Here is a 72,089-nt window from a genome sequence, read left to right as displayed (position 1 = left end):
CAGATGAATGGTTTGCAAATATCTTCTCCCAATTGTTATGTTGTCTTTTCATTTTGTTGATGGTTTCCTTTGCTGTGCAGAAGCTTTTTAGTTTGATGTAGTCCCATTTGTTTATTTTTTCTATCATTTCTCTTGCCCAGTCAGACATGGTGCTTGAAAATATGTTGCTAAGACCAATGTCGAAGAGCGTATTGCCTATGTTTTCTTCTAGAAGTTTCATTGTTTTAGGTCTTACATTCAAGTCTTTAATCCATTTTGAGTTAATTTTTGTGTATGGTATAAGGTAATGGTCTATTTTCATATTTTTACATGTGGCTGTCCAGTTTTTCCAACACCATTTGTTGAAGAGACTTTCCTTTCTCCATTGTACGTTCCTGGCTCCTTTGTCGAAGATTAGCTGTCCATAGATGTGTGGGTTTATTTCTGGGCTTTCAATTCTATTCCATTGATCTGTGTGTCTGTTTTTGTGCCAGTACCATGCTGTTTTGGTTACTATAGCTTTGTAGTATGTTTTGAAATCAGGGAGTGTGATACCTCCAGCTTTGTTCTTTTTTCTCAGGATTCTTTTAGCTATTCGGGGTCTTTTGTTGTTCATATAAATTTTAGGATTCTTTGTTCCATTTCTGTGAAAAATGTTGTTGGAACTTTGATAGGGATTGCATTGAATCTATAGATGGCTTTAGGAAGTATGGACATCTTAATTATGTTAATTCTTCCAATCCAAGAGCACGGAATATCTTTCCATTTCTTTGTGTCTTCTTCAATTTCTTTCAGCAATGTTTTATAGATTTCAGTGTACAGATCTTTCACCTCTTTGGTTATTCCTGTGCTTAGAGGGATTGCTTTCAGTTTTTCACCATTGAGGATAATATTAGCTGTGGGTTTGTCATATATGGCCTTTATTATGTTGAAGTACTTTCCTTCTATACCCATTTTATTCAGAGTTTTTATCATAAATGGATGCTGTATCTTGTCAAATGCTTTCTCTGCATCTATTGAGATGATCATGTGATTTTTATTCTTCATTTTATTAATGTGGTGTATCACGTTGATTGATTTGCAAATGTTGAAGCTTCCCCGCATCCCTGGAATAAATCCCACCTGATCATGGTGTATAATCTTTTAAAAATATTGTTGTATGTGATTTGCTAGTATTTTGTTGAGGATTTTTGCATCGATGTTCATCAGTGATATTGGCCTGTAATTTTCTTTTTTTTTTGTGTTGTCCTTGTCTGGTTTTGGTATCAGGGTAATGTCAGCTTCGTAGAATGAGTTAGGGATCTTCCCTGCCTCCTCAATTTTTTGGAAGAGTTTGAGAAGGATAGGTATTAAGTCTTCTTTGTATGTTTGGTAGAATTCACTGGGAAGCCATCTGGTCCTGGACTTTTATTTTTGGGGAGGTTTTTGATTACACTCTCGATCTCCTTACTGGTGATTGGTCTATTCAAATTCTCTATTTCTTCTTGATCCAGTTTTGGAAGATTGTATGATTCTAAGAATTTATCCATTTCTTCCACATTGTCAAATCTGTTGGCGTATAGCTTTTCATAGTATTCTGTTATATTCTTTTGTATTTCTGAGGTGTCCATTGTAATTTATCTTCTTTCATGTCTGATTTTACTCATTTGTGCCTTCTCTCTTTTTTTCTTGCTGAATCTAGCTAAAGGTTTGTCAATTTTTTTGATCTTTTCAAAGAACCAGCTCTTGGTCTTATTAATTTTTTCTATTTTTTTTTTGTCTCTATTTCATTTATTTCTGCTCTGATTTTTATTATTTCCCTTCTTCTACTGATTTTGGCTTTGTTTGTTCTTCTTTTTCCAGTTCCTTTAGGTGCATTGTTAAATTGTTTATTTGAGATTTTTCTTGTTTGTTGAGATAGGCCTGTATTGCTATAAACTTCCCTCTTAGAACCGCTTTTGCTGTATCCCATAAATTCTGGCATGTCGTATTTTCATTTTCGTTTGTCTCCAAGTATTTTTTGATTTATCCATTGATTTCTTCATTGACCCAATCATTTCTCAGTAGCATTTTGTTTAATCTCCACATATTTGTGGCTTTCCTGATTTTCTTCCTATAGTTGATTCTAGTTTCATACCGTTGCGGTCAGAAAAGATGCTTGGTGTTATTTCAATCTTCTTAAATTTATGGAGACATTTTTGTGGCCTAATATGTGATCAGTCCTGGAGAATGTTTCATGTGCATTTGAAAAGAATGTGTATTCTTCAGTTTTTGGATGGAATGTTCTGTATATATCTACTAGGTCCATCTCTTCTAGTGTCATTTAAGGCCAATGTTTCCTTATTGATCTTCTGTTTGGATGATCTATCCGTTGGTGTAAGTGGAGTGTTGAAGTCCCCGACTATTATTGTGTTACTGTCTATTTCTCTTTTTATGTCTGTTAATAATTGCTTTATATATTTAGGTGCTCCTGTGTTGGGTGCATAGATATTTACAAGTGTTATGTCCTCTTGTTGGTTTGTTTCCTTGATCATTATGTAGTGCGCTTCTTTGTCTCTTTTTACAGTTTTTGTTTTAAAGTCTATTTTGTCTGATATGAATATTGCTATCCCAGCTTTCTTTTTATTGCCATTAGCATGGAGTATCTTTTCCCATCCCTTCACTTTCAGTTTGTGAGTGTCTTTAGGTCTGAAGTGTGTCTCTTGTGTGCAGCATATATATGGGTCTTTTTTTTTTATCCAGTCAGCCACCCTATGCCTTTTTATTGGAACATTTAGTCCATTAACATTTAAAGTAGCTATTGATAAGTATGTACTTACTGCCATTTTTAAACTTTTTTTCTTGGTGTTTTAGTAGTTCTCTCTGTTCCTTTCTTTCTTCTTCTCTTGCTCTCTTCCCTTGTGGTTTGATGGCTTTCTTTAGTATTATGTTTGGGTTCCTTCCTCTTAGTTTTTTGTGTATTTATTATAGCCTTCTCGTTTGTGATTACCATGGGGGTCATATATAGTAACATACGTATATAGCAATCTATATTAACTTGATAGTCTCTTTAATTTGACTTCTGCTGAAAGGTCTACTCTTTAACTTCCCTCCTCCCACATTTTATGTTTTTGATATAATATCTAACCTAATTTTTGTGCATTTGTATCCATTACCCCCTCATCATGGAAATAGATAATTTTTTCTATTTGTGGTCTTCTCTTTTCTCCTTAAATAAGTCCCCTTAGCATTTCTTGTAGTACTGGTTTCTCGGTGACAAACTCCTTTAATTTTTGCTTGTCTGGGAAATTTTTTATCTCTCTTTCCATTTTGACTGATAATCTTGCTAGGTAGAGTATTCTTGGCTGTAGGTTTTTTCCTTTTAGCACTTTAAATATATCATGCAACTCTCTTCTAGCCTGTAAGGTTTCTGCTGAGAAGTCAGCTGATAGCCTTATGGAGTTTCCTTTGTATGTAACTTGTCTTTCTCTTGTGGCTTTTAAGGTTCTCTCTTTATCTTTAATTATGGACATTTTAATTATGATGTGTCTTGGTGTGGGCCTCTTTGGGTTTATCTTGTTTGGTGCTCTCTGTGCTTCCGGTACCTGGATGGCTGTTTCCTTCCTTAGGTTAGGGAAGTTTTGAGTTATTATTTCTTCAAACATATTTTCTGCCCCTTTGTCTCGCTCTTCTCTTTCTGGGACACCTATAACATGGATGTTAGTGCACTTGATGTTGTCCCGGAGGTCTCAGACTGTCTTCAGTCTTTTTAATTCTTTTTTCTTTTATCTGCTCAGTTTGGGTGATTTCTTCTAGTCTTTCATCCAGCTTGCAGATCCATTCTTCTGTATCCTCTACTCTGCTTTTGAGTTCTTCTAGTGAATTTTTCATTTCCAGTATTGTATTCTTCATTTCTGGTTGGTTCTTTTTTATATCTTCCCTTTCTTTGTTGACATTCTCACTGAGTTCATCTATTCTTCTCCCCAGATCAGTGAGCATCCTTAACACTCTTTGTTTGAACTTTCTGTCGGGTAGCTTGCTCATTTCTGTTGTGCTTAGTTCCTTTTCTGGGGTTTTGTCCTGTTCCCTTGCTTGGAATGTATTACTTTCCCTCCTCATTTTGCCTCTTTTCCTGTGCTTGTGTCTATGTATTAGGTAGGTTGGCCACATCTCCTGCTCTCGAAGAGGTGACCCTATATAAGTGATGCCTTAGGAGGAGTGGCAGTGTGCTTCCCTCTCCTCTCCAGTTGCAAATGTTCCAGGAGTGACCCCTGTGTGGGCTACGTGTGTCCTTCTGTTGTGGCAGGGTTGTTCTTCCCATAGGTGCCCAGGGAGGCTGAGCTATGCCCCTGGCCAGCTGTTGTAATACTCAGCTGCGTGTAGTTGTTGTGGGCCCTTCAGTCTCTTTATCGAGTGTGGGGTGTCCCAGCAGAGTTGGCTGCAAGGTCTAATAGCACAATCCTGTTGCTGTATTTCTATTAAGTGAGTAGGCCCCCAGCATGGCAGGTTGTTAGGCTCAGCAGCTTACAATTGCTATAAGCCTCTATCCTTCAGGTCTCTTGTCAGCTCTCTGAGGATTGCAGCTGGGTGGGGCTGGCCTCAGGCATGGGAGCTCCCAATTGTTTCAGGCTTTGGAAGGTGGGGCCAACCTCCTACGTGGGTCTTTGAGAAGCACAAGTCTTCTGCAGCTGACAAGCCCTGCCGCCCACAGGCCCACACATACAGTCAACACAGTCCTGCCCCGTGCGTGCACCCTGACCTCTTGAGGTGGACCTTGTCTCTCCAAGACAGGAGCCCCACACTCTCCACCCCCTCCTTGCACACACCCTGCCCTACAGAGGTGGACCCAGTCACCAGGCTGCAAAGAATCCAGTCACTAATCTATGCAGGCCCACAAGTTCCCTGAGGGCTTGTTGTTGGGTGGGGCCAGTCTCTAGGGTGGGCTGCCTGCCCTGGTTGAGCTGGATTAAATCGGTGCTCTAGTGAGTGGGGCAGACCCTGGGCTAACAGGCCCCAGGGAGAACTCCAATGGCATATGCTGGTGTCTATGTCAGCATGCCCCCACCAGATCACAATAATGACTGCCACCAATGTCCCAGTCCCTGGAGAGGTCTCACCTCTCACCCAGATGCGCTCAGGACCTATCATATGAGTCTCTTTTCCCCAAAGGGTTGTGCACCTTTCTTTCTAGTGATTTTAGGTTGCTCTTTGAAATGGGTGAGTTTGTGTGTGGGCCCTTTAAGAGCCGGTTTTAATATCTTTGTGAACCAGCTTTTCTGGGGGTTCTCCGCAATGTTTTAGTAGCAGGCAAAGTCAGATATTCTGCCACTCGTCTTGATTGTGCTGGGTCGACAAAATGCCCATGGCAGGGGCGCTCCCCGGCTGGGGGCCCCACGCCTCCAGGGAGCCTGTGTACCTGTGGGCTGCTCCCCGCAGCCGTGAGGTGCTGCGGCTTGTGAAGGTGGCGTTTTCTCTCTCCAGAAGGGAGTTTCTGCCTCTTCCACCTCAATTAGGATTGTCATTTGTTGCAGGAGTTCCTCTTATCCAGTTTGCAGTTCCGTCTCAGGGGTAATTTTTCCACCAGTAGTTGTAAATTGGCCGTGTCAGGGGGAGGAGGTGGGTTCAGAGTCCGCCTACGCTGCCATCTTGACTTCTTCCTCGAGAATATGTTTAATGTAATCTTATTTTGATTCAAACAAAATAAAACCCTTTATTTCTAAACACATAGAAAAGTTCTGAAAGAATATTTAATAAAAGTTTAAACAAAGGTTGTTTTATTTTTCCTTTGATGATGTGATTATGAGAAGTATTCACTATTTGCAATTATCCATTTTACAATTTTTTTCAAAAAGCATATATTATTCTTTATAATTGAAGTATAAAGATATGTATCATAGATTGATTTCCATGAGAAATGATTGAAATAAGAAAAACGACACTTAACATGATTAAAGAAGTGTAGAATCCTCGTTAATACATTAAGATTTTTATAATTCTTAACTGTCCTGACAATGGTATGAAGACGACTCTGGGGTATATATTCAAACTATGGGAGAGAGCACACAAGGTGAATGATAGTAGAGAATTGTGTGAGTAATTAAATCAGGATCTCTAATTTGACAGTGTTCACATATATCTTTCTGTTTTCTATAAGGTTAAATAATTTTTAGAATTATCAATATGAAATTAGTGTGAATTCATTTAAACAGAAAAAGTTATGGGATTTGGAGGCTAAAATCAGCTGGAGACAATGAAGCTTTGGGGGACAAAGTGAAGGGATGATACAGGCAAGACCTTAGAACCAGAGGAAGCTGCAGAAGAGATTCCTATGCTGAAAGTAGATGACTCTAAACTTAAGATTATATGATTCTATACTTAGTATCTAGGCAATTTCCTCTGAATACAGTGCATTGAAATGGGAAAAATTGCCTTTGGTTGGATAGTTTAAGTCAATTGTATTTGACATACATTTATTACTTGTGTATTACCTGCTGGGGACTCGAATAGCTACTATGGCAATACAGAGGTTACCGGGTCATGATACATACCCCTTAGCAGTGCATAGTGCTTAGTCTACTATCTTCATGCAGCCTCACATGTCTCTTTTATTTTCATTAATCAACAAATCAATCAATAGCCATTTAATAAGCATCTACTCCAGAAAAGAAAAAATCCTTATCATTAACTGATAAAGTAAAACTTCGATTTAGCAAATTAGCATTTCACGTTCAGTATTGACAGTGAAAGTTTTCCTTATTGAAGTTACCCTTTATGAAAACAGAAAAATGCTAATAGCGTTCCAAATTTAACCTTGGCATTTGCAAGAGTTTTGATGTTCATTATATATGATGGCTTTGCTTCAGCCTTTCCCCTCCTCATGGGGCGAGGAATCTGCAGGGTCAAGAGACGCTCCCACGTCGAACGCTGCACTCCTCCCAGGACCCCAGAATTCTCTGAGCTAATGGACCCAGCTCACTTCTAAGGTCTTTAGGGGCTTCTTTCCCAAGTATGTTTTTTCAATGACTGGTCAAGTCACCAGTGTGTGCACCCCTCTGCCCAATAATCGGTCAAGAGGTAGCTGTTTGGAGGACAGTGGAAAAAATTTGGACATGTAGCCTGGGCTGTCCATATATATGTGTGTGAAGCCTGCAAAGGGCATGATGGGTCCGGGGTGGAGGGAGGTGATAGTCAGGAGCCTGCACTGCTGCTCTTCCCTGGACTCTGCAGATATTAAGGGAGGCCTGGTCTTTGTATTCTCTCTCTTGTCCTTTACTTATTCCTGAAATAGGCAATGCTTCTTCACCCCTCAGAGCCTGTTCACACGCTGTTCTCTTTGTCTTGCATGCCTTCTTCTTATCCTCGGCTTCTCTACTCCTCTGGCCAGCAACCTTTCATGCAAACTCCTACTTATCTTTCATTTCTTAGCGTAAGGTTGCCTCCCCAGGGATGCTCTCCTCGCCAGCACGTGCTATGTCAGCTCTCTGCAGCAGGCCCTAATGAAACCACAGTGTGGTTTTCTTCACAGCACCTACTCGCAGGACTTGAATTTATATGGTTATTTGTCTCATGCGTGTACCAACCACTAGACTTAAGTTCCAAGGCAGATGAATGATGTCTGTTTCATTTATAGGTATTTCCTTACCACCTGGTATAGTGCCTGGCACATAATAAACATTTACTAGATGGATGAATAAATGAACAAATAAACAGACAAATGAATGAATGGAAATCTCTCCATGAAAAGAGAATTTTTCCTAATTTGTTCTTTATAATCTTTGGAGGCTCAGCATTATGGGAGGCTATTTTAAGTTTTGTGTGCAATGCAGGGTGCTCTTCCTGAGTTTGGAATTTGCAGAGCAGGCCAATTACTGTTGTTTTTGAAGATGTAATTCTGTGGTGTGTGGAATAATGGCTCCTCAAACATGTCCATGCCGTAATCCCCGTAAACTCTGAATGTATTATTCTACATTGCAGATCAAGGTTATGGACCTTGAGATAGCGAGATTATCCAGGTGTGCCCAATCTTAGCATATGAGTTCTTAAAAATCAGAGAACCTTCTGTGGTTGATTAAGAAAGAGATGGCTGTGTGAGAAGGACTTGACACCCCATTGCTGGTTCTGAGATGTAGTGGCTTCTATGCAAATACTGGAGAGAGGCCTCCAGGGGCTAATGATGGCCCCAGATGTCGACAGCCAGAAGGACTTGAAGTCTTCAGTCCTACAACCGCATGGAACTGAATTCTGCCAACACCAAAATGAGCAGGAAATGGATTCTCCCCTAGAGCCTACAGAAAGGAAGGCAGGCCTGTGGACACCTTGATTTTAGCACTGTGAGATCCATGTCAGTCTTTTGACTTAGAGAACTATAAGATAATAAATACATGTTGTTTTAAGCCACTAAATTTGTGGTTACCGCAATATAGAAAACTACTACAAACTCCTATCCAGTTCTGAGCTGCAATGGGGTCTTCAGAGTTAAAGTCTTTCCTTTTAATCTGGGGAGAATGCTCTTTACTGTCCTTAGATTTGTGAACATTTACTCCATGTTTGTTTCATGTCATGAATTTCAATCTTACTCTTTTACATATTCTTTTGCAGTCTCATACTACTGATGGAAGAATTTGCAAAAATTATGACATTTGTGAAATTCTCCTTATAACATACTGAAAAAATAAGAATAATAAAAAATATTTAATTTCTAATGGGGTATACAACATATTTCCTGCTTATCACTTAAGTTTGCCTTTAGTCGAACATACATCCTGCACACTTGAATGATTTAAATCGGCATCTTTTAACAAAAGAAAAATCAACATTTTGTAGTAAAGCCATGTAAATTAGAGCAAGACCTGAAATGATAATGATAATTTCAGTATGCATGCAACTGAAGTGTACTCTCTTGAAATCACAAGATCTTAGAGCTAGAAGTGATTTTAACCTCTTATGTCTGAAAAGGAGGAAACTGATACCAGAAAATGTAATACCTAACTGACTGCACATGTTTATCTTATCTGTTGCGACAGACACAGAACTAGAATTCTGATATTATGTTTTCCAGTTGAAGTTAGCATCCACTAGGTGTTTCTTTCTTAAGAAAGAGGGTAGAGGAGATATATATATATATATAAATTTTATATACATATAAAATTTAGATTTAAACTGGATCTTATAAACCCAATAGTTTAATGAAAGGGAAGTATATTAAACTCTTGGGTTTATGGGATCCAGTTAAACCCAAATTATAATGAATAATGTAAAATATAGTAGTAGTTTTATTGCTTTGTCGTTCAAAGTTTATTTTCTTTTATAAGAGCATATAACTTTAAAAGATGCTGAGATTGGTAAATGTTAATACTTGTTAAGATAAATAGTAGATAAAATGTGTATTCATTATACTATTTTCTCACATTTGTATATATTTGAAAATTTACATAATTAGAAAAAGAACATGCTGTAGTTCACAAGGTTAAACTCTCAGAAGCACAGCAAATTCCATGGAGTTTGAAATTTTGCAATTATCGGAAGGATATTAAGCTTTCTTTGGTTTTGTCACGTCCTGTTCTTTGACATCCATTGTGTGTGAGTGCGTGGACGTGTGCTCTGCATGTTATTCTGTCAGAGGCACAATGTCAAGAGATCTTTTCTACAAAAACGGTAAAACTCTAGACATTTGAATTAACTGCTGGGGAAGGAACATGGAATATATTCAAACAAGGAAAAGCTAGGGTGAATATCAATTCATTATATAAAATATATGCAGGTCTAGATATTTGCAGATGTAGAGAGGTATGGCTATTTAAATTCTGTTCTCTATTTTAAGTAACTTTCTCCTTTGTGTTTATTTAAAGAAAAACAAACTAGGGCAACTTTGACAAAAACGGCAAGTTTTATGTTTGCATTTTGAAAAGTCTTTAATATTTATTGAGATTGTAAGTTTAAAGATAGCTGAATTACATTCCTGCAAATTTAAGGGAAATTAATAGAATAATGAAAGAGTATGTTGCAATTTAATGGTATCTCCATTAATGACCTCCTTCTCTTCAACCAGATGTATCTGGGGTAGCAGACAGTGGTGCAGACGTGATTTTTATGTTTGCTAACAAGTCAACGGAGAGAACCAACTCCAAACGCTCCTGTCTTTCGGGGCTTCTGTCACATTGTGCTCCAGCTCATTGCACTATCAGAGTCAAGCAGTTTCTCATCTCCTCCTCTGACTTGTCAATTTATAGTCGTTTAAAATGAAGTCCCAGTGGCAACCTTGTTTTAACTAGAATGAGAGACATGCTGTTTAGGGTTACAATTTTATTTCCCCCCCAAATGAAAGAATAATGACTCATTAAAGTGCCTGTATTTTCCCAGATATCCTTTCAATAATATACCCGGACAAAAATTCCAGACTTGTATATCTGACGTTAACAGGAAATACTGATTATCTCTTTTCCTAGCCCCGATGTTCAATGCCATTTTTCTGTATACATCTATTGTAGGAGAGTTCTTGGCCTCTACTTTTATTCCATGGGGCATCTTTAAAAAATCCAGTGACAATAAATAGAGTTAGAATCATGTCTTCTCTTAAAAGATTCTTCCACAACTTAGTAGATCTCAGGATTGAGTTTTTCTTGATCTGTGGAATAGAAATTGGCTGTTTGTGACCCTCTGATTTGGCCTGTTTCCCTGGAATCCTGGAATTATAGCTATGTGGTTTATTTCTGCATGTATGCAAGGTAAAATCTGGCCTTTCTCTGATATTTTTTTCTTATTTTAGGACAAGTTCTCCAATAATTTACTCTTTAAATGCAACTAAAAATAACCATGGTTACATATCATATTTCAAACTACCCCCAGATCATTTAAAAAATATATCATTTAAAAAGATTGTGTTGAAAGGTCCAGTATTTCATAACATTAACAATTTTACTCTTTTAGAAAGTAGCTAACTAAGAATGTGTCTTCTAGGTGCTTTCCTTCTGAAGACCCTTGTTTGTCAAAAAAGATGAACTTCCATGTCCCAAGTTATGTGAATAGATTTACTTTTCTGTTCAAAACAGCAGCCCCTCATTTCTCACTACTGAAAACGCCTCATTGGCTCTTAGTTTGCGTGTCCAATGACTGTACCGTTGACAAGGCCCTCTTTTGTTTTCCTTTATTTAGAAACACCATCAGTTCTGACATGTTTGTTGTATTTTTTAAAGTCAAACTTCCTTTTTAATTCCATAGCCTTTTTTTTTTCTCTTGATAATTTCCCCAGCAACATGAATTTGAGCGACCCTAGGACCGGGGTCTCTCCCTCCTCCATGAGGCTACAGGACACAGGTAGAGGCAGCGTAGTCAGAGGAAAGCATGAGGATTCGGTGGCCAAACAGATCCATCTTGAATCTCAGTTTCATCCAATAAGGTTGCTGAGAAGAGTAAATTTAGTAATATGTGCAAAGATTCTGGCACAGTGTTGGTGTTCAACAAACATTATATCCTTTCTCTTTATTTCTGGCCACCATTTCTTTTGTACCACGTGCTTTATTATTTACATTTTTGGTTTTAATTAGCATTTGTAGCATTTTAAAATATTTGGCAGAGTGTCTGTCATATAACATCACTCAACAAATATTATTCATTATTAAAGTTATTACCCTTATATTTCCACCCCAACATTTCCTGCCTCCATTTCCAATAAAGTTCTCTTTTTTTTTTTTGTGAGGAGATCAGCCCTGAGCTAACATCTGCCAATCCTCCTCTTTTTTCGCCGAGGAAGACTGGCCCTGGGTTAACATCCGTGCACATCTTCCTCCACTTTATATGGGACGCCGCCACAGCATGGCTTGCCAAGCAGTGCGTGGGTGCACGCCCGGGATCCGAACTGGCGAACCCCTGGCCACCGCAGCAGAGCACGCGCACTTAACCTCTTGCACCACCGGGCCGGCCCCTCCAATAAAGTTCTTTATGCTTCCAATTGCTCATATATATATTGTTCTCCTCTAAATGTATGCTGAGAATGCTCTTATCTAGGAACTGGCTTTTTTTGATGTCCTTCTCAGGAGGATGAGTTCCTAAAGGTGAAAAGTGAAAAAAGGGTAAAGTGGAAGAAAAACTACATCATTAAATAATAAGGAAAAGTTGGAAAGGAAAAAAAAAAAGAAACTATATTTGTCTTATTTGGATAGTATTTAAGAAAGAAAATTTTTGAAGAGCAAAGTGCATTCAGAAATGAATTGTTATGATATTGATATTTTTAGATTCACTACTTGGCCTTTGAGTGATTCATTGTATTAATAGTGCATACTGGTGTTTGACCAATTTAACAGTAATTGAATGTAACATGATGCATGAAATCTGCTGTGTGATTACCATCAAGATGCAATTTTGTTTCATGAATGATATGAAGTTTTTTGAAATGGGAATTTCAGATTTCACCTTGAGATAAAATTTGTAGTCATGTTTCGATACAGGTGGCTAGATACCTTGTTCAAACGCATTATGAAGAAAATGAAACAAACCATGGCCGCTTGTGTGTTCATTAAATTATATGAGGTTAACAGGTTGGCGCTTTCTTTGAAAATATATCTTATTTGATATCAACATTCTCCTGCTCTAAGTAACACTAGTTATAATAATTTCTTATATCTTCTTATCAATGCTGGCTCTTCCCTTCTCTAATTGTTTCTTTCTATATGAGCTGTTGTCACACAATGACTTTTAGCATTTGATTCCAGTCTACTGTAAAATCCTCTCCTTACTAGCAATGCTGTATTAATAATGGAAAGCACATATATGAAGTTATTGACTCTTCTACATATTTTTAATAGTCAGTCAATTTACAACACAAGAATGCTATGGGGGTGCTTTCTCTGGGAGGATCTCATTCCCCCAAGGGCTTCAATTGCAATGTCCCAAAGACTTCTGGGTCTATGCAGTCAACCCAAGACTTTCTCCTGAACTCCATGCCTGCATTCTCAACTGCCTACTGTTCATTGCTACAGGCATTTAAACTACAGTTATGAAGAGCTGAACTCACTGTTTCCTTCACAAATCTTAAAGAAAGTTACCACCACTCATATAGTTGCTTATTTTTTGAGAAAACAGTGTCATCCAAATGCCTCCTTCTCCATAAACAACCTCCATGTCCAGTCAATCACTGCATTTTCTGAATTCTGCCTCCTTAATCTATTTCCTTCTCTCCATCCCCACAGTCCTGCCACTTTTTGGGCCATCAGCATCATTTACCCATTTTACTGCAACAGCATGCTATTTGGTTAGCCTGTTTCTTGTGTAGATAAAAATGCAGGCACAGAATTATTTATATCACCTCACTCCCATGCCTAAAACACGTGGATGGATTTCCCTGCCCTAAAATTAAGGTTAAAACTCCTTAACGTGGGTTACAGTTTCCTTTATGATCCTGTTCCAGCTGTCTTCTCCAGCCTCATCTCTGTGTTCTTCCTCCCAGCATTCCCTGCTACAGCTCCACTGAACCTCTTCGGGTTCCTGGAGTAGCTCATTCACTATCCTGCTTCAGCGATTCTGCCCTACCGTTTTCTTTCCCTGAGACACTTCTCTCTCTACTCCATCTTTATGATTCACTTTTTATCTTAGTTAGGGTTCTCCAGAGAAAGAGAACGAATAGGATACACACACAGACACACACAGACGTGCGCGCGCGCACACACACACACGCACACACACACACGATTTGTTATAAGGAATTTGCTCACATGATTTTGGATGCTGAGAAGTTCCAAGATCTGTAGTCAGTAAGCTGGAGACCCAGGAGAGCTGATGATGTAAGTTCTAGCTGGAGTCAGGGTCCAAAGGCAGAAGTCCAATGTCCTAGACCAAAGACAGACAGAGAGAGTGAATTCTCCTGTACTCTGCCCTTTTGTTCTATTCAGGCCTTCAATGGACTGGATGAGGCCCACTGACACTGGGAAGAGCAAGCTGCTTTATTCAGTCGACCAATTCAAACATTAATCTCATCCACAAATACCCTCATAGACACACCCAGAATAATGTCTAACCAAAAATCTGGGCACGCTGTGGCACAGTCAAGTCGACAAACAAAATTAGCTGTCACACCCTTCTAGTCTCATTCTGGATACTCTTTTCTCAAGAAAAATTTCCGTGGCCCCCAAGTCCTGATGAGATTGCATTCTTACTCTCTTATCTGCTTCCATAACACCCTGCTTTCCTCCATCGTAGCCCATACCACACTACATGGTCATTCCCTGCTTGCTTACATCCCATACAGGACTCTAAGTCTTGCTCATCTTTACCTCTGTAATTCCTAATTTAGGAGTTAGGAATTACACTTTGGTTCAATAAATATTCGTTGAATGCATGAGCTATTCTATTAACCTTTAAGCTGAATCCTTACTAACATTAAAACTATATACTTATTTTAGCTTGATTGCTTATATAAAACCAACATTTACTGTTGGCCAATTATGGCTGACTATATATGTGTAACAATATTCAACATTCTGGTTTCATTAACTTTCCTCTGGGATTTATACACTAAACCCACTTGATCTGTGGTTTAGATATTTCATGCTGATTAAAACTGTGGCTACCTTAGAATTCTCTTGGTTGCTCACCACCAGGGAAAAGGGCATTCAATTTAGCTGTTTCAAATTAGAAAGCAGCGTATGAAAGGAACAGAGGATTTGGAATAACAAGACCCAGGTTAGAAGACTAGTGCTGGCAGCCTTCATTTTGCCTTAGTTATTGACTTCTGTATACTGAACATCTAGAGAAGTACTTGGCACAAAACAGATTCTAAAAATTGCTAGATGAGCCAACTTTGATAAGTTACAAAAAATATTTTAATCACAGGCTTCTCATTTAGTAAGTGACAGTAATTGTGTTTACTTCACAAAGAGTTTTGAGACTATAAATGAGTTAATATACTCAAATTGAGTACAGAGTGGATGTGAAATGAAAGTCTTGTATTTCTTATTTACATATCATGGGAATATCTGTGAACGTGTTTATAAGTGCAAAATATCTGTTCGATCCTGTAGCCCCCAATTACACATTTTTTCCCCTTTATTTTCAAGCACTTAATATGTGCCAGGCAGTATCCTAAGTGCTTTACATACATCATTTCATTTTATTTTAATAAGGTATTGGTCTTTTTAATTGGCAATGAATATCTTGTCTCATAAAGATTCCATAACTTGCCCAAGTTCACACAGGTTGCAAAGCCTACACTGGCATCTGGGTTTATCTGATACCAAAATTCAATGGTCATAACTGTTCAATTTTCAAACAGCTGGAATAAAGTCTGTATCCATTAAAGTTAATTTCTTTTCCCTTCTTGTCCTACAGGATCAGCGTCCTCCTGTTCTATGTCCTTTGGATTTGCACAAGCACAGAGTGTATGATGTTTGCGGCAACAAGGCAGGGACAATTTAATGGCATTTCCACCAGATTGTGTGAAGACACTCCAACTGCTCTTGGCTCCTTCCCAGTTGCATTGGCCTCCTTGCCCTCCCACAGGTGGGCTTTCATACCCAGGGCAGAGCTGGAACACGGCCATGACTGCTGCAGAAGAGGTCTTTCCTGGACAGACTGGTCAGACGGCACTGGAGCATTTGTAATGGGAGGGTTGTTTGTCTTTCCTTCATCTTTAAGAAGGTCAGAAAAGACCCAGCTCGCTATGTCCGGGTAAAGAGAAATGCAAAGATGAAACTTACCTTACTTCTCTATACTCCTCCCTTCCCAATGTTCACCTCGGTATATAAATGGAGTCCCTAACTTTCACTCCTTAATCCCAACACCAGGTGATGTTCTTCCGTCTCTAGGGAACCTTTCCTTTCCTTACTTTTCTCAGATTTACTTCCACAAAAATCATCCTCTCATTCTATAAATGGTGCCTTTTTCTTCATTGTTATTATTGCCCTTATTCTTCATCTCTATCTTTGAGAATATTCTTTTTTCTCTCTATAAAAATAACAACAAATATCCTGATTTGATTCTGATTTTTCTTTTAATTACCATCCTTTCTTTTTCCATTTGATGCAAAACTCTTGGGACATATGGTTATCTTAATTTTTCTCCCATTACCTTCCAAGTTCTACAATTTAAGCTATTTCATTGAGTTAAATATATCATTGAGTTAAAAACCATCAATTGAATTACATTTACGACTTTATAAATTGCCTGAATGATACAAATTGATTTCATTGTTTTTAAAGTGATACTTCATATATTCATAGAAGCATTTCCAATCAACTGTATTATAAATTATCCCTGGAGAATCAGTGTTTCTCTGCAATGAGTAGGGGCCATCTTCCAATATTGCAAACATTTGGCCCATTTACAAATGAGTCTGCTTTTTATTTCAGGGTTTAATAAATTGATTTTTATAGTGAATTTATTCAATTATAATAGGAAGATATCCTATGCATTAATAATTTTAAAATTTAAATATACAAGTACCCAGTTAGTTTTGTTCTTAATTACTGTATATAGACAGACACACACTTTTTTTTGCCTACTGCAATCCATATAAAATTTAATAGTAGTTTGACTAATGTGATAAAAATTATTTTGTTTATAATTACTTCAATTTGTTGGAAGAACTTTAAACACTTGGTTCCTACAAGTGGAAATTAACATTTTAAAGACACAGTGTTGTCAGAGAGTTCAGCAAAGCATTTGAGTACTTTTTAGCCTCAAGAAGTGGGAAAATTGTACTTATTTAAATGTCACTGTTTTGCAAAAACTTTGAGTCTTTTTCTTCTTTGTCTCTTTATCCCTCATTTGCTAGTGCTTACACAATATATGCAGTAAATGTATTTTTTGGAAGTCTAACTATTTTTAACAGATGCAATCCTTAATTTTATTGCTTCATATTTATATTAGAGATTAATATGTTTGCCTGAATGCCAGGCAGATTAACTTCTCTTTGTTTAGCTTTATAATTTTTGCTTTAAGCACTGGAGAAGTTTGTTATTGACAAAGCTGAACTAATGTCAATGATCTTATTTTTCAGAATTTTTTGTGACATTTAAATTTTGGGAAAACATATATGCATATAAATTAGATGATAAAGGTAGAAACCGAGGCTTTAATTACAAGAGATACTCAGTGTACTTTTTATTCTTAAGCCTACTAGATGAGAAAATTCAAGCCATTATTCAATGTTTTTTTAAATAATTTATTGCTGTTTTTAGAACTCTTTACCGTGTTTATTCTAATTCTTTAATTCCTTCAATAAGAAAAATCAACCTAATTAAATAATTGCAGGTTAAAATTAAATTTCATTTCAATATTCTTGACCTGGGAACCCTAAGAGTTTTTAAGTGTTTAAGTAACTCAGTTGTGTAAGCGTTAACAGTCAGAAATATATCCAGGTCATCTAAGTCATACAATTGTCAGATGGTTGCTAGGCAACAGATATCAGGTTTGGCTGATGCTTGTTTCTAGGCAAAGCTTACCATGTGAAAAGAAGAACAAATTACATGACACCTGCATTTTGTTGTTATGCTTTTTGAAAATAAAGTTGTATTTGGAGGGGAAAAAAGCCCTGACATTTATTATGCACATCATCTTTCTTCTAAATGTCAGAACTATATCATTTGATAGTTAAGTGATAAGGTACAATGAATTGAAATGACGGATGACATTTTATTTCTTTTATGGTTTTAGATAAGGGCCTTTTGCCTAATGCTGTTTTTATATCTTGTCATCAAGTTAATTAACTTTCTGAATTCATTATGATAGAAAAGAAGCTGCAAGTCAAAATTAATTGAAATATAATTAATTTAAAATATACATATTTCAATGCTACTGAGAACAAGAAGTGAAAATGACTTATGTTACATGATTCTAGTACAACGTCAAAATATTTCACTGGTGATGGAAGTGATGTTGAGAGAGAGATCACGTTTTAGAAATCTAAGGTGAAACTCTAATTCTTTGCAAATGACTTAAAACTACTATTATTACATATTACTTGATTAATTTTTATTTTCTGTAATATATAATAAATATAATAAGAAATATAAAATGTTCAGCATAATGACAACTTCCTAGTTATAAACTTCAATGATGTTAGTTTTTCTCTCCCCCTTTTTACTTTCCATATTAATAATTGATGTATAAGGAGTAGGTGAGAATTTTGATAGTGGTTAAAGATGGTTCAGTTCAGACCCAAGAGAAAATAACCAAAATTATCTGTTAGCCATCTGGGAAACAAAAACATTGTTTGATCATTAATTTTCAAACATTATATATATATATTTTTGTGTGTGTGTGTGTGTGTGAGGCAGATCAGCCCTATGCTAACATCTGCCAATCCTCCCCTTTTTTTTCCTGCTGAGGAAGACTGACCCTGGGCTAACATCTATGCCCATCTTCCTCCACTTTATATGGGACGCCACCACAGCATGGCCTGCCAAGCTGTGCGTTGGTGAGCGCCCATGATCCAAACCAGCGAACCCCGGGTTGCCACAGTGGAGTGCATGCACTTAACTGCTTGCGCCACCGGGCTGGCCCCAGACATATTATAGTTTTTAAAGTATAAATTTCAGAGACCTGATTTTTATTCCCCAAATGAGGAATTGTGGCAAAAATCATTTAAAAAATTCACTCTTGATTTGTTTAGTTTTTCACTGGGAAAATTTAATTCAAAACTTAGCAAAACCGATGTTTTCGTTTTGTGTAACTGGATGCAGTCTTTCACAAATTAAGAGATTTTCCAGTTCCTGGGATTAGATAAAAGACATAGAATATATATATATATTCAAATTCAATATTTTTACAAAAGAGAATTTTGTCAAATTTCTATCTAGAATTATGATTCTGGTGCCTCTTTCTGATTTCTGGAGTTAGATAACAGAACCTAGGAGAAAACTGAAATAAAGTACGTAAGATAGATGAGTCAGATGGAGGTTTATAATGACAACGATTTAGCAAGTCAACTTAGAAATAATACCATAATTTTTTTTTCTAATTCTAACAGAACTTTTTGTTTATAGAAACCTGAATTCTGTATTCAGTTCACAGAGCAGACACCTACTTAGTTACTACAGACTTAAAAAATTGAGACCAGGATTTGTTTTCTCTCTTAGGAAAATCACTCAAGGAATATCTCTTTATATTTTTCTTATAAAAAGTGAGGATTCCGGACCCCACATGAATTTGTTGCTGATAACATATAACAAATAATAATAATAAAATGGAGATACTTTAAATTATGAAGCATTATTTTATTTATGAATATGTCTAACATAAAGAGAAATTGTGGTTATGCTTATTACCTATTCTCTATACAGCAGCTTTTAAAATGCATGACCTTGTTCAAGAGCAAACTGCCTAACACTTTCTAAAATAAAGACTATGTAGACTTGAATAAATATTGTTACCAGGCTTTAGAAATGTTTCAACATCTTATGAAATAAGCACATTTAGAAAATCCGAGTTGTTACAAATTGAGGAGTAGATTGCTCAAAAGATGATGCTGCTTTCAAAGTTATGTCTCTTAAAACTATTATGTTCAATTTTCTTTTTCTTTTTGACATCCAGACACAGAGGCATGTCTGGATGAAAAGAGTTTTATTTAAAAGGCAAGAAACAAACTTTAAAGAATTAGTATTGATGCTTGAGGCTTTAATATGAATTTCTGGGGATATTTTGGGAATTAGTTGTGGTTAATTCACTTTTGTTCATTTCTTCTGTATGTCTTCCACGTTGAGGGACATGTGAAATCAATGCAACCAGGTGTACAGAAGAGAATCAAGCTTTTTCAATCCCACTTTCCTTAAATTACTAACTACAGTTATCGTTATTTTAATGAGACTTTTATTAGTATTTGAAATGCTTCTTGTCTTACAACTTCCATTGAGTTGTTAAATATCTATCTTTTTTTCCTCATCTTATTTCTTTAATAGGTTATCTGTATAGAATTTCATGGACACTCTAAGAAATGATGATAGATTCTTTAGTCCTGAACTGAGGATGAGTAAAATAGTAACTTTTGTTAGGTCAATCAAATCATGATGTCCATTTCAGTTATTTCATACAGCACATTTTGGTGGAGCCATAATAAGATCTTCCTTTTGAGACACACTTTATTTTCCCTCAACCCATGGGCATAATCTGCTAGAAAGTGACAGCACACCTACATTGTATAGCAAACAGTCCGATTTATACAGAAGAGATTCCACATTTCCACACCTGACTTGGAATATTTGAATGTGAATCGTAGAATCACTGAGAGAGATTGTCCAAACGGGTGGCCTGCTCAGCTATAAATAGGAGAATAGAAGAGAATATGAATAAGATGAAAAAAATTAAAAACTTCATGATGTCATTAGTTTGGCTTATATTGTAATTGAAATTAATTTGATTACATTACAATTACATTAGCAAATAAGTGTGAAATAGGATCACATATTATATGTTAGAAAAGCCATTGTTAGGAGACCAAGCCAGTAGTCTCAGGATGCTGACTGTACTTAGAAAAGGAACAACATCTAGGGATTGGAGAAGGAAAAGAAATAGAGAAGAGGAATGGAACCAACATTTATTAAAGGCCTGACACTTGAAAGACACTATTCTAAGTGCATGTTGTCCCATTTAACATTTATAACTCAATAAGGCAGAGTGTCATCTCCAAAAAATAGATGAGGAAACAAAAAACTTCAAAGAGTTATGTAACTTGCAAAAAGTTTTAAACTGGCAGCCAACAGAGAAGGCATTGGAACTCTGGCATGTCTGCCTGCCGGCCCGGGTTTATGTGGTTGCTGAACCTGAAATTAGCAGGGGTAGCAGCACCTGTAGCAAAAGATCCATCCTTATGTTCCTCATTTTATGGCTTTATGATAGGTGCTGAAAAAAGAAACCCTCAGTGATGAGGGCCCAACTTTAGAAAATAATCTATTATTTAATGGAGGTTATGTTTTGACACATTATTTAATGGAGGTTAAGTCTTAGCATACTTTACTTCCTAAATTTTATGTAAGACAAACACTTCTGCTGCAGATATGTACAGATAACAGCCTGAGTGTGTTCATTTTACTAAAAGGCAAACGCTGGTGTTATAAAAAGAAATAAATGATGAATATCACTTAGAAGAGTGGTTTTCAAACTTGTGCTTTTAAACTTATTTTTGAATGTGAATCAGTGAGAAAAATGTACTCTCTTTCATCACCAACACACACACACAAATTTCTAAAATAGTACTTTACCTTAACTGCATGTAATGCGTTATGTATCCATCCTATCCATCCCACCCCTCCCAATTCACACCATAACATAACACTTTTTGAAAAATACTGGTTATAGATACACTGAGTTGATTCCATAACACACTGTGGGCCATGATGTATGGTTTGGAATTTACTAATTGAAAGATATCAGGTAAAGCTTCCTGGAGAATGTAAACTTTAAACTATAAACTTAGACTAAGAAAATAAGTAGAACGTAGTTAGGCAAAAAGTAGGGGATGGGTGGCAGTGTACGGTTGTATTCTAGGCAGAGAAAACAGAGGTGCAGAAGCCCAGAATTGGAAAGGAATTTGGTGAGATCAGGAAACCGAGAGAAGGGACGGTATAGCTGGAATATATTGGCAGAGTGGGAGAGTGATGAGTGAATCGATATGCATATAAACCAAAGCTATATAGACCATATTAATAATGAATTTTTTGAAAGATGCTAATGGAGGAGGGAGAGGTGTGGACTGGATCACATTGGTTTCACGAACAGGTCAACCTGGAGGCCGGATGGGGAAGAATCTGAGGAGGGGCAAGAGTGGTCATCAGAAGAGCAGTTAGGGGGCTGTTATAGTGGGCTGGGTGAGAGACATAGCAGTTTAGAGTAGGCCAGTGCAGAAGCCTTGGAGGAAAGTAGATGAGATAAAGGTATGTTTATGAAATAAAACAAGAAGATTTGGTGATGCATTGGCTGTGAAGGGACAGTGAAGAAGAATGAGGGTTTAATGACAATAGTTAAAATAATTACTAACATTTTACAATAGTTACTGTGTGTCAGACACTTTCCTAAGCACTTTATATGGTAAATTTGGCCTTCAAACATTTTTCTGAATGCAACTCAAGTTAAGAAATCTATTTTATGTTCTCAGATACACACATGTATTCATAAAACAGTACCTCAGATTTCTGGCTTAACAGTTAGGTAAAGGCTAGTGCTATAACTGAAATAAAGAATAATGGAGAAGTCTGTTTTTGGAGGGGGAAGGGGGGAATGATGAGTTTGATTTTGCATATCGTGAATTTTAGATGTCTGTGTGTGGATCTGAGCTCAGAAAAATAATTTGGGCTATAGATAAAACATTTGGGAATAATCAATGCATAGATAAAAATTAAAGCCTGTGGACGGAGTGAGACAATCTGGGCACAGAACACAGAGTGAGAAGAAAACGAGGTTTACTTTAGAGCCGTGTACAAATCAAATATTAATAGTCAAATTGAGGAGGAAGAGCTGAGAAAGGAGCCTGAAAAGAGTGGCTTAGGACAGAGGAGAATGTCAGGGGAGGGTGTGGTCACATGGTCACAGAATTGAGGTGTTTTGTTTGCTTGTAAAATGACGAGTACATAAGAACGCGTAATGGACTGTGTCAAATACCTCTGTAAAGTCAAGTCAAGTAATAATAATAAAAGTTCCTTCTGGATTTAGAACACGCTTGTTGGTGGTGACCCTAGTGAGAGGTGATCTCTGTGGTGCAATGTGTAAGCGTTGTAAACGTGTGACTTAAACGAATTGTATTTAATCTATGACTAGGTAAAATTCACAAGTTAACATGTTTTTCAGGTAATATTCCCATTTTTGGATAGTTAAAGACCTAGTCAAAATTATAGCTTCGCCCACAAAGTCTGGTGTTGGAACTCTGCCAAGTGTGAAGACGTATTCTTCCATCACGGTAAGGATATGTGGATGAGAAGAACCACAACACAATGAAGACAACAGTCAAGTAAGAAAGTTCTTGTATCAGCACAAAGGAAATTTTGCAGGAGTTGGGGAATGAGGAGAAGTTGGAGGCATGGAGAGGGGAGGTGTGGGGAGAGAAGCAGCTGTCATTGTACAAGATGTGTGTACACTCGGCATTCTTGCTGTGCTCTTCAACTTGTAAGGTTTCCCGTGGATGGTTATGGCAGCTGTATGAGAACAAAACAGAAGTTGATACTTTTCTCAGTTGCCTTATACCTGGTCCCTGAAGTTCTAGAGCACAGGGAGGTTGTCAGTTGTGTGATGGGACAGATTTTCAGATTAGAGAAGATAGGAGAGAAAGGAAAGGAGAGCACTGAAGACTATTAAGAATAAAAAACTCCTTAAAGGGGATTGCCTACGAAGAGAAGGAGAAGCTAGGTTAGTATTCGGGAGTTTTCTTTGAAATCGAAATATTTCTTTTCTTGGAGAATGGAGATACCTGTTGGTCCACAACCTCAGGAGATCCCCAGATGCAACTCAAAACTGGCCCCCATATGCAGAGGGCAGGGAGAGCCTGAAGAAAGAGGCAGACTACTCCAGATTGGTAGGTGGCAGTTTTAATAAGCAAGGAATCTTACATGTGAGGCTTGTCTTGGGAGGCCCCAAGACAAGTAGATACCTGCAACTGCCCACCAGAATCTTAAAAGTTTATATAGAGGCCTTCACAGGGTTCAGTCATGTATACCGTCCAGATGGTCTCAGCAACATATTACTCTCTCAAGGCTGTGTCCTTGAAATGACTCCTAGTGTGGGAACGGTGGGCAGAACACACATCCCAAGGGCAGAGGAGGGGGTAAGGAGCCTCCGATTGCTGGTCCAGCTGATGGGTCAACCAGTTGTTCACATCCGCTTGATGACCTCCTCCCACGATACCTCATCTCTTGTAATGGGAGAGAAAGTGGAAAAGAAGAGAGCAATTTCAGGTAGGCTTATGGGTATGGTGGTGCAAAGTTGGGTTATCTTCTGAAGGCTTCTATAGTCTCTGTGAAATATATAGATAAATGTAGGCAGTGAGATAATCTCTTGGGAGAGAGAGAAATGACAGGAGGTGAGAGAGAGTCGACAAGAGAAACCTAGCAGGATTCCTGGGCAGGATTGAAGTCCCAGTCAGTTTGCAATGGTTTTAATCTCAGATGTGTGAACTTTCCCATCAGCCTCACAGCTTGCACAGGAGAGACAGATGGTTGGCTACGTCCTGGATTAGGGTATTGGGAGAGGTGTAACTAAAGGACAACAGGAAAATTGTGTTCAGAGTATTAGTAAAAGAATGACTAAACTAATAACAACAGACTGTAATTGGTAGGCTGGAATTACACACAATGACTTCAAAGTAAAAAAGTGTATCTGAATTTTTCAGTCCTGAACTCATCTTGAGCTGGACCTCCCATTTCCACTAAGGATAGTAAAGTAAATTTGCTGATTAAAGATAACTGAATCTTGTATTTTAAAATAGTCTCTTTGGGAACACATATCCCATGAATTCAAAGTTCAAAATTCTTTTTGTGAATGTTTCTCTTCATCTCAAGGAGTCTTGTCTTCATCTTTCTCAGATGGCTTGTTGATAGAGGAGTTCAATACCAATTGGTTGGGGGAAAAGGACAGTTAAATCCACCTTTTGTCTTTATTCTTCTCATTCTCTCTCTCTCCTTGGTTACTTCTCTCAATAGCTGAGATGCTTACCTCAGTGTCTTGTCTGAATAGGAACTATTGCCATATCACATTACCTTCTTTATTCAGGAACAATATTATGAAACAGGGAACTGATATACAGGAAGAAAGAGAGGGGTTGGTGGATTAATAGTCCCAGTGTGTTAGGAGAACAGATGTAGCAGAAATGGTTCAGGAAACAAGACAGAAGGAGAGGCAGATGTGTTCAGGGAGGATGATATTTGAATTTAGTATTGCAAAGCTGGGAAAGTTTTGTAGATGACAGTGTCCAGAGGGCGCCCAGAGGAGTCAACAGATGAGGTAAAGTGGAGATCTTGGAGACAACAAGGTGGTGATGCAAGACTGCTGTGTAATTTGGGTCAGCGACATTGCCTTAGAATCATCTAAGACAAACGTAAGAGTTGGAATGGAGATTGAGACCATGATCCAGAATCTTCAGTTAATGAGGCATGCATTCCAGATGGCAGTGGCATGAATTTTAAATATCATTTTCAGTAGAGACTTTCTGATCACCGTAGAATAATAAATTGAAAGGAGAGAGTATAGTATAGAGGCTTTTTAGAGCTAGCATTCAACAGGAAATTTATAACTATAAAGTGACCAAAGAGAGCAATGTTAGAACTTTCATGCCAAGACTTGCAAAAGAAGATATAATTTCTGATGTATTCTGGAAGTTTTGTCTTTGGTCCCCAAATGTTACATGGCATGGAGTAAATGTTTTCTTCACTTCCAAATAGATAAGAGGTAGGAAAAGTATAGATGAGCAGTTGGATGAAAGGTACCAAGGTGCCCTTCTCTCCTCTGCCCCTTTGCCTCTAATCTGGTAAGGTAGCAAGATTTGGAGTCACCATTGTTACTGCCAACAGCCAAGTCTGCACATATTTACATAACAGAATATGAAAGTGAGTTATGAATAGCAGTCAGTGTCATTTTCTTGTATTTTGATCAAAAAGATTTATAGAAATATCCTTGGACTAATGGACCTTGCTGGAAGTGGTTTCCAGATATCTCACCCTGCTGACTTGGACGTGAAATGCAGGAAAGCAGTGGGGGGTTGTGAGGGGACTGAAGAGACATAGGCAATTCCTGGCTCAATGTCAACTTCGAGAGGCTTTGAAATTTACTGTTTAATTGTAATTAACTAGTTAAGCACTTGATTTAATTACTAGTTGCTTCAATTAGAGGAGAATTTGGTGGGTAATTTTTTTAATTTCCAAGGCTTCATTTAGTGGGTAGATTCTATCTATTATAAAATGCATTTGCATGTAAGACTGATTTCTTCAATTGCTTTTTCATAAAGAATTCTAGAATTGACACTTTGAATAAAGTTCCATATTATGCAAAGCAATCTTTTTAAAAAATATATAAACCGAACTGTTCTGATGAATTCACGGAGTTATCATGTGGTCTCTTTATTTACAGTCATTAGAATTTATGCTGTTCTCAGAAATTATACCTTATTACATGGCTTATATTTTTAATGCTAAAGGTGTTGTCTAATTACACCATAATTAAATGTAATTTATCAAATAGAAATAAAGACAAAACCAGTAATCAGAGACTTTTCCTCCATTCATAGATATTCAGTTGAGGTGTATCGTGTAATTAGTTTACCACTGTTTACTCTAGAACAAGTAGAATAAAATTGTCATCATTTTTCCTTTCATCATCTGACAGCACACTTGGAATTCATTTGCATAGGTTTACAATGGAAGTCATTACTCCCATCACAGATCTACTGTTGTATAACCAGCAAGGAAAAAGTGAAGTTTATGAAATGGTAGAGATAAGAAGATGGATTTATTGTTGAATAAAAGAGTTCAAGTTTTCTTTTCTTTTTTGGGGAGCAACTGATGTTCACATAGAACTCTTGTGATCTCAGGTTTGGCCAAATCTCCAAGAAGACAGATCCTATTTACTCCCACACACACAACAAGGTAGGAAAGACAACTGAGACATGACTTACAAAGGAGATGGCCTGAATCTGGTGCTCGAAACTTATTCCCTCACCCATCCAAAGCAATAAAGTGATTACAGTCAGAGAGGCTAAGCAGTATGAGATTGAAGATTTCTTCAGAATTGGTATGCTCAGTGTTCTTCTCCCTCCCCAAGGTAGAGAAGTGTGTGCATGTGTTGGGGTGGTGGATTGTTTTCTTCTCATCTCAAATCAATTTAGAGGCACTGCATGAAAACCTCATGGAGACCCATCTATGTGTATCTGTGATTTGGATAATACAGAAGCTGAGGCAGGAGCTGCCTACCAAACAACTAAATAAAAAGAAGGATGCATTTCGGAAGTAAGTACACTCACACCAGTTACTGTCAAAGGTGTATATGTCCAGTCGTACTCTTTCAACAAGATGGGGTTACATTCATCTGTACCATATACATTTAATATAAAAGATTTAGCTTCCCAATTAGCAACTATATAACTGGTTTGAGTTCAGGATAAGGAAGCATCACTACCCCACCTCTCTACCGCGCCACCTCAATCCTTTCTTCACTCTTGGCTTTCTGGAGTAATGGTCTCTCTTAATCCATTTCTAATGGTTAACAGAATGGATGTTGGGGTTGGACACACCTGGAGTAGAATTTTGACTCTATTGCTTACTGATACATGAGAGGTTCTTGCAGTTTACTGAACTTCTTAGGCTTCTATTTTGCCATCTGTTAAATGGAGAAGATTGTAGTGCCTACCCCATGGAGTTACTGTGAAAAATCAGTACCTGTAAAGTACTTAGCTCAGTGCCTGGCACATGGTGCTAAATAGATGTTAGCTATTATATAAAATATATATTAAAAATGGTTGTCCACTCTAGAGTAGCCTAGTGTCCCCAATCCTATCCCAAAATACAGATTCAGGAGTTTCTCCTCTGAATTCAGTTGGCAGTCTTGTGATCTCTGTTGGTGTTAAAAAGTCTCGAGTGTTGCTGGGAGATGTCGCACTGAGCAGCTGAATGATATAGAAGGGGAAGTCTCATATCCGTCCTATGGTTAATGGGCAGAAGAGGCTTCTGCATAAAGTCAGGAAAATATTTCTGTTGGTGAATTGAGTTGGCAGAAATATCTGTATGTAGCTACCAAGTGTTCTCACTTAAATGGTTCATGAAATGACCAGCTGCGTCAGTTCCCTGGCACCCCTATGGGTCCGAGGCATTTGAATGTGTCTCTTAAAAAAGTCTTCCTCCAGAATCTTTCACCGCGAAATTTTCCAAAGATTATACTCTGGAAACTGTTTTGGGAGTGACACTCCAGGGGTTTGAATCCTGGTATCCTTTTAACTTCCCTTTCTTAACCCCATCTGAGCCAAAGCTCAATTTCTCCTATTTTTTCCACAACAGGACTTAGTGAGACATTGAGAAAGACCAGATGTTAGCAACAAAAAATATGTTTACATTCCTAGAGGATAAAAAGAGAGTTGGGGAGGCTGTTGCTTTTCAAACCACAGCTCGTGTATAGTTTAAGAGAAAAAGGAGGTACTTTCCCACGATACTTTCTCTTTATGCGTCAGATAGTTTCACTTGTTGCAGAAAAAAAGGAAGTGAGGAAGAGATGAAGTGAGGAGGAGAAAGAGAAAGGAAGGTAGAGAGAATCTTTTTATTGCTTGTTACATATATGCACACATACACATTTATAAATAGCTAGGCAGCCGTCACTCACTGTGTGCTAGGCTCTGTGCTAGGAGCTTTTTTCCTAATCTGAATCTTTCCTTTGATCCTAAAAAAATGGGATCATAATCTCTGGTACATACTAGGAAATTATGGTTCAGAGGAGTTAAATACCTTGCCTAAGTTTACATGGCTAAGTAAGGGGCGGAAACTTACACTGTCTCATTCCAAAGGCCATGCTCTTTGCGCTATACCATGATATCTCTGATTACTCGTTTAGTTAATTTTTATTCCTTATGTAGAGATGACCAAAAAATGGGTATTCATTTGGAAAAAGTAACATAATGATTTGGACATTGGACAAATATCTATCATATCCATCTTGATCCTTTAAAATTTAAACTTCCTTAAGATATCATTATCTGTATTATATTTTGAAAATATTTTTATTTATTTCTCATCTTCATTAAAATGTACCATAATTATTATTTCACTGTTTAACACAAATAAGAAAGAACATAAAAGAAAAAAAGCCTAGTATTTTATTTTATTTTTTTTTGTGAGGAGGACTAACCCTGAGCTAACATCTGATGCCAATCCTCCCCTTTTTTCTTGAGGAAGATGGGTCCTGAGCTAACAACCGTGGCCATCTTCCTCCACTTTATATGGGACTCCGCCACAGCATGGCTTAACGAGCAATACGTCGGTGCACGCCGGGGATCCGAACCTGCGAACCCCAGGCCGCCGCAGCAGAGCGCACGCACTTAACAGCTTGTGCCACCAGGCGGACCCCAAAAGCCTAATGTTTTTATTGGCGTCAGTATGTGCTTATCTCCAGTGGAATTCATGTATCTTGATGTACATCTTGTTGTTTTTGCTATTACTAAATATCTAAACAATTTTCTATACTTTGCACTTAATTTTATATGTCTTTTTTCCTATTCGTTGCTGACCGGAGCAGCACAGGGACAGATGATGATGGGGCATTATGAGTGTAGTGGAATTCCGGGTTAGGGCCACCGCTATTACATCAGCCATTGACGAGTCACATTTCCATGTGAATATTTTCTAGAATTTTGGGAGGATATAGAAACACTGCTATGGAGAGAAGATAATTTCTACCTTTAAAGTTGCTTAAAACTAGTGTTTTACTTAGGAGTCTTTTCCTTTACATATTTAGGTTAATGTGTCTACATTTAAGAGTTCTTTCCTTTTCAATATTCATGTTTTGGTTTTAGCACCTTTTCCGCGCAAAAAGCAGAAGGAAATTGCTGCCGTCCATTTTCAATTTCCCTTAGGATTCAGAAATTCTGTACGCCAGAAACTTAAATCTCAAAATATTACGGATCCACTTGAGCACTGTCCGAGTGAGGAGGCTGAGGCAGCGGGGTGAAAGTAATGGATGAATGCTTATTTCCGTCTCTCTTTCTAGACCACAAAATCTAGAAGCAGGGTCTTCTGCTTTTTCTCTTGGTGTGGACGACAACTTGGGGCTCCCCCCTTCTCAAAGTGAGCGCTCCAGCAGACAGACAAGAGAAAACCAGTAGGTGAAAGTTATGTCACATCGTGAGTTATTTCTTTTTTGAAAATTATTTTTATTTGTTTATCGTCCCGCTTGCTCTCAGAGCACACACAACTCAAAAGTAACATAATTGGTTGGAAAGAGCATTGGAAACTTATCTCCCTCCCCATGGATTCCTGTCTCCCAAATTGGAGTCAAGGTTAAAATAACCCGGTGCTGATCGTCATATCATCTAATGCTGTCTAGACACGGTGAAATGTTCTCACGTGCAGTTTTGCAGACAAGAAAAACACAGGTTTGCATAAATTGCTGGCTCAACCCTTCTGGGATATGATTACAAAAGGAGAACTCTGATTTTATTTCTTATATATTTTACAGCAAGGAAAATGAGGGAGTGAAAGCCATTTTGTGGACTCTGTTCCATGGGGCAGGAGCCTTGCTCCGTAGAGTCCTCAATGTCCAGGATGAGGGTAGAAAAAAAAAATTCTATACATGCTCAATTTTAACTGTAGTGTCCAGGCTCACTCTTTCCTCCAGCTCATATTTCGTCTATTTTTTTTGTCATCATATTCCTTGCTGGGCCCCTTCTGCTTAGAGCTCTTTTTAAATAAAGACACTTACAAATTTATTTTTTTTGAGTGATTGGGAAAATCCTTTGTCTCCATTTTCACCTGCTCTATAGCAAAACTTTTGTCATTTGCTTTTTTATTTCTGTTCCTTTCCTTCTATGTACTAGTGGTTTTTGACATAGGTCCTATGCTGGATCCTTTTTCATTATGATTCATCTTGAAAAGACATGAGATCTTCCCAGGTCAGAAGTCTATAGGAGGGGTGTGTGTGTGTGTGTGTGTGAGCACACAAGCGTGCATTTGATTCAGGCTAAAGGGACTGTCTCTGTTCCTAGGTCATGTGTGTGAGTTAAGCGATCCTTCCTTGTGCTTCAGCTGATATATCTGGGGGTGTGGGGCCTCACTTGCTCTCCACCCCCAGCAGAGAGCCTGTGCAATATCTCATTCAGGCCATTTTCTGATCCAGGTCCTACCATATGACATTCATTGGCTAATATTGGTTGTTATTGTTATTACAAAGTTATCATGTGTTTTTGTATTATTAGGATAGTGAAATGTTCTGATTATGTCACTGAGAATTGCTTACATTTAGAATGCCGTGGTTGTCATTTTGTGTAGGGCCTCTATGGCAAAAATCAGATCCCCAAATATTCAGAAATAGTGTTTTCCTGAATAAAAGTATTCAACTATAACAGAAGTCTATACTTTTAGAAATGAAAAAGACCAATGATTGTTTTTTAAAAGATAGCTCATAGGTTCCCGTGTGGAAAGTTCTGTAGCTAATAAATAGCAGAAAATGAGTGACTTATGCTGTTATAAATTTAAATTATTTTCTCAAATCATATATATACGTAGTAACCAATCAAGCAGATCAGAAGGGCTTGTGATGCAAAGTAAAAATCACTACCCTCTTCTCTCCTACCCCCTGACCCACGGCCCAGAGGAAGTCTTTTAAAATTGTTGTTCTGTTTATGATCTTCTTAACTAGATAATGTGATCATGCCTCTATTTTCTGCTTTACCAACTTAATAAAATATCTATTGATTGTTTACTATAAAGAGTCGTTTTCATTTTACCTGTCATTTTTCAGACATTATTTTGAGAGTATAAATTTGAGATTGGGGCAAAAATTAGATCGGTTGAGACAGAACGGGCATAAAGGAGTCAGAGACAACAAAAATTGTCAATTCTGTGGAGTTTTGCTCTAAAGGGGATTGGAAAATGGGTCTATAGTTGGACAGAGATGTGCAGTCAAGAAAGGTTTTTGTTTTCATTTGTTTCATTGGGACTAGAGAGCTTACATGTTTGTAAGTCAACGGAAATGATCCAGGAAAGACGGAAAAAGTGTTTTATTTGTGCAGAAACTATTCTTAGCACCCTAGCTCTATCTGTGCCTATGTCTATCTATAGCTATATAGCATATCTACACGGATATATTCATTGAATCCTTACAACAGCCCTGTGAGATATTATACCCATTCTACAGGTAGCAAACTTGGGGACTGACAAGTAACATTCTCAAGATCACAGAGCTAGTAAGTGGCCATGTCAGGATTCAAATTAGAATGTCTAGATTAAAAACCAGAGGCATGGATCGACTGCCTCTGATACCAGTTCATTTTTAATATTTCTGTTAAGTAGCTTTTACTTCTCCCACTGGAAGACTTTAGTATCTTCTCTTTGTAATTGGCATTCTGAAGTTTTGCACTATTTTATCCAGTTGTGGTTCTTTTTTGTTGAACACCAGAAAGGCCATTTCAATCTAAAAACTATGGCCGGTTCAAATCTGTGGAATTCCCTTTCATAGTCCTCATCAGCACTCATCATTATCATCATTCCCTCCTCATTAGTTTTCTGTTGCTATGTAACAAATTACGACAGACTAATGGCTATTTACAATTTCTCAGTTCTTTACGTCAGAAGTTCAGGTGGGTTCAGCTGGGTTCTTGGATTAGGGTCTCACAAAGCTGAAATCAAGGCGTTAGTAGGGCTATGTTCCTTTTAGGCTGGAGGGGAGAATCTGTTTCCTTGCTCATTCTGGTTGACGGCAGAATTCATTGTCGTGTGACTGTAGAACTGAGTCTCCTGTTACCGTGCTGACTCTCATCCGGGCACCACTCTCAGCTCCTAAAAGTTGCCTGTATTCCTTGGCACATGGCCCCACTCCATCTTAAAAGCCAGCAATGACATGTTGAATTCCCTTTATGCTTCAAATCTCGACTTTTTCTTCTGCTACCAGCCAGAGAAAATCCTATGCTTTTAGAAGGCTCATATGGTTAGATTAAGCCCACCCAGATTAATTTAAACTCTCCTGATTGACAACCTTACTTACGTCTGTAAAATCCCTTTTGCCATGGAACGTAACATAGTCACAGGTGTGACATCTCATTATATCTTGTCATATTTACCATTTTCGGGGTCAAATTTGGGATTCTGGGGCTACCATGTCCACTCTCCCTTCATTTTTCTCTGTTCCCTTCCACTGTCGCATGTTGGATTTCGTAGAATGCTCTTCGGTATTGTTTATGTTTTCTTTCATATTTCCCATCTTTTTGTCTTTTTCTTCTATATTTTAGGAGATTTTGTTTTCTTTTCAATTTCCTTCTCTTTTGGAGAAATTTAATTTTTTTTCTAAGAGGTTTTTCTTGTTTATTTTTTAAGCAATGGTATTCTGATATTGTTTTATGGTGTAATATATTCTTGAACTCACTATTACATAATTAAAGATTTTTAAAAGTTGGTTTCTGTGTTCTGAATTACCTGTTTTCTCTGGTGGTCACTTTTACTATGTTTATTTTGAATTTTAGCTTTTATGTTTCTGGAATTATATATAGTGATTCTTCGTTATGTTCATATTGAAGACAGTGTTATTGAGAGAGTGTAGTGGGTTTCCTTTGACTCTTTTTAAATAGGTCTGTTTCTTTAGGTGGTTGAGAATTTCACCTTGGGGCAAGGTATGGGACTAGATGGGGCATTTTACTGATAGACCTTGAGGAGCACAGGTAGAGAGCTATCTGATCAACTGTGGGCCAAAATGTAAGAATAAGAATTTTTGGAGGGTACTTACTTCAGAGTCATACTTCGACTTTCTCTAAACAGATGATTTCAATTTTTTTTGGAGTATGTTATCAAGTGTCATGCCTGGGGGAAAGCCTGGCTGTCTATGCAGAGGCTCTGGAAGAGAAATTAGGTTGCTGACTGGTAAATTTATTTTATATAATATTTTTAATGAATTTTCCTGTTTTCAATGTTATTTCTCACTTTGGTTCTTTGTTGCATCAGTTGACTTTGAGCCCAAATCCTCCCCAGGTTGCTTTCAAGTGAATATTTTCACAACTACTCAGCAGTATTTTTATGGTATATTCTGGCCTGTAGTTTTTTCCCCTCTGTTTCATCTGTCAATCTGCTCACATATACCTTCATCTTTGAAAAGTTTGTTCTAATCTCTTGTATTCTCTGATGCACCTCTCATTCTTTTCTTTGGTAGGAAATTATTTATTTTGTATTTCAAAATCTTCCAAGAGTAGTTGTAGGGGTAGATAAAAGGCAAATACATGTTTCCAGCCTTCCATCTTAGATTGGATGTGAAAGTATGACTTTTTTTAACAAATAGATGGATTGGTTAAGTATATTCTGAATTAGCTCATTTTAGCATAGTGATTAAGACCACAAATTTAAAAAGACTTCAGTTTAAAACCAGCTGTACCACTTGCTAGCTGTACCCCATTTAACTGAATATTTAACCACAGTTACCTCAAGAGTACAATGGTTGAAACTATTAGTTGAGATAACACAGGATTGACATTTAGAACAGAGTCTATCCCGTGTTAAGTGCTCAATGAATAGTAATTACTATAATAGCAAGATAATGACAGAGAAATAACTGTGTGATCAAAGTAATATGGGTTATTTGGTTTATACCATTGGTATGATCATTATCATTATCAAATATTGATTGAAACCTATGATGTCATAAGCAATGAGAACACAAAGATATAATGGTAAAAAATTGTTTTTCTCTAAAGATAATTAAAAATAGTTGTTGTGTGTAATACTTATGTATTATTTTTATAATGGTATAAGATCTTCCTTTGAGGAAATAGTTCCAATTTTATAATGCTTATGTATAGTAAAATATTTCATTAACAGAAATTATTTCAATTAGGTTCTGTGTTTCTTTTCGATGGGTAAACAAATATATTTCTTATTTATATAATTTTTTAAAGGAAACACTGTTGAATATAATATATATCTGAAATATGAAAGTAGCTTACAACTTACATAATTATTTTAGTATATATAATAAAATAATTCTAATATATATAAATATAGTCTAATAAGTATTATATTTTTATATGTAATAATAAATACGTATATCCTAGGCAAAGGGCCATGTTATTCACTATATCTCTGCTCCCTTGGTCAGACAAAAATTAATTCTAGTTAATGGGATGCTGGATGATTATTAGCTTTGAGAGTAGAAGAATATTGCTTCACTTTGAAGTTCTAAGTCATTTATCACTATGTGCTTGGGAATAATTCTGAGACTTTGTACGCTAAATAAAAAGATCAGAAATACAAACTAGATGTGTTCTGTTTAGGAATACATTAGGGAAAAAAGGATGTGTAAGTATACAAACAGTGGCCAGTTCACCCTTGGAATTTCATTTTTGCTATTCAAAACATGCTAGGTTATTATCTTAGCTTATGGGAGCTGTGACTTACTACAACATATTACCAGGTCTATGGTAGCACTGAAAACATTTTGTCTTTCATGCTACTGAATTTTAGAATTTTTAGTTTTCATCTGGAAAGCATGAATATTGTTACATAATTTATCTATTGCTACAGAAAATATATGAATTTACGAACTGGAAATCTTCCATTATTCATACCTTACACGATCTCTTTAGCATTTGTCACATTTGACAACATTTTGTTTAGAACTTCTTTTTGAACTCTCAATTTTGCTTCTTTTCCCACTTTTTTATTGTCTGTATTGCTAGATCTTCTCATACCTTTGATTATCTTCTTACTCTATATCCTTTTTTTGAGGAAAACTTATCCACAACAATCATTCAGCTACCATCACAAAACACTAACATTTATCACGCCTGTGAATCCTGCCCAGTCTATTTTCTAAACTGTAATTCTCTGTCTCCTATCATCTATCGTCTATCTTTCTATCTACCTGCCTACCTACCTGTCTATTCCCAGCTTTTTTACAGCTATTTTACTGGAGATGTCTGCCTGAATGTCCTGGGAGGTATCTAAAACTCACCAGGTTACAAACCAAGAGAAGGCTTATTTATAGCATTCTCTATTCAAAAACGTTCCCCGTTTACTCCGTACAACATGTCCACTGCATCCAACAACAATCTCTGAATCTGCTACTTCTGACAGGTTATTAGCAATATCATCAAACCAGTTTCTCAACTAGTAAATTCAGGGTCTTGTCAATGTCTCAATTTTCTTTTTTTTTTTGACTTCAACTTTTACTTTTTTAAAAAAAATTCAAAAATGATCACAACTTACTTTCTTCAGATTTATGACCAAACCATATTATTTTGTATTGAAGATATTTTTTAAATGTCTTCTTATTCCATTCCATTCTGACCTCCACTTTTCAAGTCTTTATTACTTTTTGCATCCTTTATTGTGTTTCTTTTTACCTATTTATATATTCTTAAAATCATTACAGAGAATCTATTATGAGCTAGTCACTGTGCCAGGGACTTACTTCAGATAGTAGTCAAGGAAGCCCTCTCACATGGTGACATTTATGCCAATGATAATGGGAAGATGATCAGAAGCCAAACTATTCTCACATCTCCTCCCCCTTCCAACGCTACTTCCTATCATTCATTCTCCACAGTGACTTCAGATTATTTTTTTTCTAACACAGGTCTTTAAACACAAATATTGCTAAAGTGCTCAAATTTATTTAAGGACTCCAATTACTTATGATGTGAAATCCAAATTCCTTTAAGGCAGACCTCTGCCTTCTGTGCCAGCATGGATTCTTTCCTACTCTTTTTTTGTACTAGGACAAAGATTTGTATTCTCCAACAAAATGTGAACAAAACAACACAAAATAAAAATAAAAACTGTATGTTATACATTGTTCTTTGCATGTACCTGAAATGCCCACCTACTCTTGTATGCCTACCTCAGCCTTCAAGACTCATCTCAAGCATAACATCTTCAATGAGGCTTCCCTGAGAGAATTCGATTCTTCTCTATGCTCCCACATGCCCTCAGCTTCTAGAAAATACCTCTATTATAGCACCTGTCACATTAAAATTCAATCATCTTTTACATGTTTGTTTATTCAACTAGATTGAGCTTATTCAAGTCAGGGACTGAGATATTCATTTCTGCTATTTCTAGCATTGAGCACAAAGCCCGGCCTATTAGATATTTATTACAAGTTTGATGAATGGTTAGATGGATGGATGGAGAGATGAATGACAAAAATTTGCCTTTTTCCAAAAATAATTGCTTTGAATATATCATTAGTCTTGCTCTCATTTCAATGCCAACAGTTTCAAGAGATTTCAATGACATGACTTTTCTGACCCTAGAAATAAATTTCTATATTTTACAACTCCAACACAAAGAGCTTATAAAAACTTCTCAAGTTGTGCACTAGATTCTTTTATATTTTTAAGATTTGAGGCATGGAGGGAGGGATTAATGGAAATTCAAAGTGGGTTTGAAGGACATAGTAGTTACTTGTAAATAAGAACATTCTGTTTATCTTCTTCTAGTTCACTAAGGAAAAAAAATGACAACAACACTGGGGAAAAATAGCTCGTGCATTTTAGATCACAACAAACAAAACTAATAAACAGCAAACCACAGAGACCTGTCAGCTGAAAGGAAGACACAGCATTCATTTTATAAACAATTCACTGGCATGTCAACAGACAATCTGGCAGGGAAAGAAAGTGAACAATATTTTTCAAGAAATATCTATTTTGCTGAATAAATCTTGAGCAAAATATTGTGTGAACTGTATGGATATGGAGTAAGGGCCGTGCAAAGTGAAGAGTTCATATTTCCAACATGAAATATTTTTTTGTTGTTGAGATACATTTCCTTTGAAATTTGAAAATTATTCCAGTGTCATTAATAGTAACCCCTTTTCTACAATAGAACATTTAAATAGATGTTACAAAAGATTCTTCTCTTTCTAATAATGATGAGTCAGGTATGGTGATAGAAATAGTAAGATACAGGCAATTATCTTCATATTAGCAGTATGATTCAGGGGATAACAGAAGGAAGCCATAACATTGAAAACAGTTTAGAATTATTAACATGGAGACCAACTGATGTGATTATCCCCTCAACTTATCAAGAATTACAAAGATGATCAGATTGAACATTTAAAGTAATAGGATCCTTGTCATAGATTGAGTTCTCCCAAAAGAAGATTCTTAGATTTTGATTTAGGCACAGAGTATTTATTTGGGTGGTGATCTCAGAATGCTGGAGTGAAACAGTGGGGGGAGTGAGACAGGGATGGAGGGAAACCCAATCAAAAGTGGGTTCTTGAACTGGTTATAACTCTAGGCAACTGGGCTCAGTCTTACTGGGGACCCTTTGGGGAACTATGTAGAATGAATCTCAGAACAGTCCCTCCAATGAATATGAGGCTGGGACATCCACCTACTGACACCCATCTTTCACTGACTGAAGGTTGCTCCTGGAGATGTATGTTTACCGCACTTATGGACTGTGCCTTTAGAGTAGGACACTTTGGGAGCTTGAGGAGGGGAGCCTGCAGTATGTGCAAGAACTGTCCATCACAGCTATAGCTGAAGGTAGAGCTGGTCCTGCAGCGTGTGGTGTGGGGCACCAACAGTATCCAATGTATATGTGCATTTGCACTTAAATTTATAATTTCTCAAGCAGCTACTTTAAATATAAGGATGTATATTTCTGTAATTTAATTGCTCTGAGATCAAAAATAACCCAGTACTTAAAAATTTGCAAAATTTGAAACAAATTTGGAAAAGTCATAATGTGCCACTCATGACACATATGTGGTAAGTACATTCTAACATCTTGTTGTTGCTATTAACTAACAGGCTGGAGATAATTTGCTCTGTGTAATTCTGAAGACATCATTTCAGTGAAGATCTCTTCTTGTAATTCTTCAAGACGTTTTTCTTTGAGGGGATCATGCTAACAAAATGGAAAAATGCTTCTGACATCTAAAAGAGTATCTTTGCCATCCATCCTTTTGTTGTAGGTAGAGCAGAGCTCCTCTTGGGCATTGGAACAGTAACTAATTTTTCTTTTCTTTTTGCTACTAAGCTATGTCTTAGATCCTCTATAAATATTATGTCATCAAACTTTTAACTTACAATAGTCATAAAATTTTTCAACAAATACGTATTTCATTGTGAATAAGTCTTGAGCAAAATATATGTGAACAGAAGTTGGTTACCCTGTTTCAGGCGCTGTTCTAAGGAAAGTATCTGTATTAACATATTTAACCTTAATTAAAATACTGTGAGGTAAGAAGCATTATTTTCCTTATTATGTAGGTAATGAAACTGAGGCACAGTAAGGTTAAGTAGCTTCCTAAAGGTCATAGAGTTGCTAAGTATCTGAACTAAATTTCAGACCCGACTGTCTGATGCTGGAGTCTGTGCTTGTTAACAAAGCTACTAAGTGGCAATATCAGGATTTAAATCAGAGGGTAATTTAAACCTGGATTGATCTGATTCCAAAACCTATATGTTAATGGTTATTCTGCATCACGTTGCTTCAAAATCACCACTTCAATCCTCCTCTGTTTGTCCAACAGACTGAGTTTTCGAAGTGCAAATGGTGTCGCATCTCACCTCATCATTTGTCTGTTTGAAACCCTTCAAGCCTCCCCATTACTTGAAGGATCAGGCTCAGTTCCCTTTTAGGTAGTTCCTTTTTACCTGCTGGCTTCACATGCTGCCAATCTTTGAATGCCACATTCTAGTCACATTGATTTTCTTGCAACTACTCGTTTCACACTTCCCTACCTCCATGATTTACACATGGTACACATTTACACATCTTTGGAATCCTTCTCTGACTTCACTTGGTTTCACCCCATTTTTCTTTATAACATTAAGGTATAACCACTTTATGAATATTGATTTTCATCTGAGGCAGGAAACGTTTTAAAGTGAAATGAGACACTATTAAAAAGCTATGTCAAGACAAGTGTAAACCAGCACTGCTCAGGACAATATGGGACTCATGGTCACCCCATTGATGAAGGTCTTCCTGTCTCCTCATCTCTCCTAATTTGAGTTAGGTACTCCTTTCTGTCCTTGTATCTTATCAATGTTATATGCTTTTAACGCGCTACTGAAATTAACCCTTTTTGAGAGTCTGTTTCACTAGAATGGAAAATTATTGAGGATAGGAGTTTTATTTTGCTCACCTTTGTACTACTTTCCAAGCTCAATTGATTGTAGGTACTCCATGAGTATTTGTGTAATGAATGGACTCAACGTACATTTCCAAAAGCTAACTACAGCAGGAGAGGACAGGTTTATAGGACTTTGGTTTAGTATACAGAAGTGGTAGCACTGGGTACTGGTGGGACTGATGTAAAAGGGATGGCCAAATTAGTGGAGGTTAAATCAGATTAATTTTTTGGCAGGGCTAAGGATTAGGGTTTGGTCTCAGATGGAGAATTATCTGGTTTGAGGTGAGATTATATACTTTTGTCAAAACTGGATTAGTGGGAAGGACTGAGGTTACAGTGAGGGATGAAGGTAAGAATAAGAAATGCACGCAGCCCAGAAGTTTTGGCAGGGTCGGAGCTAGTATCAGCTTTCTCTCATAGTGAATTTAAACATGTCAAAATAATAGTATCTTAAAGTAATAATCATTTCCTTCTCTGTGTTCTGATTATATGTGCATATAATAGATATATGTACAAATGATTATTATGTATTTCTACTGCTACATCATATTGTATATGTGTGTGTTGGTATCTATTTGATTACATACTTGTTTCCCCCATTAAGCCATATGCTTCTTGAAGGACTAGGGACTATGTTTTACACATACTCTTTTTCTCTTTCCACCAGATCCATTGATGTGCCTGACATATAGTAGGCATTTAACTAATTATTTTAAATAAATGAAAAGTTTTCTCTATTTAACTGAGTCCACTTTCTATGTTTGATCCATCAAACTGCTGATTGTATCTTCACTAAATATGTGTTCAATTAACAACAACAGAATGTAATCTTATATTTGTTTTTGGCTAACTGATGAATTTATATTTTTCCATTACTCTACTGTAAGCATCATGAGGGCAAAAGTTATGTCTGTTGTGAATATTTGTATCCCCTCTGGTGAATATAGTGATTGGTACATAATAAAATTATTTTTAAAAATGTTGCATGAATGAAAAGTTGAAATGTGCAGATTTATCTTTGAAGAGGATAGGGTCTTTGGTGGGCTGACTTGGGTTTTCTAAGTGGAGTCCTCTCTCACATTTTTCATCCAGGATCTTCTCTATTCTTTGGACAGTTCTAGTGGCTGAGAAGTCAGTTCTTGCCGATGATAGTGAAAAATGTCGTATTTTCCTTGGTACCATTCTCACGACTTTTTTCCCCCCTGAGGTTATGTGTGTGGAAGCTTCAAGTTCAGAGTTAATTCATACATTTTGCAAGTATTTATGAAGTGGGTTAGTTATTTCTAGCATTCTGCCATCTTCCCTTCCTGGTCTGTTTTTTTCTGTTACTGACATCCTTACTTTAAGATCTCAGGTCAAGTGACTAGCTCCTCTCTCCCTCCCGCCCCTGACCCACTCTTTTTGAGAAATACTTCATGTGTTGGAATTATGACACCTTGAGTCTCGCCTTAAGTGAGAGGGTGGGAAGTGAGATGCAAACTACAAGCTTGAACTTAAGCTCTTACCAAATTTCTACTCTTATCTTTTAATAGATGTTTATTGAATAAAGGAATGAACCAATGGAGACTGAAGCAAAGATAATTGATAACTAAGATCTTAGGCAGCATTTATTAAGCAGCATTCAGGGGTGAAAGCCATGCTTTACTGAAGTTTTATATTTCCCATTTTTTGTTGTTATTGTTTGGTTTCTGATAGGTAATGCTTTTTATGTTTTAAGAGGCTAGTTTCTCCTCTGAATATTAAAAACATATAGAATTAATTTAAAAATTACATATTACTTTCCTTTCAAATGATCCTTAGATAAAAGAATCTAGACAGTCATCTATGCTTCAGTCTAACCCAAGGCAGGAGCAATTGTCCTCTCTTGCCACTTTCCATTATTTCTGAGTCATTATGCACATAGTTCCACAGCCATATCACAGTTTGAAGAGAGAAGATAATACACCAACTCATCCAGAAAAAAACCCCATATTTAATACTCATATACTTAGCGCATGTTATAACAGTTTTATTCTGTAGTATACAAAATATAGCGTATTATTCAATTCGATCATTCATTCAACAAGCATTCCTTGAGTGCACATTGCGTGTCAGGTACTATGCCAGAGTTTGGGATGTAGAGGAGGATACAAGGTTGACCTACAGTCCTTGAGGAACTTTGGTGGAGAAGACAGGTACAATGCAACTGGATTAAAGGAGTAGGGAAAGAGGATGATATTTTTTCTTCTTGAGAAGATCATAGACAGTGATCTTTAAAACACACACAAAGTAAAAGAATAGATATTTGTTTGAGAAAGCAGAGCTGAGCGGCTGGAGAATAAAGGAGAGGCCAGTGGGGAGCAGAGTGACTTGATTTGGGGGTTTTAAACATCGTGTTGCAGAGACAAAATGATGAAGGCTGGCCTGCCGGGTGGAGAGACCGAAGTAGGTTGATGCCTGTAATACGCTAACCAGGACGTGACGAGCGTCTGAAGCAAAGCTCTGGCGATGTGATCGAGAGGAGGGGGAAGTAGGGGGCTTGCTTAAGAGCAAAAACCCATTTCACGTGTGTGGTGAAGGCGACTGAGGGTTTCAGGAAGGCCCCGCCAGTGCTGGCTTCTTGCTGCTCGAGCGTCACGACCTTCTCTTGACCTAACGTTCCCAGGCAATCTTTCTCCAGGTTGCCACAGTACTTTTTTCCTGAAAGCGTATATCTTACAAGAATATATGGCGCCGTTAGAATATTACCTCGGAATGGTCACACCTAAGGGAAAGTGTGATAATTTTACCCATATTGGTAATGATAGTGAAATACTCACCCTGGAGAAGAGACATTTCCTTCATGTATTAAGTAAAAGTCACTAATAGGCAATGACGTTTTATGTCCTTGTCTTTGCCACAATAACTGGAAAACAAAAGTGTGTATGTTTTTAGAAATCTTAACATAAATTCTATTCACACCGCAACACAGTTCTCATTGCTATGGTAGTGTGTATATATATATGTACTTACTTCGGTAGGTAGGTGGTTACTTAGAGCCTGTAGTATCTACAAAAAAGCAGTTAATGAGGAGTCACGATCTGAATTCTTGTCCTGCTTCTGCTAAAAATGTTTATAAAAACTTGAACAATTTATCTATGTAGCCTAAGTTGTAGATAATCTACTTTAAAATATACAAGTACCCTAGAGAAGGAAGAGGTAAGGAGGTAAGGTTTAAGTAAAAGGACTAAATAAAAATATAAATAAAAAGATCTTGAGATAAAGAATCCTGGGTTATGTTTTTGGAGTTGTCAATGATTCGTTGCCTAGAGTAACCAGTTTATCTGAACACTATGAAGAAACTGTTGAAATATGTGAACTCTAAAATTATATGATTCCAGAACATTTTATTCATTTAAATAACTCTATTTAATAATAGTCAAAATATAATAACTAATGTTTATTGAGTATTTCTTATGGCCTAGGCAATGTGTATATTGATTATCTCACGTGCTTCCCCAACAACTCACGGCGAATCATGACTATTCTGTTTTAGAGAGAATGAAATGCGTTTCAAGGAGACATAACAAGTCTCAAGTCATAAATGGTGGCGCTGAGGATCATATATGTCTTGAGATCATGTACCCACACGCATACATACACACACAGTATGTTTGCAGAACTAAAATGAGGCAGAATATTGTAAAATTGTCTGATGAATTTTAAATGTCTTGATAATTATTTGAATAAATATTTGCCTGTTGTTGGGTAGTGGTCATATTTATTGATTTTCATATCTCCAGCAACAATTAAATTGTCTGGCACATAGCTGCTCAAATAATATTAGTTAAAATGAGTTAAAAGATCTGAATATTGGTAAACAGTATTGTTCTTGGAATTGTTGGATATATGTCTGGGACTCTTGATAGACAGAGTAGATTTGGTTATTCTATGGGACAAAATCAGCTTTCCTGGCCCAGGATGATGGTGGAGGGAACCATAAAGAATTGAAGGAAAAGAGAAAATAAAACAATCCATCCACAGAACTAAGCACTGAGATGTTGGAATAATATTTATATAATACTTTGGGGTTTTTTCTATCAACTGTGTTGTTGCCAGACCAAATATATTTTTATTCTGAGCCTTTAAGTTTTGTTCTTTTCATAAGACATCGCCAATCATCTTTTATTCGTTCATTTTTTAGTACACTAAAATTCAAAGTTGAGAGCACAATTAGGTCTATTTGAATAACTAAGAGTTGAGGTAAAAGTAGCCCCAGTGGGAAAAAGTCATGGAGTCGCAGTTATAATTCACCTCCCTATTCCCTGCTGCTACCCTTGATACAATGTTCCTCTTTTAAATGTTATACCAAAACCTTTTTTAAAAATGTCACTAAGATATGTATCCCCAGGTGATATAAGGAAACATGATATTCTTCTTTCTACTACTCATTCTCTTGGGAAAAAGAATAATTTAGCAATTTATTTTGTGAGAACCTCTGTCACGGCTTTCAATCCAGCTTTCTTAGACCTCTTGTTAGCTAAGGAGTTATGTAACTTTTACATGCTCTTTTGAAGCAAAACTGAAGTCACATCTGTCTTTACATGTTGCTTCCTACTGTTAGTAACTTTTATTTTCAAGTTTTTCTTCTTTTTAAGGATTTGTCTTATTAGATTTCATTTTTTCAGACATTTTTCAGGAAGCTGCTAGAATGTTTATCCTCTTTTCAATGGCTTCCTGCTGTTTTGGTACTAGAAATAGTTCCGCTGGTGCCATCATAAGTTTTTCACAAATTTATTCCCATATCATTATTAGTCAAATAATCATAAAGCAAGGAACCTTGGCTTGGTGGCCGGCCAGTTTTTGTTCAGATATTTTTTCTTTTAATTTGTCCTTAGTTTGTCTTGGAAACTAAAATGCGCATAAAAAGTTGCCATGAAAAACTGCATGTCATTAATCATATGGTGGATTAAATACATTGTGTGGTTCTGGAAGGGAAAACTAGAACCAATGGGTACATGTTATATAGAGAAAAAGTAATTTATTATGGGAATTAACTCTATAGGGTTGCAGTTGTCAGAATTTTGAATGATAACCAATTCTATATCTTTGAGGATATTTAAGAAGAGATTTAATGATCTCTTGCCTGAAATGTGATAGAGGAAGTTATATACACACAATATAAGTAGAGTTGAATTAAATGATTTAGGATTTTTTTGACTATAAATATGTAAATGCACTCATGATTACGTACGTACTTGTATGTACACACGTATTTCTCTAGATTATGTGTCTGTGTGTGTGTAATAGAAAGGGTTGGACATAAAATGTTGAATAGAGAGAATTTATGGCATTTTAATTAAAAAAGGAAACTCCAACTGTTTGAGAGATATAGGCAAATTGGTGGATACTGAGGGGAGCCATTATACCACCACTGACATGTGGTAGCCATTGCTGAGACCAAGCTGGTGACCTATGTGCTGGTAAAGAGTCAGCCAGGCAGGCAGCAGATTCATTGTGATTTGTGGATTCCTAGAATGTGAGAAGTGATGATAAGGCAACCCAGATACTGAGAAGTCAGGGTCAGAAAATGTGATTGTTTTCAACTGGGACATTTCCAGTGACGTTTTCTGATGGCTTCTAAGACTTGATGAGCGTGAAGTTTAGACTGAGAAGAAAGTGATTTACTTCACTTAGGGAAGTTTCTTCCAGAACAGTTTTGGGAAAGGAGGGAAGTTACTGCACGTCCAGAAAACTGGGAGATCAGACACAAATCTTGTATGCCTAGACAGTGATGATACCGGGAACTGCCTGGAATGAGCTGGGTTTGTGCTTTAAATCTATTACAAGGGAAATGTGACACTGGACAAGGGATATAGTCCAACATGTTCCACAAAGGAACAGAATTTTAGTGTTTTTGAGAGTATTGCCTGTGTGTGGTTGTGGGACAAAAGCTGGGAGGTGTTACAGCTTCAGAATATGTAAATTTCCTTTAAAAAAATGTGTGAATGCTAGTCTCAAAGACAGAACTCTTGAATTAACAGGGATAAGATGGGGAGCCCTCTTGACGTACAAAGATGCTTCTGGTTTAACCACATAGCGATCCATAAAAGAGCTCAGCCTGCAAAACTGTTCACATACAATTGTCACTTAGCATGCTCATATAGTACACTAATTTATTTTTTAATTATTTTTACCGTGCTAAAATTTACCATGCCTAAATTTGTAAATACCAAGATTAAATGTTTCTTTCTCTATCAAAACAATATTTACTTGCCTTATCCATTTCTATCTCCTCCAGTTGATGATTGGTTGATGGGATTAATAATGTGTACTAGAATAAAAGAGATAAAGGTGGCTAAATCAGGTGGGTGTGGCAAAAATATCTATTCCCACGTGAAGAGTATACAAGTGACCAAATAACTAATTTTAAAAGCAGCAACAACTGAATTGGTTAATATTTTTGGTTTAGTTAAAGCTGCACTACTGACTTCGGTGCTGGATTCACCGTGGCAAAACTAACGCAGATGCTCAGACTCTTGCATTCACAGTCTTCATCTTCTGCTCTGAAAGGATTACTACTACATAATGACACACATTAAAAAGTTCTACGCTAAGAAGCATTGGTTATGAGAAGCAGCTGGTCCTGGTATTTTATGGCAATACTGGGTGGGGCAAGATTAGTTTTACCTAAGAATGGGGGTGGTCATGAGAATGGCTCTGTTCATTTTCTGTGTGGGTAGCAATCTGTGCTGCTCCTCATGATGTGCTAGTTTGGGCAGAACAGGCGTCAAATAATGCTGAACTGATAATCCTTTGAAATGTTTCATTTCTGATACTCCAGCGACCCTGAAATTCCATGACCAGCCAGAGAGGGGTTTTAGTCCTTACAATACCACTTTCTTAGTCCAGAATCTCATCATTTGTAACTTTGATCTACACAACCTCTTTTTGCCACAAGATCCAAAGGAAATATGGAAAATAAAGGTAAGTAAAAAAGATGAACAATTTTTTCGTGATTAACCCCACTCTAAAAAAAAGAAAAAAAAAAACCCATATTAATCAAGAACTGAAATTCTAGACCAACCGATCTAGTAGTTTTGAGAGGAGGGGATTGAGAGAGATAGACCAGAAGCAGGTGAGAGCAGGCTACGGTTCTGCATTTTGAATTATATCCCTAATGGTGTCTGTCTGTGTGTGTGCGCGTGTGTGTGTGTATTACATTGCTTGTGACTCCTGTATGATTTTCTACTTTATACATCTATCATCTTTGACTTTCCCGTTTCCCAAGTGAAGTTCACCTTAGCTGCTTCAGCTCCCGTTTACCTTAAACAGTGCAGAGAGGAACAGCCTCATCCCTGTACCCTAATGAATCTGTTTATAGTTTCTCTGACTCATATGCTCGGGGGGGCTTATTGACTCACTGTGTGCATGCCTACATACTTTCCCTGAAGTACTCCACAGTGCTCTTCAGATGGCTCACCAGTTTGGCCTCCTCTCAACAGAGCATGAAGGATTCTGCTTTCCCACGTCTGACAATCTTTGGAATTACTTAATAATATTCTCGCCAAACTTAAGGGTGAAAGTGCTATGCCATTGTTTCAATTATTCTCTAATTATCTGTGAGGCCGAGTACATCTTTTCCTATTTTTAAGTCATTTGAATTTCCTTTTATTGTTTGTTGGCTATTTATGGCCTTTGCTCATTTTTCTGTTAGATTTTCGGTTTGTTGTATATTATCAGCAGAACCTCTTATGTTCCTGATATTAATTAATTGTTGGGCATAGACATTCGAAATGCCATTTCCTGTCTGGAACGGTTAACTTTGTATATGGCGTTCTTTATCGAACTGAAATGTTAATTTCAATATAGTCAAAATTTTTGTGGTGGTTTTGAATGCTTGGAAAACATGCATTGTTTATATGCAGACTGTTTATATCTATTAACTCATAATTCTTGATTTAGTTAAGTCTTTTCTGTCTTTCCCTATTTTGGGTTCAGCTTCATCTGTTTCTGAAAATAATGTGACAAATTCTCTAACTATAACTGTGTAATTCAAAGTCTCCTTGTTTGCTGTTTGTGGTTCTATTGTAACATTTTTGCTTCAGTTTTTTGGTCGGGGGGGGACTGCAGGTACACAAATCATGGCACATCAGCCTCAACAGTGTACGCAACTTGGTTCTTGTTTTATTTATTTTTGTGTATTTTTTTCCTCTTCATCCTGCATTCCCATTCTTACACCGACCCCTCCCTCCACCATGGGCAGCCAGTCTAATGTATTTAACATATAGTCACAGATATGCATCTATGCTTTAAAGATCTATATTTTTGTTCTCCTTATTGATGTATGCCTCTTAAATTTACTTAATATGAATAACTATATCACCATGATAAGAGATTCCATAGTATTTCCTCCTGGATTCTTTTGACTTTTTTCTTGAAAACCATTTTTAAATTGGGTCTAGTATGTCTGAAGACCCACTTTATCTTGTTTTTGCATCTAAAGAAAGTTTAAATGGACGTTAGAATTTTAGGTTCAAATATTTTTTCCTTCAGCACTTTGAGAATATCGCCCCATTGTCATCTTGTATCCAGAGTCACTTTGTGTTCCTTTATAGATAATTTGTTTCTTTTGATTTCTTTTGCTGTCTCTTTGCTTCTGATCTTAAAAAACTGTATTTTTTTTCCCCTTATCTATCCTATTTGTTTTGTGAGGAAAACTTTCATTCCGTAGGCTTAGATCATCTTTTTCCTTTTTTAATTCTAGGGGAGTCTTAATCATGATTTCCTCTCCTCTTCTTTTATTTTTTTCTTTCCATGTGAGCTGCCAGATATGTGATAACACTTCTTCATCTATCTTCTTTACATCGTAATTTTAATATTTTCTTTTTCCTTGAGAATTTTCCTGTTTGTGCTCCTCAGATAGCTCCTTATTTTTCCCTTTGTGCATATTTCCTAGAAGTGTCAGCTAATACATATCTAGAGGAAAAGAAAACTTTCCAACCCAGCCTAGTTTGTGTCCTTCCTAGTGAGTTTTAAGAGATAAAGAAAACCTGTGTTGAAAAAAAAAACCTCAGATAATCCAATAGAAAAATGGGCAAGATACTGAAACATGCAATTAACAGAAGAAAAAAAAGCAGAGGAGACAATGGAAGAAAAGATACTCAACCACATTACCAATCAGGGAACGCCAGTTAGAGTGATAACGAGATATTATTACACACCCCCCAAATTAGCAACGTTAAAAAATCTGTGACACAATCAAATGCTGGTGAAAATGTGGAGCAACAGAAACTCTCATTCACTGCTGGTGGGAATAGAAATTGGTACATCCACGTCAGTAAGCAATCTGCCAACACAGAAGATGTACACACATCTAAAAATTCAACTCCTATGAATATCCACTTAGGAAATGCATGCACATATGCTGGAGGATATATGTGTAAAAAATTTTTCATAGCAACCTTTTTTTTGAAATACTCTACAACTCTCCACATCAAAATATTCATGTGCAATATAAAAAAATAAATGTTTTTATATAATTGTACATTGGACTATTATACAGCCACGAAACTGGATGAACTACACCTCCACCAGCAACAGAATTCTTACAATCACAATGTTGAGCTTTATATAAAGTTCAAAAACCAGTGAAAAATATTTATATTGTCTAGGAAATGAATAGAAAGTGGGCAAGAACAAATCTCTTAAGGTGTTGGATAAACATTAAAAGCACGTTTTACAAACATAGCAGAGGAGAAGGCAAAAAAATGTGGAAAATTCTGAAGACCAAAAAGAGATCAGAACAAATCCTGATGGGTAAGTGAACACAGAAGCCTCTCGATATCTGTTCGCCCAGAGCTTCATTTCAAATGGGTCTTTATTCTGCGAGGAACAGAAGACAAAGCCTAGGGCTCAAACACAATAAGCCATTAGATTGGAAACTTCTGCATAAAGTCAACTTAATGAAATAGAAAAGCTAAACAAATATTCATATATAAATAAACAAATAAAAAATTTCACGCTGTTGTTAGAAAAGAACTAACAGGCCCAAAATGGAGTAATTTGCCTCCAGGACAGCAAACCAAGATATAATTTCAGTTTTAAACATCTCCCAAGAATGTGATTTTAAGTAGTCAATCTGAAATTTTCTGATCAGCACTAGTGAGGTAATCTGTGTGATAAAACTCCCACTGTTCCCTTCCTCTCAAAAGATGTCCTGGCCTGAAACAATCCTTTCTTTTCTTTTGCTAATAACTTCCTTACCTCACCCTCCCTTTGCCTATAAAAACCTTCCATTTTGTACAACTCCTTGCAGCACACTTTTACTTGCTAGATGGGACAGTGCTTGTTCCATGAATCATTTAGTAAAGCCAATTAGAGCTTCAAATTTACTCGGTTAAATTTTGTTTTTTAACACCGTCAGTGAAACATGCCATTTACAACCATTGGTTGTAGGTGGAGGGGGGAATATTTTTCCCTAAGCAGATCTAAATGTAAGCTGTCCCTAAGGTGCCTATAGATCTGGATTTCAAAAAAAGTGGATGGCTGAATACCCCAAACTTCAGAATTTATTGTAAAGTAGCCCTGGCTTTTTAGTTGACAGAGGCGAATGAAAATCCTCTCTGGAAGATTGGACCTTATTGCAGGACTCAAAAAATTCCGGTAGATAAAGTTCCAGAAAAATAAACTCATAACAAGGGTATCATAGAAATAATAGGAGGAAGCTTCGCAATGAGGAAGAGTAAGAAGAAATAAACAACGGATTCAGATTTGACAAGAATACAGTCGTTAAGAAATTCACTAAGTTAAGGTAATAAAGAAAACCATATGTAAGAAGCATTTTGTAAAATTTAACAATTATTCCTGATAAAACCCTTAGCAAGCTAAAAAGAGAAGTGAGTTTTCTTCATTTAATAAAATGCATGTTTACTTAGAGCTAGGTTCAGCTACATATGACAGCAAACTCAAGACAACGCTGTCCTAGACAAGTTGTTTTCTCTTTTAAATACAGTCATGTGCTAATTAACAACTGGGATATGTTCTGAGAAGTGCGTCATTAGGCGATTTCGTTGTGCAAACATCGTAGAGTGTACTTACACAACCCTAGATGGTGTAGCCTACTACACACCTAGGCTATGTGGTACTCATCTTATGGGACCGCCATCGTATATGTCCCTCATTGACTGAAACGTCGTTATGCTGTGCATGAACGTAGGTGGAGTCCATAAACGAGTTCAGGGATGCTGTGGTTGCTCAGTGAAGCCTTGGTTATGCATTCTATTCTTCGTTTCAGTAAAATGCCCCAATTTTTTCCAACATTTTTTTTTGCTTAGTTTAGACAGAGTTGATCTCTCTCTCTTTTACTCAAAGATCCTTAACCAGTTCTGGAAGCAGCAGCTTATTCCGTTTAAAAATAGCTTTGAGATGTAATTTGTATACTATCCAATTCACCCGTGTAAAGTGTGTAATTAAATGTGTTTTTTTTTCTTTTCTTTTTGGTGAGGAAGATTAGCCCTGAGCTAACATCTGTTGCCAATCTTCCTCTTTTTATTGAGGAAGATTTGTCCTGAGCTAGCATCTGTGCCCATCTTCCTCTATTTTGTACGTGGGACGCCGCTGCAGCATGGCTTGCTGAGCAGTGTGTAAGTGCATGCCCGGGATCTGAACCCGCACACCCCAGGCCGTCACAGCGGAGTGCGCGAACTTAACCACGACACCACCAGGCCGGCCCCCTCACTGTTTTTTAATCACAGGATTCTGACTAAACCACAACTAATTTTAAAATATTTTTGTCTCCCCTAAAAGAAACTCCCTTAGTAATTAATTTTTTATGCTGCCCATACCTCAAACCCTAAGCAACCACTACTCTTTTGTCTCCTCGGATTTGCATATTCTGAACATTTCATATATGTGGAGTCATACAATGTTTGGTCTTTTGTGATTGACTTCTTTCACTTAGCCTAATGTTTTCAAGGTTCATCCATGTTGTAACATGTGTCAGTCTTTCATTGCTTCTTATCATTGAATAATATTCCATTACGTGTATATAACATCTTTTTTTAATCTATTCATCATGATGGACATTTGGGTTGTTTTCAGACTTTGGCTGTTATGAATAACGCTATTGTGAAAATTCATGAACAGGTTTTTGGGTGGACATATGTCTTCATTTCTCTTGGGTATACATCTAGGAGTGGAATAGCTGGGTCATTTGGTAACTCTATGGTTAACTTTTTAAGAAACCACCAACTGTTTTCCGCAGTAGGGGTACCATTTTACATTCTCACCCAACAATGCATGAGGGTTTCAATTTCTCCACTTCCTCATCAACATTTGTTATTGTCAGTCTTTTATATTACATCCATCCTAGTCAGCATGAAGTAATATCTCATTGTGGTTTTGATTTGTATTTCTCTGACCATTAATAACATTTATGATCTTTTCATATGTGTGTTAGCCATTTGTATACTTTTTTTAGATGTCTATTCAAATTCTTTACCCATTTTTAATTGTATTATTTGTCTTTTTATTATTGAATTGTATAAACTTTATATATTCTGTATGTAAGTCTCTTATCAGATATATGATTTGCAAATATTTTCTCCCATTCTGTGGGATATCTTTTTATTTCTTGATGGTATCATTTGCAGCAAAGAAGTTTAGATTTTAATTTTGATGTGGTTTTATTTATCTATTTTTGCCATCTGTGCTTCAGGTGTTATATCTAAGAAAGCTTGCTTGACCCAAGCTCATGAAGATTTACTCTAGTGTCTTCTTCTGAGCGTTTTTAGATTTTGCTTTCTTTTGCATTGAGGTCTATGATCCAGTTGGAGTAACTTTGTATATGGTGTGAGGTAGAGGTCTGTCAACTTTAAAATAAGTTAGCAAGTTATTTTACCAGCAAAAAGAGTTTATTCAGGAATAGCAGAGGAATTGCAGTTCAGGAAATGCAAACTATGGTGAACCATAAGCAAGTCCAGAGAACAAAGCAGGAGAGCTTGCCTTTATAGATTAAAGGTGGGAGGTGGGAGGGGCTGTTCTAAATAAAAGTTCATTGAAGGAAGGTAAGAGTTCAGGGTGGTGATGGCTTCTCATTGGCTGGGCTGTTCCTGGGCAGGGAGAAAATCTTCCCTCTTCCTTCTGGAGTAGTAAAGTGGTTGCACTTTCTGCCCCAAATTGTAAAGTAAGCTGCAATGGAAGGTGTGTGTGTGAGAACTCCCCCTACAGGGCTTCCTGATTCCATTTTAAATGAAGTTTCCCTTTATTAATTTTAATAGGTTCAATTTCACTCTTTTGCATGTGACTATCATGTTGTTCCAGTACCATTTGTTGAAAAGACTATTCTTTCCCCATTGAATTGTCTTCATACCCGTTTCAAAAATTAATTGATGATAAATTCAAGGGTTTATTTCTGGACTCAATTCTATTCCAGATCTATACATCTGTCTTTATGCCCAGACCACACTGTATTGATTAATGTAGCTTTGCCATAAGTTCTGATATTGGAAAGTCTAAGTCTTTCAACTTTATGATTATTTTTCTGTATTGTTGTGTCTGTACTGGGTCCTTTTCTTTTCCAAATAAATTTGCAAAGACATCAGCTGGGATTTTAATAGGGATTGCTTTGAATCAGTAGATTAATTTGGGGAGTATGGCCATCATAACAATAACAAGTTTTCTCATCCATAAACATGGGATGTCTTTCCATTTATTTAGATATTCTTAATTTTTCTCAACAATGTTTTGTAGTTTTCTGTATATGGGTTTTGTACTTATTTTGTTAGATTTATACCTAAATATTTTATTCTTTTTTGTTGCTATTTTAAATGAATTGTTTTCTTAAATTTTATTTTAGGAATGCTCTTTGTTAGTGTAGAGAAATACAATTAAATTTTGTATATTGATCTTGTATCCTGCAATCTTGATGAATTTGTTCAATAGTTCTAGTAGTTTTTTTGTTGTTGTGACTTTTTTTTTAAAGCCTACTTTATTTTTTTTTAATTTTTTGTTGATTTCATAATAGTTTATAACATTGTGAGATTCCAGTTGCACATTATTATTTGTCAGTCACCATATAAATGCACCCCTTCGCCCTTTGTGCCCACCCGCCAACTCCTTTCCCCCTGGTAACCACCAAACTGTTCTCTCTGTCTGTGTGTTATCATATTCCACATATGTGACAGGTCATACAGTGTTTGTCTTTCTCTGTCTGGCTTATTTCACTTAACATAATACCCTCTAGGTCCATCCATGTTGTTGCAAATGGGATGATTTTGTCTTTTTTTATGGCTGAGTAGTATTCCATGGTATATATATACCACATCTTCTTTATTCAGTCATTACTCAAGGGACACTTGGGTTGCTTCCACGTCTTGGCTGTAGTGAATAATGCTGCAATGAACATAGGGGTGCATAAGTCTTTTTGGATTGTTGATTTCAAGTTTTTTGGATAAATACCCAGACGTGGGATAGCTGGATCATAAGGTATTTCTCTTTTTAATTTTTTGATGAATCTCCATACTGTTTTCCATAGAGGCCGCACCACTTTGCATTCCCACCAGCAGTGAATGAGGGTTCCCCCTTTTCCACATGCTCTCCAACATTTGTTATTTTTTGTCTTGGTGATTATAGCCATTCTCATGGGTGTAAGGTGATGTCTTAGTGTAGTTTGCATTTTCCTGATGATTAGTGATGTTGAACATCTTTTCATATGCCTATTGGCCATCTGTATATCTTCCTAGGAAAAATGTCTGTTCATATCCTCTGCCTATTTTTTGATCAGGTTATTTGTTTTTTTGTTGTTCAGATGTGTGAGTTCTTTACATATTATGGGGATTAACCCCTTGTCGGAGATATATTTTCTCCCAGTTGGTATGTTGTCTTTTCATTTTGATTCTGGTTTTGTTTGCCTTGCAGATGCTCTTTAGTCTGATGAAGTCCCACTTGTTTTATTTTTTCTTTTGTTTCCCTTGTCCGAGTAGACGCGGAATTCAAGAAGATCCCTTTATGACCAATGATGAATAGTGTACTGCCTACATTTTCCTCCAAGAGTTTTATAGTTTCAGGTCTCACTTTCAGGTCTTTGATCCATTTTGAGTTAATTTTTGTGTATGGCGAAAGCAGACGGTCTACTTTCATTCTTTTACAAGTGGCTGTCCAGTTTTCCCAGCATCATTTATTGAAGAGAATTTCTTTTCTCCATTGTACGTTCTTTGCTATTTTGTCAAAGATTAGCTGCCGTAGATGTGAATTTTATTTCTGGGGTTTCAATTCTGTTCCATTGATATGTGTGTCTGTTTTTGTACCAGTACCATGCTGTTTTGATTACTATCGCTTTGTAGTATGTTTTGAAGTCAGGGATTGTGATGCCTCCAGCTTTGTTCTTTTTTCTCAGATTTGCTTTAGCTATTCGGGGTCTTTTCTTGCCCCATACGAATTTTAGGATTCTTTGTACTATTTCTGTGAAGAATGTCATTGGGATTCTGATTAGGATTGCATTGAATGTGTAGATTGCTTTAGGTAGTATGGACATTTTAACTATGTTTATTCTTCCAATCCATGTGCATGGGATATCTTTCCATTTCTTTATGTCACCATTGATTTCTTTCAATAATGACTATAAAGTTTTATAGACATTATTTATAAAACTATTTTATAATTTTATATAATAGTTTTATAAAATTATTTATAAAACTATAAAGTTTTCATTGTATAGGTCTTTCACCTCCTTGGTTAAATTTATTCCTAGATATTTTATCCTTTTTGTTGCGATTGTAAATGGGATTGTATTCTTGAGTTCTCTTTCTGTTAGTTCGTCATTAGAGTATAGAAATGCAACTGATTTTTGTAAGTTGATTTTGTACCCTGTGACTTTGCTGTAGTTGTTGATTATTTCTAATAGTTTTCTAATGGATTCTTTAGGGTTTTCTCTATATAAAATCATGTCATCTGCAAACAGTGAGAGTTTCACTTCTTCATTGCCTATTTGGATTCCTTTTATTCCTTTTTCTTGCCTAATTGCTCTGGCCAGAACTTCCAACACTATGTTGAATAACAGTGGCGAGAGTGGGCACTCTTATCTTTTTCCTGTTCTCAGAGGGATGGCTTTCAGTTTTTCCCCATTGTGTATGATGTTGGCTGTGGGTTTGTCACATATGGCCTTTATCATGTTGAGGTACTTTCTTTCGATACCCATTTTGTTGAGAGTTTGTATCATAAATGGATGTTGGATCTTTTCAAATGCTTTCTTTGCATCTATTGAGATGATCATGTGGTTTTTATTCCTCATTTTGTTAATGTGGTATATCACATTGATTGATTTGCAGATGTTGAACCATCCCTGTGTCCCTGGTACAAATCCCTCTTGATCGTGGTGTATGATCTTTCTAATGTATTGCTGTATTCGGTTTGCCAATATTTTGTGGAGTATTTTTGCATCTATGTTCATCAGTGGTATTGGCCTGTAATTTGCCTTCTGTGTATTGTCCTTGTCTGGCTTTGGTATCAGGGTGATGTTGGCCTTGTAGAATGTGTTAGGAAATGTTCCATCTTCCTCTATTTTTTGGAATAGTTTGAGAAGGATAGGTATTAAATCTTCTTTGAATACTTGGTAAAATTCTCCAAAGAAGCCATCTGGTCCTGGACTTTTATTTTTTGGGAGATTTTTGATTACTGTTTCAATCTCTTTACTTATGATTGGTCTGTTCAGGTTCTCTATCTCTTCTTGATTCAGTTTTGGGAGGCTATATGAGTCTAAGAATTTATCCATTTCTTCTAGATTTTCCACTTTGTTGGAATATAGTTTTTCTATAGTTTTTCATAGTATTCTCTTATAATCCTTTGTATTTCTGTGGTGATTGTGATTTCTTCTCTTTCGTTTCTAATTTTATTTATTTGAGCCTTCTCTCTTTTTTTCTTGGTGAGTCTAGCTAAGAGTTTGTCAATTTTGTTTATCTTCTCAAAGAACCAGCTCTTAGTTTCATTGATCCTTTCTCCTGTTTTTTTTGGTTTCAATTTTGTTTATTTCTGCTCTAATTTTTATTATTTCCCTCCTTCTGCTGACTATGGGCTTTGTTTGTTCTTCTTTTCCTAATTCTGTTAGGTGTAGTTGGGGATTGCTTTTTTGGGATTTTTCTTGTTTGCTAAGGTGGGCCTGTATTGCTATGAATTTTCCTCTCAGGACCACTTTTGCTGCATTCCATATGAATTGGTATGGTGTATTTTCATTTTCATCTGTCACCAGATATTCTTTGATTTCTCCTTTAATTTCTTCAATGATCCATTGGTTGTTCAGTAGCATGTTGTTTAGTCTCCACATCTCTGTCACTTTCCCAGCTTTTTTCTTATAGTTGATTTATAGTTTCATAGCATTATGGTCAGGAAAGATGCCTGTTATGATTTCAATCTTCTTAAATTTATAGAGGTTTGACTTGTTTCCCAAGATATGGTCTATCCTTGACAATGTTCCATGCGCTTGAGAAGAATATGTAATCTGTTCTTTTTGGATGGAGTGCTCTATATATATCTGTTAAGTCCATCTGGTTTAGTTTTTCATTTAAGTCCACTATTTCCTTATTGACTTTCCATCTGGATGATCTATACATTGATGTATGTGGGTGTTAAGGTCCGCTACTATTATTGTGTTGTTGTTGATATTTACTTTTAGGTTTGTTAATAGCTGCTTTATGTACTTTGGTGCTCCTGTGGTGGGTGCATATATATTTATAAGTGTTATGTCTTCTTGGTGGAGTGTCCCTTTTATCATTATATACTTCCCCTCTTTGTCTCTCATTACCTTTTTTATCTTGAAGTCTACTTTGTCTGTTATAAGTATGGCCACACCTGCTTTCTTTTGTTTGCCATTAGCTTGGAGTATCATCTTCCATTCCTTTACTCTGAGCCTGTATTTGTCTTTAGAGCTGAGATGTGTTTCCTGGAGGCAGCAAATTGTTGGGTCTGGTTTTTCAATCCATCCAGCCACTGTGTCTTTTGATAGGGGAATTCAATCCATTTACATTTAGAGTGATTATTGATATATGAGGGCTTAATGCTGCCATTTTATCTCTTGTTTTTCAGTTGTTATGTATTTTCCTTGTTTCCCATCCCATGAATTTTGGACTGCTAATTCAGTTTGGTGGCTGTCTATGATGGTTTTCTCTTTATTTATCATTTGTGTCTTTGTTCTGATGTTTTGTTTAGTGGTTACCATATAGTTTGTGTAAAAGATCTCGTAGATGAGATAGTCCATTCCCTGATAGCCTCTTGTTTCCTTAGTCTAAGTAGGTTTCGTCCCTTTCCTCTTCCCTTTCTAAGTTGTTGTTGTCACAACTTATCCCATTATGTGTTGTGAATTTGTGGTTAAAATGAAGTGATAATATTTATTTTTGATGTTTTGTTTTCCTTTATCTTTAGAGTTATAATTAAGTGTTTGCTGATCTGTTCTGATAGAGAGCCGCAATTTTGGATTTTGTCTGCCTATTTATCTGCTTGCTCAAGGCTTTGTAAACCCTTTCTTCTTTTCTTTTCAGGTACGAGGGCTTTCTTGATCAAACTTGTGGGGGGGGTGCGGGTCTTGTGGCAATGAACTCCCTCAGCTTTTGTTTATCTGGCAAAGTTTTTATTTCTCCATCATATCTGAAGGATATTTTCACTGGATATAGTATTCTTGGCTGAAAGTTTTTGTCTTTCAAAATTTTGAATATATCATTCCACTCTCTCCTCGCCTGCAAGCTTTCTGTTGAAAAATCTGCTGAAAGCCTCATAGGGCTTCCTTTATAGGTTGTTCTCTTCTGCCTTGCTGCTCTTAATATTTTTTCTTTATCGTTGACTTTTGCCAGCTTTACTAACATATGTCTTGGAGAAGGTCTTTTTACATTGGTGTACTTAGGAGTCCTGTTGGCTTCTTTTACGTGTAATTCCAGCTCCGTCTCCAGGTTTGGGAAGTTCTCAGTTGTTATTTCTTTGAACAAGCTCTCTGCTCCTTTTTCCCTCTCTTCTCCCTCTCGAATACCTATAATCCTTATGTTGCATTTCCTAATTGAGTCAAATATTTCTTGGAGAATGTCTTCATTTCTTTTTAGTCTATGTTCTCTCCTCCTCCATCTGAAGCATTTCTGTCTTCCTAGCCTCCAGATTGCTAATTCTGTCCTCCATATTATCAGCCCCATTGTTTAAGGACTCCAAACTTTTCTTTATCTCATCCATTTTGTTTTTCATCTCTAACAGTTCTGTTTGGTTTTTCTTTATAGTTTTTATCTCTTTTGTGAAGAATTCCCTCTGTTCAGTAATTTGGTTCCTGATTTCATTGAACTGTCTTTCAGAATTGTCTTGTAGCTTGTTGAGTTATCTTAGGATGGCTGTCTTGAATTCTTTGTCATTTAGATCATAGATTTCCATGCCCTCAGGGTGGATTTCTGGGTGTTTGTCTTTTTCCTTCTGGTCAGGAGTATTGATATATTTCTTTAAACCATTTGATGGAGTGGATTTGTGCTGATGCATAGTGATAGTTTCTGGATGCAGGTTCCACCTGCTGCCACTTGAGGGGGTGCAGGAGCTGTGTAGTCTGAGCCCACTGCTGCGATCCCTGTCAGGTGTGGCTGTCTGAGCCTGGGTCACTCCTTGGGATCACAGTGGCCCTGTGGGATCTCCCACCAAATGGAGAAGTAGTCACATGGGGGGCTCAGGGCTTCTGCCGCTTGCTCCCATAGACTCACAGAGCTGTGCTCCCTGCTTCAGGGCCACAGCGGTACTATGGGTGTTCACAGCAGCTGGGAGCTTGTTTGCCCAGATTGGGATCTCAGTCTCCCTCGCCCTCTGCTCCTAGGTCACACCAGCCATTGTGCTTGGTGGGCGAGACTTCCCCTCCACGACTGAGCCAAGGCCACTCCCTGGGACTAGGTGGGATTGTAGATTCTTCCACCAGATGAGAGAGTGATCACACGGGGGCTCAGGGCTACTGCCGCCAGCTCCAACAGTGACATCGAGACACGCTTCCCCCTTTGGGGCTGCAGCAGTACCATGGGTGTTCACGGCAGCTGGGAGTTTGTTCACCCGGACTGGGATCTCAGCCACCCTCTACACCTAGGTTGCACCAACCATTGTGCTTCGTGGGTGGGACCTCCCCTCTGGGACCGAGCCGAAGCCCCTCCCTGGGACCATGGTGGGGTTGTGGTTTTTCTCACTAGATGAACGAGTGATCACACTGGGCTCAGGGCCATTGCCGCTTATTCTCACAATCCTGCTGAGACACTTTTCCCCCCTTTGGAACTGCAGCAGTACTAGGGGTGTTCATGGCAACTGGGAGCTTGTTCTCCTCAGTAGCAGCTCAGCCGCCCTCTGCTCCTGGTAGCACTGGCCTTTGTGCTTGGTGGGTGGGGCTTCCCCACCGAGTGCAAGCCTGTGCTGCTCTCTGTGGACTGCATGGCCCTGAGGGCTCCCCCACTAGATGAGGAAGTGATCACATGGGGGGCCCAGGGCTGCCATCACCTGTTTCCACAGTCATGCTGAGGCATGCTCCCACCCTTGGGGCCACAGCAGTGCTATGATTGCTCCAGCCAGGAAAGTAGTCACACACGTGCACTAGGCTGCCTGGAGTCCAGAGGGTGCTCACCTATCTTCATCACCTCCTGGGGGGATAGTCCATCCACCTTCAGATGTACAGCTGCTTGGGTCTCTCAGGCATCCTGGTGTGCTGTGTGGGTATCCTCCACTGGTTGATGAATGTCCTTTTAGTTGTAGTTCAAAGGGGAGAGACACAGGGAACAGCTCACTCCACCATGTTCCTGACGTCCTCTCTAGTAGTTTTTTAATAGACTCTTTAGAATATATATATAATTTGAAAATAGAGGTAGCTGTAATTCTTCCAGTCCAATATGGATGTGCTTTATTTATTTTTCTTGCTTAATTTCTCTTTCTAAAACTTACAGGACAATTTTTAATAGAAGTAGCAAGAGCAGACAACTTGGTTTTGTTCCTGATCTTAGGGAAAAAGTATTGAGTCTTTCACCATTAAGTATGATGTTAACTGTGAGTTTCATATAGATGCCCTTTTTTAGATTGAAGAAGTTCTCTTCTATTCTTAGTTTGTTGAGTGTGTTTATCATGAAAAGGTGTTGGATTTTGTCAAATGTTCTTTCTACTTCAATTGAGATGATCATGTGGCTTTTCCCTTTTTCCTATTAATGTGAATGATTTTATGTTGAACCACCCTTGCATTCCTGACAAGTCGCACTTGGTCATAGTGTATAATATAATTTTTATATGTTGCAGAATTTGGTTTGCTAGTATTTTCTTGAGGACTTTTCCATCTGTATTCATAAGAGATATTGGTCTGTAGTTACATTTTCTTGTGATATTTTTGTCTGATTTTGGTATCAGGGTAATACTGGCTCATAGAATGAATTGAGAAGTGTTGCCTTTACTTGATTTTTTGGAAGAGTTTGAGAAGGACTGATATGAATTTTCTTTGGATGTTTGAAAGAATACATGAATGAAGCTGAGTCTAGTTTCACTCAGTCTAACTGAGTTCTACCTGAGTCTTTTCGGGTAGTTTAAAAATTACTAGCTAGATTTCACCACTTGTAATGGTTATCTGTTGCTGTCATAACTTATTACCATGAACTTAGTGGCTTAAAACAAAATAAATTTTTATCTCACAGTTCTTTACGTAAGATGTTTGAGACACGTCTCATTGATCTAAAATCAAGCCATAGGCAGGGCAGTGTTCCTTTCTGTAGGCTTTAGGTCAGAATAAGTTGCCTTGCTTTTTCCAGATCCTAGAGAATGCCCACATTTTCTCATGGTTCCCTTCCTCCATCTTTGAAAGCAGCCTTAGCATACAGAGGCATAAAAAATATTTAAAACAATGAATTTTTGAGATATATGGATGCCCAGTGGTTCTCTTTAGGGGTAGAAGTAAATATTTTCTTCTCAGACGTTCGCATTTTTTTTTTTTTTTTTTACATCGCATTCCTTAGACTTTCTTTCCACATTCCCTCTAATGGACCTCAACTGGGAAAGGGTCTCTACTTTTAAGGGCTCATATAATTAGGCTGGGCCCATTGGATAATCCAGGATAATCTTCCTGTCTCCAAATCCTTCATCTTAATCACACTTGCAAAATCCCTTTCTCCAGGTCAGGTAACATATTCACAGGTTTTAGGGATCATGATGTGGACATCTTGGGAAAGGGGACGTTATTCTTCTAACGACATGTTTAAAAGTCTATTCAATTTTATATGCATTGATTTATGAGACTTCTTAAATTAGTCTAAAGGACAAAGGTGAAGAAATATACAATTACATTGTCTTTTGTAATTACCTACATAATTACCTTTACTGACACATTTTTTTTTAATGTGTGTTGATTCAAATTACTGTCTTGTGCCAATTTCTTTCAGCTTGAAGAACTTCATTTAGTATTTCTTGTAAAGAAGATGTCCTAGAAACAAATTCTCTCAGTTTTTGTTTACTTGGGAATACCTTTATTTCGCCCTCATTTTTTAATGATAATTTTACTGGATATAAGATTCTTGGTTGACACTTCCTGCACTTTGAAAATGTGATCCCATTGCCTTCGGTTCTCCACTGTTTCTGATGAGAAGCCAGATATTAACCTTATTGGGATTCCCTTGTACGAGATGAGTCATTTTCCTCTTGTTGCTTTCCAGATTTTCTCTTTATCTTTCAACACTTCAACCATGGATCTCTTTGAATTTATCCAGTTGGAATTAATTTCGTTTTTTTGAATGTGTAAAGCAACGTTTTCCATCAAATTAGGGAAGTTTTCAGCCATTATTTCTTCAAATATTATTTCTGTCCCTTTCTTTCTCTCCTCTTTTTTTTTTTGGTATTCCCATTAGATATATGTTAGTGTATTTAATTGTATCCCACATGTCTCTGAAGCTGTGTTAATTTTTCTTCATTGTTTTTACTCTCTGTTCTTCAGATTGTATAATCTCTATTGATCTCTCTTCAAGTTTGTTGTTTCTTCCACTAGTTCAAATCTGCTTTTGAGCCCCTCTAATAAAGTTTTCATTTCAGTTACTGTACTTTTCAACTCCAGAATTTTCTTTTGTTTTTTAAAATAATTTTTGTCTCTTCATTGATATTCTCTATATGATGATACATTATCATTATATATCTTTTTCATTCTTTAAGCATGGTTTCCCTAAACTCTCTCTATATATTTATAATAGGTCATTTAAAATCTTTGTCTGCTAAGTCTACCATCTGGACTTCTTCAAAGGCAATTTCTATTGCCTGCTTTTTTCCCCCTGAGTATGGGTCACACTTTCCTGTTTCCTTGCATATCTTGTTAGATTTCATTGAAAACTAGACATTTCAGATAGTATATTGCAGTAATTCTGGATACTGACCTTCCCAAGGAGTTATTGCTGTTGCTTGGTCATTTGTTTATATGCTGAGTGACTTGACCTAAATTCTGTAATGTCTTTTTCCCTTGCCATGTGCAACCTCTGACACCCCTGCTAAGACTATTCTTTTGCTTTTTGTTTTTCTCTTATCCGAGCTACCTAGGAGAACCCTCTGGTTTGGCATAACAATTAATTGATTAAAGTTTTGCTTAAGCTTCCTTATTTAGTTAGATTTTTATCCTTTACTGTTGGTATACATGTGTGCTTGAAGGTTGCTATATCAGTTCAGGGAGTTTCTATGTCTTTTCTGTCCCCTCTTCAGCCTGGTACTATTCTCTGATTTCTCTGAGCTTTAGTCTCTGATTTCTCACAGGAAAGCACAGCCTGGGCGTCACACAATCTTCCAGACTTCCAGGATGACTGTGATATTATTTTAAATCCTGGCTTCTTAGGTGTCAACCCTGGATGAGAGTATTGTTCACTCCGTGTTTAGTCAGAAGTTGTGTTTAAGCACCGCCATAAAGGTATCCCGATTTAGGTAAGGAGAGACTTTATTGAAGAGATTATTGCAAAGTGGAGGAAAGGGACTATTGTAACAGGGAGGATGCAACAACTTTAGCAACAAGCATTAGGCAAAAGGAGTTTTTCTTTTACAGGGAGGAGTAAACAAGGCTAGAAAGAACTTGATGTGGGTAAGGGGAATGAAAGGGTGGAGTGATGGGATAGCAGATCAACGAATATTTTATCTTGATGTCAGCCTATTTTCAGGAGGGGCTGTTTAGGAGAAGTTGTATGCTGGCTCAGAATGAGGGTAGGTCAAAGTTCAGGGGTCTGCAGGAAGGAGAGAAACTTAACCAAAGTTTGGTTAACAAGTACTTTGTTCAGATTGATCAGTGGGGACAAGCAGTTCAGCAAATATTTAAGAGGCAAAGAATGGGAATTTGGAATGTCTGTGTCTGGTCTTGTCATAGGTCAATGAGGGGGACATATGTGAGTCTTATCTAAGTCATATGGGAAAGGGTGTTCCTTTGCAGTAACTTATTTCCAGAACACAAGGAGTGGGGGATTTCTTTAACCATGACGGTTTTCCAGGATGAGAGGGTTCCAGTAAAATTCAAACTTGTCAGCCTCTGTTGCCATTCAGACTTTCGCCCTGTGTTGATGGGTCTGTGTATCATTTGGGAATGCTGTCAAGCTTGCCCCACATCCTGCTGTGTTTGCCCCTGAGTGGGTGCAGCCTGGTGCACGCAGAAAGTCTTTCTGACACTTAGAGTTCTCTATTTCCTGTTACAAATAACGTTATTCTCCTCAGGCAGGGCTGAGAACCTCTTCACCCTTATGACCTGCCTTTCTCCCTGGACAGAATCCCTGTGCTACCATACCGGAGCTGGGGGCAGAAATCTGCTTTTCCCAAAGTGACATCTGTAATCCACTATAGGCACCGGAGTGTGTGTGTGTGGTAGCTCTTGGTCTTCTTGGCTTGCCTTTCTGGGCATTGAATCTCCACCTTAACAGGTGCTGGGGCAGAGGTGATGGGACCCAGTATCCACCACCTCCTCCGCCTGGGGCAGAGTGGGGATGAGATGGGGGAAGAGGGACCAGGGTCTCCTTTACCACACCTGCTTGGAATAGAGGTTCTGTGGGGGCTGGGGGAGGGAGGAGTTCAGGGAGGGATGAGAAATGCCAGCAGTTGCCGCTCCTGGGATGATATCATAGACCCTAGGATCTGGGGGAGAGGGAGCCCTGTCTTCTTGGCTGCCCATCCCTAGGGTAGAGCTTTTATAATGTGGAGCTGGAGAGTGGAGGTAGGTAATGAAATGAGGTTGGCTCAAATTCCACAGACTCTCAGTGTTCTTACCAATATTGAGTAGCTTTTGTTGAATGAATTTTTATGCATTTTCTATATACTCTTGTGACAATTTCCAGAGACTTTAAGTGATTGTTTTTTATAATTTTCACCAGTGGAATTGATATTTTTCTGGGGAGAAGGTCAACCAAGCTCCTTACCCCATTCTTTTAGAAGTATCACAGCAGTTTATTCCTACTCTGGCTTCTTCCACTTTTTCCCTTCTAACTTCTCTAGTTTTATTTGAGTAGCTCCAAGTTTTTACCTCTTTCAAACTCTTCCCAAATTACATAGAGATCTGCCAGCTGCCCTCTGCCAGGTCAGACCATAGTTTTCCCACAACTTCTTTTCTGTGTTAACTATTGATGGATATTCATAGACAATCAGTCTTCTAACTTTTCAGAATTCCATATGAAAATATTTACTTCTAGCCCTAAAGAGAACCACTGGGCATCCATATATCTCAAAAATTCATTGTTTTAAATATTTGTTATGCCTCTGTGTTTTTTGCACTCATATGCCTGCCTCAATGCACTCTAGTTAGAATATAAGTTCTTAGGTGACAAAAACCAGACCTACATCTTACTCTCTGTGCAAAGCCTTGCACAGTGTCATTAAAATAAAATCAGTGTTAAATGCCTGAGTTAGATTTTGACTGTGTTTAAGCATGGGGTAGTAAAAAGAATCTTTCATACCAAGTCAAAAAAATTGGTCTCAAGATGAAATAGGTCCATTACATAACAGTCAGCCCCCTCATCAAACATGAGGTAAGAGTGCACTCATTCACAATCATTCATTCAACATAGATTTACTGAACACACATCATGGGAACAATACTTGCTTTCCCTTCCTCATAATATTATGACGATTTTCCAAATGAAACAATAATGATTGTGAAAGATTTTTTTTGTTTTTTTTTTACAGCTATTAAAATGTGTAGATATAAAATTCTGACTCCAATTACAATGTGTGTGGAGGGTTTCCACACCACTAAGCAATTCTTGGACACCAGCTGGGTGTCATATACTTCAACTCAATTCTGACACTATCTACCTGGAGATGGTGTCAGATTCCACAGGTTAAGGGTTCAGTGATACAAGACTGCACCCCGCCCCTTTCAGATGCTAACTGCAAGTCCAGGTGTCACCTGTGCTTCTGACGGACTGGCTATAGATCGGAGGTTCCAGTGACCGCTCCTTGGGTTTGATTAATTCACTAGAATGCTCACAGAACTCAGAGAAACATTTACTTATTAGACTATTAGTTTATAACAACCAGATGGCAGAGGTGCATAGACCATGGTATGGGGAAAGGACGTGGAGCTTCCACACTCTTCACTCTTGCCAAACAGTCACGTGGTCACCAACCTGGAAGCTCTCAGAACCCCCTCCTTTTGGCTTTTATGGAGGCTTTATTACATAGGCATGGTTGATTAAATCACTGGCCATTAGTGATTGAACTCAATCTCTAGCCCCTCTCCCCTCTCCGGAAGTCTGGGGGTGGGACTGACAGTTCCAACCCTCTAATCACATGGTTAGTTCCCCTAGCAACCAGCCTCCATCCTTAGGTGCAGTCCAAAAGTCACCTCATTAACATTTGACAGACCAAACTCAGGTGTGGTTGAAAGGGGCTTATTATAAATATCAAGACACTTTTATTGCTTTTATCACTTAGGAAATTCCGAGGGTTTTAGGAGCTCTGTACCAGAAATGGGGATGAAGACTAAATACATATCTCTATTAAAAAATCACAATATCACATGACGTAAGGTTATGTGATTCATTACAATTGTTTTCAACGATATATAGTTCTCATAACAACAATCAAAATTAACATTTGTCTGCTGCAACCCATTTGTTACCACCTTTACATACAATTTGAGATTACAAAGAAAGTCAAATTATTAGAAACTATCTATACAACAAAACTCACAACATACCAAATATTCGAGGCACGTTATGAAATATCTCAGTCCATTATTGATCAGATACTATTTTATTAAGAAAATTTATAATAATGTGTTAGAAAAGACAGTCACTGGCAGAGGAGACCCAAGTCAGACTTTAACTCACTTTGTGGCCTTGAGTAAGTCAATTTAAGTTTCAATCACATTCTCTGGTCGTATTATAGTACCTGTCCAGTCTAATTTGCAGGATGGTTCTGAGGATCAAATGAAATTCACGTGAAAAGATATTGAAAAGTCAAAAGCATTATGCAAGTCATAGGTGTTAGTCACAGACTATATTCAGTTGAGTTACGAAATTTTCAGAGAAAAGCTACAAACTAGATATAAACTGTATTAGAGACCCAGAAAAGTATTCCCTCATTCTTGAATGGATAAACTCTTGGCTTCTGGGTGATAATAAATAGAGTAAGGCGAACATCAATTGGAGGACACTTCTAATAAAACAATTTCAGGCATGATACAGGAGCCAGAGGCACAGTACTTAGGACCAGAGGCATTGCTCTGTCCCTCTGGGAACACATGCAGTCCACAGTGGCACAGGATTTTGACAGAGAATAACGAGATTGCTTGTGTATAGAGTCCTGCTGCATATGTGACATTTCTGTTCATTACTCACTCACTGGGTAGGTTTGATTACTGCTGTGGCCAGATAGTCTGGGAAAGAAAAAGGAAATAGATGGGCCAAAGACCTTTGATATATTAGAGTACAATAAATGACAGCAGAAAGTAAACAGCTATCTGAGGGGGCTGGGATAAGAAGTGGTTAGCACACGCCCTGACAAGCTCTGCGGCTGCTTGATGAATTTCACAGTGGCCTTTTCAGAAAGGCAGAGAGTTCATTTCCTGGAGGAATAAAATATTTTCACACAGTTTTCTCCACAGAACAGTTAGATAATTAGGAGGGATGATACAGGTCAATCATATATAAATACTAATGATAGCCATTAATTAATAGTAGCTCAGGACTTCATGTTTATTCTTATTTAATCATTACAACAATCCATATAGGTATCATAATCTTCATTTTAGAGCTGAGAGAGTTTAAATACCTAGACTAGGGTTGCACAGCGTGTAGGTGGTGGATTAGAATTCAGATCTAGATGATTCTAATTCTAGATGTCATGTTCTTTGCCTGCATCTCTGATTCCCAAACACCAATCCTTGATCAGTGTTTCTTCATGTCAAAATTTTCCTTGGTTTACTGAACATCTTTCAGAGAAATGCATGACTCTATGTTTGATAAATCTTTGTGACAAAATTGAAAGTTGGATATTCTATGTCTGTTCTTTCTTATTATATTGTAAATTTCTGCTTCATGAAATTCAAACATTTTTACACCATACTGACACCATGAGTAAACAAATAAACAAAACTTAAATGCTTATAAAAATTGAATCTCTGAAAAATATTACTTCTAGGGGCCACGTTATTCTTTTATACACAAATGTTTAAGTCACTCATACTCTTAAATGTACTAAAACGATAAATATGCCAAGAGGACATGAGAAAAACTCAGTGTTAAGCGTTAAGCTTCCTTTAAAACTATTGATGTTTACAGCATTTGCTGTTACAGTAAAACGCTCGTTAATTGTGATGCCTAGAACGCACCTGCAACACGTAGACATCATTTGAGGAGGCACTTTCCCTTCCCCTTTGAGCGTGCACATGGCATTTCCTAGGGTTCTTTCCGTGAATTCTCCTTTGTGTGCTGTCACTGAGGCTTTCATCCAATTCGTGGCTGAAAATATTAAAGTGGTTGCTTAGAAACGCTGAAGTGGGAAATTTATGAGTTTTCAGAAGGTTGCATTGACGTGTAGGGGTAGCATATGGTGATCTGACATGTTTTGTTCCCTAGCCAAGGAGAGGAGTAGCCTTCTGTGATCTCTCTAATTATTTCATGGCACTTTAAGATGCCAAGCTGAATTTAGAAAACAGCAAGGCATTAGGGCTAAGGAAAAATAGAGTGTAATTTTTGTTTCCGGTACTTATGACGGAAGTATTTGTTGTTCATTTTTTAAAATTGATTGGAATGTTTTTAGAAATCTAAAAGCAGAGGATAAATTTTATCCAAAGGATAGAATCAAAAGCTCATTATTTTGGCTGAAATAGAAACAAAGCAAGAATGTTAATGTGGAAAGAAAAAAAGACAACAACGAAATGCAGATATTTCAGAAGGAAGAGTTATGGTCTTAGAAAATTTTAACATATCAAAATCCATTTAATAATATATACTGGGAGAGAATTCAAATTTTTTTTCCAACAACTCAAGAGGAGTTGGATATTAGGAGACAGAATCAAGGAAGACAAATACAAATAAGAAATTAATATATGATTAAGGAATTGAAACCCTAGTAATGCATAGGTGTTAATTTGTGTTATGGCACCAACTTGGTCTTGGGGGAAACATCATGAAAATTTTGGATGAACGAAATGAAATGAATAATTCATTCATTTTCTCATTCTAAAAATGTTCACCACAAGCCAACTATTTCAGGAAAGATGTTAGGCTCTAGGGATAAAAAGAAGAGAAAGACATGGACTTTCCCCTCATAAAACTTCTAGTTGCTGAGACACAGGCATATAAGTCAATGTGGAACCCTATATGGAATGTATAATAATACAAATGTGCCATGGGGCTTTGTGAACATAGGGGGCTACAATATGGTCATGGAAAATTAGGAAGACATAAGGGTGGGCTAATTACCATAATAATTCTAAACTATTGTGGTTTAACACAGTAGGACTTTCTCTAGCTCATGTAGTTCTATATATTTGATATACTTGGTGGGGCCCCTCTCAATTGGTGTTTTAAATGCTCCCATCCTATGGCTCTGGCATCTCCTAGGGCCTCAGAGTCCACTGCTGGATCCTGTGCATCAGGCAGGAAACAGGGGACAAGAAGGCCTGTAGGTCTTTTTTTTTTTTTTTATAGGCTAGGCCTGGAAGTGGGACATAGTCTATTGACCACAGCTTAGTCACATGGCTGCATCTAACCTCAAGGGAAGCTGTGAATTAGGAGGAATAAAAACAAGTTTGTTGACTAATTGCTTATGACAGCTTATGGGAGAGGATTTCATCTCAACTGAACTTTAAAGATGTGAATCTGGCATTCAGATGAAGAAGATTGGGTAAGAACATTCCAGAAGGAGGGAAAAACGTGATAAAAGACATAGATGTAAAAAACTTAAGGGACATTTTAAAGACCAGTGTTGTTGGAGTATAAATTGCAGGTCCTGATTAATGAGAGATGAAGCTCCACTGCTGATGTTTTTTCCTGTTACACTTTCCATGTATATCCAGTTGCCTACATGACATTTATCCTCTGATGACTCAAAGGCTTATCAAATTCAACCTGTACTAAACCAACTCCAGGATCTTCTACTCCACTTCTTGGTCTTTGCCCTGGCCCCCTTCAAACCTTCTCCTCCCTCATCCTATCACAGAAATAAAAAATTGGGATAGACTGATGGTTGCCTGAGATAGGGGGTAGGAGGTGGGCTAAATGAGTGAAGGGGGTCCAAATGTACAATTTCCAGTTATAAAATGAATAAGCCATGGGGATGTAATGTACAGGGTGGTGACTATAGTTAATAATACTGTATTGCGTATTTGAAAGTAGCTAGGAGAGTGGATCTTGAAAGTTATCACGAGAAAAGAAATTTTGTAACTATGTATGGTGATGGACGTTAACTGGGCTTATTGTGGTGATCATTTTGCAATATTGAATCATTACGTTGTATACTTGAAACTAATAATGTTATGTCAATTATACCTCAATAAAAATAAATTTTAAAACATTGGAAATGATCCTTGACATCTCCCTTCCCTAATTCCACAAAACTAATCTATCACTAAATCTTACATATGTTAAATTCAAAGTTTTCTTGAATATGTTCATTTTTCTCTATTTCCACTCTACCACTCAGCTCCAAACTAACATCATCCATTGCTAGATCTATCACAATAGGGACCTAACTCATCTCTACTCTTGCCATCCATTTTTTCCTCTGTTCAGTCTGTTATACACAGTGATACATTAGAAACCAGGCCCATTACCAGCAAAATGACTTGCATTTATTTGGTGCTCACAAAGTACTAGGCATTGTTCTACATAAATTGCATTGATAGTCTTATTTAGTCCCCACGTAGTTACATATAGTAGCGTCTATTCCCATTTCATTTTATAAATGTAAAAACTGGGGTTTGGAAGGTTTAGGTCATTTGCCCAAGTTCATACACCTATTAGGTCTGATTAACTTTAAAATTTAGGTGGTCTGTTTCCCGAGCCTATGTCCTAAATCACCATGCTAAATTTTCTCTCAGTGCAGACGTTTAAAAGATTTATTTATTGAGTAAATGAATAAGTGAAGAAAAAGTGGCAGATTGACAAGTGCCACATATAATGGAGGGTCATGTTAACACATTTTATCTTGTCCATGTGGTGGAAAGGAATGGTTACCTTTTTTTAAGAAAGCAATGATATAGATCTAGAGATTTGAAAGGTGTGTTCATTACATGCATGGAAAATGGAATGGAAGGGGGAAGGTTTCAAGGCAGAGAGTAATTTCATTAGAGTATGAAAGAAATGGGCAAGGGGAATAAGGACAAAATTATATCAGAAAAGGTTAGAGATTCTTTCAAGTTCTTGATGGCATATTCCCTCTTTGTCTCCTTCGTAGTCTCTTTCCTTCCCCAATATACCACCTGGTCCAAATGCAACATTAATTGTATCTTTCAAAAACAAGTTCAGTGTTGACAGACTTTCTAATGGTGAAATGAGGCATCGTATGTAGAGTGACGACCCAACACAGTTCTTCAAGAAAATGAAATTCTTTCCTTCACCTTCTTCACATTCCCTCCTCAAATGACCTGGATGCGAGAGAGAAATGAGTGTAAAGTTACCACAGACTTGAGCTTAGAAGAATAAGCAGTCACAAAAGTATTAGAAGATAAGGATAAAGTGTCCAAGCTTGGAGAACTTTATTTTCTTGATTTTAGAAGATGGAAAAGTCAGTGAATGTATTTTAATTTTGCCTAAGTTTTGCTTATTCTGCTTAATTCTGGTCAGAGCTAATGGTTTCAAATGATCCCAAATGGCTCTAAAATTTGGTTAAATATAAGCATACATGCAAATGAGAATAGAAGAGTATGCAGTTTTAACTATTTATGTAAATGATTTCAAATAGACATAGCATTTGAAATCTCTCTTTCCCTCTGTGTGTGTGTGTTTGCGTGCGTGAATGTGTGTATGTGTACCAATAATCAAAAT

General features: G+C 37.2%; 2 long non-coding RNA genes across 3 annotated transcripts; both read left to right on the top strand.

Moving 5' to 3' along the window:
• Nucleotides 1-22,510: 22,510 nt before the first annotated feature.
• Nucleotides 22,511-29,666, top strand: LOC131402630 (uncharacterized). The gene is made up of 3 exons (XR_009218830.1): nt 22,511-22,864; nt 26,726-28,025; nt 29,590-29,666. It is a non-coding gene; the product is annotated as an uncharacterized LOC131402630 (long non-coding RNA).
• Nucleotides 29,667-33,350: 3,684 nt separating this feature from the next.
• On the top strand, nt 33,351-65,797 carry LOC131402622 (uncharacterized). 2 transcript variants are annotated; one of them, XR_009218824.1, is made up of 4 exons: nt 33,351-33,449; nt 38,345-38,508; nt 45,935-46,000; nt 46,478-46,851. It is a non-coding gene; the product is annotated as an uncharacterized LOC131402622 (long non-coding RNA). The 2 variants fall into 2 exon arrangements; XR_009218825.1 differs by lacking the exons at nt 45,935-46,000; nt 46,478-46,851 and adding an exon at nt 65,779-65,797.
• The last annotated feature ends 6,292 nt before the right edge of the window (nt 65,798-72,089 follow it).

This window comes from Diceros bicornis, unplaced genomic scaffold, assembly GCF_020826845.1.
Source record: "Diceros bicornis minor isolate mBicDic1 unplaced genomic scaffold, mDicBic1.mat.cur scaffold_196_ctg1, whole genome shotgun sequence".
Taxonomy (NCBI): domain Eukaryota; kingdom Metazoa; phylum Chordata; class Mammalia; order Perissodactyla; family Rhinocerotidae; genus Diceros; species Diceros bicornis.
Note: the sequence above shows the minus strand (reverse complement) of the source record. Positions and strands in the feature narration are given on the sequence as shown.